General features: G+C 46.5%; 2 protein-coding genes and 1 pseudogene across 2 annotated transcripts; all 3 read right to left on the reverse strand.

Moving 5' to 3' along the window:
* Positions 1-13,011: 13,011 nt before the first annotated feature.
* On the reverse strand, positions 13,012-13,998 carry LOC136500592 (pathogenesis-related protein 1-like). Its single transcript, XM_066495982.1, has 2 exons — positions 13,696-13,998; positions 13,012-13,591 (listed from the first exon to the last, which is right to left on the reverse strand). Exons 1-2 carry the CDS (start codon positions 13,880-13,882, stop codon positions 13,296-13,298), a joined length of 483 nt encoding a protein of 160 aa, XP_066352079.1. The 5' UTR covers positions 13,883-13,998; the 3' UTR covers positions 13,012-13,295.
* Positions 13,999-33,680: 19,682 nt separating this feature from the next.
* On the reverse strand, positions 33,681-34,645 carry LOC136500600 (pathogenesis-related protein 1-like). The gene is made up of 2 exons (XM_066495995.1): positions 34,371-34,645; positions 33,681-34,266 (listed from the first exon to the last, which is right to left on the reverse strand). The coding sequence occupies exons 1-2, from the start codon at positions 34,555-34,557 to the stop codon at positions 33,971-33,973; spliced, it is 483 nt and encodes a 160-aa protein (XP_066352092.1). The 5' UTR covers positions 34,558-34,645; the 3' UTR covers positions 33,681-33,970.
* Positions 34,646-53,041: 18,396 nt separating this feature from the next.
* On the reverse strand, positions 53,042-54,640 carry LOC136466612 (cytochrome P450 76M5-like; annotated as a pseudogene).
* Positions 54,641-72,089: the final 17,449 nt, after the last annotated feature.

Genomic DNA, 72,089 nt, shown 5'->3' on the forward strand with positions numbered 1-72,089 from the left:
TGGTTCACCAGCCTTGTGCCAGACTCCATCGGGTTATGGGAAAAGCTGAAGAAAGTCTTCACTGACAACTATATGGCCACGTGTACTCGACCCGACACGAAGCATGATCTCAGCCGCATCAACCAGAAGCCATCCGAGCTCCTTCGCAGCTACATCCGGCATTTCTCTGAGATGAGGAACTCTATTCCCAACATCACGGAAGCTGAAGTCATCATCGCCTTTATCCGAGGACTACAGCATCGCGAGCTTCGTTCCAAATTCAACCGGAAGCCGCCCACCGGTATCGGTGAAATGATAACTACCGCCAACCAGTACACCAACACTGAGGAAGCTGAGGTGCGCTTCAATGAGGATGCAGGCACCCAGCGCCCGCCTCACCATTACGACGATCGTCCTAACGACCGATGTCATAGCGACCGCCGCCTCGACGACCATAGCTACCATCGTGATAGCAGCCATGATCGGACGGGAGGACACAGGCCCGGCCAATATCGCCGCCGCCGACCAGAACACATCATCACTGCCGTCAGTCAACCTCGCGCCAAGCGCAACTATGATGAATAGTACCAAAAGATCCTCGATGGCCCATGCCCTCTTCATAAGAACGCCAAACACAAGATGAAGGACTGCATTGGTCTAGCTAGGGAGTTCCAGGACAAGAGACTCGATGACGACGCCAATGATGGAGCCGGAGGTCGCCGACCACCTGAGGGCAACAACAATGACTTCCAAGACCACGATAAGGTGGTCGCCACCATCTTCGGGGGCCTCGCCTCCACTGAGAGTAGAAGGGAACAGAAGCTCGCCGCCCAACGAGTGCTCGCTGTCACTTCAGAGGAGACCACCGCTGACCCCAGCTATCGCCCATGGTCCGAGGTCCCCATCATATTTAGTAGGGCCGACCAGTGGGCAGACATACCCTACACAGGGCGTTTCCCCCTCGTCCTCGACACAACCATCCAGAAGGTGCTCTTCAGAAAAGTCCTTGTTGATGGGGGCAGTGCTTTGAACCTACTCTTCGCTGAGGCACTAAGGGAGTTGGGCCTCGCGATATTAGATTTCACACCCTCAAACTCCTCCTTCTGGGGTGTGGTACCTGGAAGGGCATCCAGACCACTTGGAGAGATCACCCTACCAGTACAGTTTGGCACGGCAAGCAACTACCGTATCGAGCATATCAACTTCTACATCGCCGATTTTGACACCGCCTACCACGCCATACTTGGATGGCCAGCCCTGGCCAAGTTTATGGCCATACCGCACTACACATATCTGGTGTTGAAGATGCCTTCGCCTCCAGGAGTCCTAGCTCTGCGGGCCAACCTCTCCGTTGCCTACGCCTGCGAGACAGAGAGTCTTGCTCTCGTCGAAGCCACCAACCTCTCCATCTAGATGGCCAGTGTGGTCACCGAAGCCAAGATAGCACCCACCGATGACATGGAGATTCTAGAGCTAGAGCTTCCCTGCGCCTCCACCAAGTCCAAGGAAATCAAGGAGGTCGGCCTCGGCCTCGATGATGCCTCCAAGACCATGAAGATTGGGGCTCACCTTGACCCCAAATAGGAAAGCACGCTCGTCTCCTTCCTACGTGCCAACACCGATGTGTTTGCTTGGAAACCTACAGACATGCTGAGGGTACCACGAGAGAAGATCGAGAACTCCTTGAATGTCTCGCCGACCGCCAAACCGATCAAGCAGAAACTCTGCCAATTCACGTCAGACAAGAAGGAGGCTATTAGGGTAGAAATAAAATGGCTCTTAGCTGCCGGGTTTATAAAAGAAGTGTATCATCCAGATTGGTTAGCAAACCCTGTTCTCATTCGAAAAAAAGAATAAAGAATGGAGAATGTGCGTTGATTATACTGATCTTAACAAACACTGCCCTAAAGACCCCTTTGGCTTGCCTCGGATAGACGAGGTTGTAGACTCTATCGCCAGCTGTAAACTACTCTCCTTCCTCGACTGTTACTCCGGCTATCATTAGATCTCCCTCAAGGAAGAAGACCAGATCAAGACGTTATTCATTACGCCTTTCGGTGCATACTGCTACAAAACTATGTCCTTTGGACTCAAGAACGCCAGGGCTACCTATCAAAGGGTCATCCAGATGTGCCTCGACCAACAGATCGGCCACAACGTCGAAGCCTACATCAATGACATGGTCGTCAAGACCAAGATAACCGACAACCTTATCACCGACCTCAAAGAAACCTTCGCCAACCTGAACAAGTACTAATGGAAGCTAAACCCTTCAAAGTGCGTCTTTGGAGTTCCATCCGGTATACTGCTGGGTTACATCGTCAGTGCTCGAGGCATCGAGCCTAATCCTGACAAGGTCTCCGCCATCACCAATATGAAATGGCCAACATGCGTCAAGGATATATAGAAGCTTACAGGTTGCATGGCTGTTTTAAGCTGCTCCATATCATGCCTCGACGAAAAAGGGCTACCTTTCTTCAAGCTCCTCAAGGCCTCCGAGAGTTTTTCATGGTCGGAGGAGGCAGACTCAGCTTTTGAGTAGCTCAAGTTGTTCATAACAAAGCCACCGATCATGACTGCACCGAGACCAGATGAGACTCTGCTAATATACATCGCCGCCACTTCTCGCGTCGTGAGCACAGCTATTGTCATCGAACGCGAAGAGGCCGGGCATGCTTATAAAGTACAATGTCTGGTTTACTTCATCAGCGATGTACTTAATGAGACCAAAACTCGTTATCCTTAGGTATAAAAGTTGTTATACACCATTCTTATTACGTCGCGCAAACTCCGACATTACTTCGAATACTACAAGATCACCGTGGTCACTGAGTTCCCTCTAGGGGACATTCTCCACAACAAAGAGGCCAATGGCTGCATCATTAAATAGGTTGTTGAGCTCGGCACCTATTCCATCAAATTTAGAAGCAGACCTACCATTAAGTCACAGGCGCTTGTTGACTTCATCGCTGAATGGACCGAGATCCAAGAGCCCAACGCCGCTGCTTGCCCCAAACACTGGGTGATGTACTTTGACGGCGCCCTTAACATCAATGGTGCTGGTGCGGGCATTCTGTTCATTACGCCGACCAAGGATAAGCTACGTTATGTTCTCTGGATACACTTCCCGGCCTCCAACAATGCCACGGAATACGAAGCGTGTCTCCATGGTCTTTGTATAGCTATCGAGCTCAGCGTCAAATGCCTCATGGTGTATGGGGACTCTGCGCTGGTTATCAACTAGCTCAACAAGGACTGGTCCTATTCCAGCGAGAAGATGAATGCTTACTGCGCTAAAATTAGAAAGCTTGAAGGAAAATTCTACGGCATCGAGTATCACCACGTGGTACGTGACCAAAATCAACCCGCCGACCACTTATCCAAGCTGGGTTCTTCTCGCGCCACAATGCCATCGGGGGTCTTCGTTCAAGATCTCCCGGCGCCATCCATCAAAGAAGATAAGGAAGTTGAAGAGGTTCCCCCTGCTGAGCAGTTGGTACTCGCGGTACCTTTGCCGGTGATCGATTGGAGGGAGCAATTCATCAAGTACCTCACCAGCACCAAGGTACCCGCAGACAAGACTAAAACTAAATGCCTAGTTCGTCGAAGCAAGCTTTACGTGCTGGTGGATGGTAGCTTGATGAGGAAAAGTGCTAAGGATGGGATACTACAGAAATGCATCACCCAAGAAGAGGGAGTAAAGCTACTTCTCAAAATTCACTCTGGTTCCTACGGCAACCATGCGGCCTCGAGAATACTGGTCGACAAGGCTTTTTGAGCTGGTTTTTATTGGCCCATAGCCATCACTAATGCAGAAGACCTCGTCTGACGTTGTGAAGGGTGCCAATTCTTCGCTAAGCAAATCCACGTGCTGGCGCAAGAGCTGTAAACCATCCCATCTTCCTGGCCCTTAGCATGCTAGGGACTGGACATGATCGAGCCTTTCAAGCCAGCATCAGGTGGTTTTTGATACATATATATCACCATTGACAAGTTCTCCAAGTGGATTGAATATAAACCGCTCGTCTCGGCTACTGTAAAGAAGGCAGTTGAGCTCTTCGAAGATATCATCAACACATTTGGTCTACCAAATAGCATCATCACCGATCTTGGAACTACATTTACTGGCCATCACTTCTAGGACTTTTGCGAAGACCATTGCATCTCTGTCAAATATGTCTCTGTTGCTCATCTGAGAGCCAACGGCCAGGTCGAACGGGTGAATGGTATGATCCTTGATGCCCTCAAAAAACGCCTGTATCAGAAAGACGAAAAGCATCCAGGCAGATGGCTCAAGGAGCTTCCAGCTGTAGTCTGGGGACTGCGTACTCAAATTAGTCACAGCACCGGCATGACTCCATACTTTCTGGTCTACGGCTCAGAAGCCATACTACCAGCGAATGTTACTTTTCGAGCACCTAGAGTGGAAAACTATAATGAAGAGCAGGCCAAGGCTGTTTGGTCTGAGGATGTTGACAGGGCTGAGGAAGAACACCTAATCACCTGTGTTCATACAGCTAAATATCTGGAAGGCTTGCGGAGGTACTACAACCGAAACGTCAAAGGTCGTTCATTTGCTATCGGCGATCTCGTTCTCTGTAGAAAACAAAAAACTGACGGGTTGCACAAGCTCTCTTCCCCTTGGGAAGGGCCTTATGTCGTCAAAGAAGTTACTCGACCGGGTTCTTATCGCCTAAGTGACTTAGAAGGAGTTGATGTTCCCAACTCATGGCACATCGAACACCTTATATGTTTCTATCCTTGAAACACTCCAGATATGTACTCTATAATTTTATATTCAGTAAAGTTTTGGTCTCCGTAACTTGTCTCTATTTTGTCTCTATTGTGGTTTAACACCCACTTGTGGTCGCCGAGCTCTATGCTACTTCATGACGAACTCCAATGCGTAATAGCCGCAACTACGCCAAACACGATTTCTCCAAAATGACCGAACATGATTTCTCCAAAATCGCCGAACACGATTTCTCCAAAATCGCCGAACACGATTTCTCCAAATCGCTGAATACGATTTCTCCAAATTGCTAAACATTTTTTTCTTGATCGGAGAGCAACATCCTTTCTTTTCTGTTCTTTTCGAAGATGACCCAGTCTCCGATCTCTCCCTACATGTGTTACGAGCTCTGTGCTCTGCGTTATGGATGGTCGGCTGCGGTCCCTTGGTCACACCTGTTTGTCCTACATGTCTATGGGCTCTATGCTCGACGTTATGGACTATGGGTCAGCCAAGGCCGAGAGTTCAACATAGAACACATTACTCGGACGCCACTTATGCTGCCTTTATCTCCAAGTTTGTATAACAACTATCGAGCAGCACATGTTCCGCACTGTTTTTTATGGAAAAGACCTAGTCACCGATTTTTCCCTACACGTGCCACGGGCTCTGCGCTCTGCGTCATGGGTGGTCGGCTGCGGTTCTTGGATCACGTCTATTACTCCTACATGTGCACGGGCTCCGCGCTCAACGTTATGGACTATGGACTGGCCAAGGCCATAGGGATCAGTAGCAGACCAATTATTCGGACATTATTTAAACTACGCATAATCGCGTTAGGATTGAAACTGCGAAGATTTTTTTGCCGAACTACAAGCAAACTGCATATATTGCACATACATGCACTTTATCACATTTATTCGATAAATAATTGTTTCTTGCGCTTTCGTGCGTTCTAATACACCGTTAAGGTTTTATAGATGATAATCTATGAGCAGATTAATGAGCTCTGCCATTACCATCCGTCTCGCCAAATAGATCTATATCGCCGGCCAGCATCTTTGCTACATCCTCCACCTCATCCTCCAGCTGCTGGGTCTCCGTGTCGCTGAGTCCTTCGGCGAACCCACCCTCTATGGACTGAAGATCGATGGTCGGGTAATGGGACCGAACAACCACGAGGACATGGGTAGCGATGGTTGTAATGGCATCGCGGTTGAAGGTCTTGAAGTTCTCCCATGCTGCCTTGCACCTCTGGATGACGGTGTCGGGATGTTGCCACCTGTCGTCGTGCTGCGTGGCCGCTTTCAGGTCAATGCAGTCAAGCACCGGCTTAATTGTGGCGACTACAGTGTCAAAGTTTTCCTTCTGGACCTTGGCCTCCTGCACCAGCATGTCAAACTATGCTTTGGCTTTATGACGATAGCCTGTAAGCGTTACAATGATCCATTATACAAAGAAGTTACTTCAACAATAATTCCGACAAGGAGGAATTCACCTTTCCGCTTCGAAGCAAGTTTGTCTGCATGTTCTGCTTCCTTTGCCTTCTCCTAGCGAAGTTGATCGATGGTCTGGCGCATCTGACCGAGCTCAGCCTCTTGCTCAACAAGCACAATAATTATCAACGTAAATGTGGCTATACAACAATACAAAAGTACATTCGTTGATGTACCGTACATGCTTTCTGTTTGGATACACTGTTGAGTTGTTCGGTTTTCCTCTCCAGCTGCTTGGAAGTATTTTTCAGTTGGCTAGAGACGACGGCCACGTGCTCAGACTGGCTCCGCACCTGCTCGGACATAGCTGCCAGCTTTTCGGTCAGGAACCCCTTCTAGTATTCCAAGTCCCAAGCGTTTGACTCCGCATGGTCTCTTTCACGTTGGGCCCTCTAGATATTCTTCTCCAAGAGGTTCCTGACCTCTTTGAGCTTTTCATTTTCCTCAGCAAGGGGCTCCATTCGCTTTACCAGCTGGCGGCGTTGCTTAGCAACTTGAGATATTTCCTGCAAAATCCACGGTGACAGTATCGTTAACCAATTTCAACAAACAACCAAGACCTTTCTAGACGAAGCATTCACCTTGATCTGCTTCATCACACCGGTAAGGGCAGTCTCCAGTCTCCTGAACTCTTTGGTGGTGTCCTCCTCTTCGACAATCACTATTTCCTCACCACGCTTTCAGAGGATCCGGACTGCTTGGGGTCGAGGTTCGTCACGCACGATTTCCTCCACCTTGTCCTCATCTGTTGCAGCTGGGGCCACCACCTGGGGGTCAGTGGCCGGATAGCGGGTCCGACCATGCCTTTCAAGGCATCGGGGACTCCCGTCTGCTCCTTTGGCGCCAAAAGCTTTTCCGCTTCAGATTCCACCATTGTCGAACGTGCTGTCGCCGACTCGTTCGCTGTTGAAGAAAGTCGCTCGTCGCCACCAAGCCCACCAGGGGCAGCAATTGGCTCCTCGGCGTGCCCCCGAGCACTTGGGGACTCGAGGATGCGGTCTACTAGCATCTTCACCGCTCCAGGGCCAGTTTTTGGTTGATGCTCAGTCTAAGCGGGTGGGGCTAGATCTATTGCTCGCCTTGCACTGTATCAAATCAGTTATTCAGTCACCACAGAAGTAAATACAATACAGTAAAGTAACTTCAGCATAGGGACGCTTACGGTTTGGTCTGACGGTTCAATTTCTTGAACCGACGGTGCCGACCTGAGCCTCTAGGCATAGCCACGGGGTCGACTCCCCTGCTCGAAGGGGGAATTCTCGGCTCTTCCACAGTCGGCCTCAGTTCTGGCTGCCGCTCCGGGTCTGCTTCCGTTGCTTGCCCCGTGGGGACTTTCATCGTTTGCTGCGCCGAAATTCCCTCCGCTCGCTGCTTGGGGACTCCCCTTGTCGATCCGTCGTGGACTTGTTCATCCACCCTGGGTTGTTCCTCCGTGCGTGGCCTACGTGAAGGCTCTGTCGTGCTCGAGGGAGGGTTCACGATAATCTCATCATCGTCGAACCAATCGAACACCACGGTCCTCCATGTTTGGTTGGTCTGATCATCATCAAGAGAGATGCCGCCTGGTTTGCGGAGAGCGGTAGCCGTTGTTTTCCTCTTCTTCTGGGCCGGCTCATCTACCGCCGGCCTCTTTCCATGGATTTTCACCGACACCGGGGGAAGACTCTTCGTTCGACCAGTATCCACGCCTCTGGACTCCGAGGAGATGACAATAGAGCTTTCTTCAGGATGAACTGGTCGACGTACATCCACTAACGGCGGCCAATCCTTTCTCGGCACACCCGAAAAATATACTGCCCTGTCCTGTGAATGGATCTTCACATGAGTAGGATCAGTTTATTGCTCGGCAAATGACAACATATAAATAAATACTTCTTGGAAACACGTAGTCGGGATATTCACCTGAGGAGGCAGATTCTTGCAATTGAAGGGCTTTGTGTACCCTGACAGCCTGAAGGAGGCTAGCGGAGCGAACAACTCGGCAGTCCACTCTTCGATGTTGTTCCTGGATAGTATTTCTAGCCTCTCTCGGGTATCATCGGTCTCCCCTTTGAATTCAAAGCCTGGGTGCGCCCTCTCTTTATAGGGCTGTATGCGGTGCACTATGAAACTTGCCGCCACCAATCCACCATTGGTCTTTACGTCCTTTATCAAGCTGAGGAGTTCATTCACTTGCTTCATGTCGTCGTTGCTCGGTAGCTCCGACCAACTCCTCTGGCTTTCTAGGATGTGGTCGGCGTTACAATGAACCGCTGGGTGGCTTTGTTTCATGTAGAACCATCTGGTGTTCCATCCCTTCAGCGACGTGTTCAGCGGTATGGTAAGATATTCACTCGCCATTCCATCCCGAAGCTAGAGATACACCCCACCGACCACCTTGGAACCATCGTCGCCTCTCTTCTTTAGCAAGAATAGGTGACGGAAAAGATTGAAGTGCGGCAGGATGCCAAGGTATGCCTCACAAAAGTGGATGAAGATTTATATGTGCAAAATGGTATTGGAGTGGAGATTGCACAGAGTAACCCCCCAGAGCTCCAACAGATCCATCAAAAATGGGTGAACAGGAAACCCTAACCCGCACTAGAAATAGTCTTCGAATACCACTACTTCGTCAGTATGTGGCATGGGAAAGGACTCACCGAGGGCTGACCGCCATCCGGCGGTAGCACGGTCGGGGAGAACGCCAGCTTCCACCAATCGGTTTCGCTCAACTTTTCCTATTCGTGACGACACCCACTCCTCGTCACGTCGGGCCACGACGTCCGCCTTCTGGCGACTCGTCTTCTTCGATTTCACAGCTCCTCTCTTCGACGCCATCTCTCAGATCTGGTTAGGATTTGGCGGCGGAGGCAAATGTGGTTGTGGATTCGACGGCGCGAGAGATGAGGAAGAAGATGAAGTGGAAAAGGTGGGAACGGGTTCTGCGGCGGCACTATTATATAGGATTTTCCCCACCGTTCCGCATTCAAGGGTTTTTTGGGAATCGTTCCCGCGATCTGCGCCGCTCCGATTTCTCCGATGCGGCATATGGGCCGTTACCTGGGCTTCTGCACAACCGTAACCCATCTCGCTCATTTATCGCTGCCATCAGTTACTCCTCGCCAAAGTATCACCGACTTCTCCGCCATTAGTTGAGGCTGAGTAACTAACACTGTACAGTCGTTACTCCTGTTTTTTCTCCACGATTTGATTTCTCCGTTGACTGCACCTGCAGCTTGGGGACTAGCGGCCTGCTCCATTGGTCTTTGATTGTTTTTCTGTTTCTGACCCTGGCACCACGTGACTGCGTCACCTACTGTCAGGCTCAGGGACTAAGTGGGCATACTTCACCTTGCGGTGAATGTGTTTTGTCTCTTTTTGGGCCACGCTTGGGGACTGGCTGCCTGCTCGGCTGGTTTTATACTATTCTTCTAGTTTCTGACCCTGGCGCCACATGATTACATCATCTGCTGTCAGGCTCGGGGACTAAGTGGGCACACTTCACCTCACGGTGAGTGTGCGGGATTCTTTTTTTCTCAAAGACTACATGCCTATAGAGCAAGATTGACTCCAATGACTTTGTTCTAACTCTAAGTGGGCACACTTGGTCCACTGCGGAAGAATTTTCGATTCTGAACTTGAGCTCCTTACACCCTTATGGCAAGCTGTACTTGGGTCACACTGCTCGGCGACAGGCCACACTGCTCGGTGACGGTTTATGATGCTTGGCGACAGGTCACGCTGCTCGGCGACAGGTCATGCTGCTCGGCAACAGTTCGCACTGCTCGGCATCATTCGCACCTGCTCGGACGAGCTCAAGACGACGTTGCACAGCGGGTACAAGACGCTCGGGGACTAGCTGTGGGGTGTACGACCCCGAATACCCACGGCAGACCACATGGTCTGCGCCCCCTAGGGGTGGCCCAGCCCACACGAAGAAGCCTTGCGGGGCACGACTCTGCTCGGCGCCTTCCGCAAGACGTCGGGAAGATATCCGGAAGATATTACGATATCTGTTAGGATATGTATGATCCCAAGATTCCTATAATTAGTTATTACTTTTCGGTTATCTCTCATATCTAACCAACTTGTAACCCTGTCTCCCGGACTATATAAGGCGGGCAGGGACCCCCTCTAAAATCACGACATATCATACGATAACTAATACAAACCAACAGACCACAGGAGTAGGGTATTACGTTATACTGACGGCCTGAACCTGTCTAACTCGTATGTCTCTGTTGCCTTCTTGTTCTTGATCTCACGCTCCTCTGCCGATCAATCTACCTTCGTGGGATATCCCTCGGAGGACTGCCAACGATATTCTGTCGACAAGTGTTTTTCAGCCCGAACAGGGCCACTAATTATGTACCATAAATATTAATAATTTTGGCCTAGATTCTCATGAAGCGAAAATGCTAGATATTTAGAGATAGATGAGTATATCACAAAGTAATATTTATTTATATAATGTTTTAGTTTGCCCTTACATATTTATCTTTATATATGATTGATCTTTATAAACTTCACCGTACCTACAAATCATTCCTGCCTCCGCCACTACGTGGGAGGCGACCTTGGGGGCCAGGGTCTGCCAGTCCATCACGGCAGCGCGGAACAGGCGCGGCGCGAGGACAGGCGAGACGATCTCAGCAGTCCAGCTGTTAGTGGAGGCTATGGCTGGTGGTTTGCGATGAGCTTTGTTGGCTCGTTGCCTGCTAGGCCTTGTTTGCTTAGCTGACGATGCAACTAGCTGGAGCTGCTGTTGTGTTGCTGGCTGGAACGAGCGGCAACAGCCAACAAGCAGGGCCGTTCCGGGAAAATTTAAGGCCCTGTACCAAGCTAAAAAATGTGGCCTACTAGCCTAGAAAAAACAGAGCTAAATGTATGATATGATGTAGTATGTAGTACATTGCAATAAAATATATCAAGAATGGTACCTATGTTGCATGCGAATTGGGATTGGCAAAACAAAATGATGCCCACTGTCCAGCGGCCGGCCAACAAATTATTTTTTACTGGGCCAAACTGTTGCTGTGCAAGCTGCCGTAATAGGCTTGCTAGCTAATGGGCCAAAAGCCGAAGCTTCAGCTGTGCTGATCTATTTAAGTACTCTATATTTAGAGGCCTATGAGATTTGGAGGCCCTGCGCCGTCGCTCATGCTGCACATGCGCAGGGACGGCCCTGCAACAAGGGATTTAAATAGGATGCTGTGAACGTGGGGTTGGTGACGCTTGCCCCGTTGGTGTCCGGTGGTGACTGGTGAGGCCTCAAGTTGCTGGGCGAGTCGTCGGGCTTTTCCACAATGGATGGCGCTGTCGGTCGAGTGAGCTTTATTAATAAGGCCGGCGTCGAAAACACACGTCAGAAAGTGTTGTTGCACGCTCTTTGTCAAAACACGAGGACTCCTGATAAAACACACACACACACACGAGGATTCGAGGAATTTGTTGACGGAATTGGCGCCACCTTCCGCTTGCGCAAATTGGTCTAGGTGGCAAAAGCAAGCCTTTGTTTCGCACTTCGGGTTGGTATATATATGATAACAAAAGGAGGAAAATAACAAACATACTGACAGTTAAATGTTACTGCATTTTTAACGAAAGTGTTACTGCATTTTAACTTTTCAACAAAAAAAAAACCAGGTGTCACGCCTTTAATTTCTTTTCGTTCTCGGATTAGCGATCCTGCCCTATTATTTTCTATTACTACTGGATCGGCCTTATTAGCTTGCTGCCCCACACATCCCTTTAAGCTTGGTGTATCAAAACTGGAGGACTAATAGGTAAGCTATTTTTTTAATCAAATTCAACAAGTAACTAGAGCCATGTGTATCTAAACAGGACTAAAAAACCAAGGAGTCGAACTATAGAAGAGGTGATAGTAATCCTCGTGTATGATTCTTGGAACGTCTAGAAATAACAGAAGGGCTTTGTACGGCAAGAGGAAATGGCCCTCAGGAAGAAGGCTTGTGGTGAACTTAGCTTAGTCTAGTGTCACTGTTATATACTTCTGAGTTCTGTAACACAAGTTTGCAAAACTCTGCATTTTCTCCTTTTTAAAAAAATGGACAGACAAGAGGGCTGCCTATTATATAGTACACGGAGGCTTCTCCTTACATGATTGAGCAAAGCTCCTGCCATTTCTTAAAACAATGCAAGCTCGGTAGATAAGGGTTTGACCGTTTGAGGCTACCGTTGAGCATCACTTTCGTCTAAACTCAGAAAATGAACTAAAAGCTGCTGAGAAGAGATTGCGTGGCTTTTGATTGTCCGGAAGGTAAAAATCTATTACAAAAATAAAAAAACAAATAGTCCGAAGCCATAAAACCAACTTATATGTCAAGAACACAGAAGGTACCGCTCAAACAAACACGCCCTCAGGGGGTGTTTGGTTGCCCCTCCTAAATTTTAGTCGCTGTCCCATCAGATGTTTGACACATGCATGTAGTATTAAATATAGACTAATTATAAAACTAATTGTATAGTTTGCGACTAATTTGCGAGACGAATCTTTTAAGCCTAATTAGTCCATGATTTGATAATGTTTTGCTATAGTAAAAATATGCTAATGATGGTTTAATTAGGCTTAAAAAATTCATCTCGTTGAGTACTAACGGATTATGTAATTTGTTTTTTTATTAGTATCCGAACACCCCATGCAACATCCTCTCGACACACTTCCTAAATTTTAGTAGCTGGATCCAAACACCCCATGTCTTCTTCTCCCACCTCTCTAGTGAAGCTATAGCTCCTGGAGCCTTCATATTAATTTCAATTTTCAATAATGACATATTCACCAGAACAGTCCCCAATATCTATTCTAAATGAGCAAAATTCCTTATTCAGTCAAACTTGCACAGGATTCCAAAACAGAATGCCCTTTTTCTTCCCACACAGAAGACCATGAGGGTATACATAATCCCACAACGACAGCATCGTACATACTACTCATAACATCTCAAGTCCATACACCGTACACTGCTTAGAGCAGCTTATTTATTTTGTATGAAAAAAGAATCAGGAAACAAAACCCAATCTCCGTATATATAAAATACGTATATGTATAAGGCCGCCCGGGAAGGGGAATCGCATCCCAATCCACTGATTTAGTTGTAGGCGTCGGGGTTGGCGACGAGGTAGGCCTCGGCACCCTTGAAAATGGCGGTGACTGCCTCCTTGGCCTTGGCTTCCTCGTCCTTCACGTCCACGCCCGGCAGCAGCTTGTAGGTCGACTCCACCTTCACCACGCTGCCGCCGTCGGCCGCGGGCTCCACCTTGATGTGCGACACCGCGGTCTCGATGGCAACGCCGATGCCGCCGCCCTCGATGAGCGTGTTCTTGCACTCGCACTTGTCCACGTCCAGGAACTCGAGCCTCTCCTTCATGAAGCTGAACGGCATGACTGCAAGAGCGATCGCACGTCATGCGCTAGCGGTTTGATCGATCGATCGGGCGACAACATGTTGGTCTGGGCGGCTGTGGGCAGGGCATGCCGCGGACACTTACCTGAGGTGAAATTGAACTGCCTGACGCTGCCAACGCCGCCGTCGCCCTCCACGGGGTGGGCGCTGGCGACGACGTGGGAGGCGACCTTGGGCGCCAGGGTGTGCCAGTCCATCACGGCGGCGCGGAACAGGCGCGGCGCGGCCACCGGCGACGGGATCTCGAGGGTCCAGCTTTTGGTGGAGGCCATTACTTCAGTGATCGGCTGATCGACTAAACTTGGACCGAGCTGAAGCTGCTTAGGTGCTCAGCTCTGAGCGTGGCAGTGCTGCTTTCCCCTGCTTGTGTTGCCATGAGAGTGGCGGACTGTGGGCTTTAAATAGGCGGTTATGGCGGGGGTTGGTGGCGTCCGGTGAGGATGAGACGCCCGGGAGTCGTCGGCTTTTCTAACTTGGGACTTGGCTTGGCTTGGCACGGCACCGTCGCTCGTCGCTCGCCAGTGACCATAATGTGGCCGGGGTTGCAGAGACACGTCAGGAAACGTGCGGTCATTCCGTCAACGTTCAACTCCTCAAGGTGTAGAATATGTCGTCGAATTGGCACACCGTTTCGCGTGAGTGAAATGATTCTAGAATAACACAGTAGGGCTAGTTTGGGATGATGAGCTTCCAGATCAAAAAAGCATGTAAGCGGGGTGGGTTGGTGTGATTAGAATAGAGAATTATATTGTGAGCGCCCTGACTACTTGCATCACTCTTATTTTTTTAAGTTAAAAGCGGCTCTAAGGCCTTGTTATTGCATCCATAGGCACTTTTTTTTTTGGAAGGACTAGCGCTCGAACGTCCGGAAGGAACGTCGCGTCCAGACGCGGCTCCAAAACCTATGCAGCTCCCACGTCCGTGTCCGCACAGGGACACCCGCACTCACGTCCATCACATGGACAACCACCGGTCGTGCAACACCCCGATCTATTTTTGCAACATCCAGACAAAACATTTACAACATACGTCTAAAACAGATGAAACATTTAGAACATACAGTTGAAACACCATTGCAACATCCCGATCTACTTTTGAAACATGCAGATTCAACACTTGCAACATACAAAAGAAGATAGATGAAACACTTAAGACATGCATCTGAAAACTTGCAATATACGTGTACAAAAACAGATAAAACATTGGGGATAGACGCTTGCAACATGCGTGTACAACCATGGCAACATATGCAACATCCCGATCTACGTTTGCAACATCCGCAAGAACACAATTAAAACATACATCTGAAAGGACTGAAACACTTAAAACATGGTCTTGCAACATGTTTGAAAAAGCATCCAGAAACATTTGAAATACAACATCGCCGCACGGCCATGATCTACCAGGTGGGCAACTGCGGTGGCGCAAGCTTTCCCTTTGTGCCGACGGCACGAGGTGGATGGGGGCGCCGGCGCAGGCGCAGGCCTCCCCTGCATTCCCTTCGAAAGGATCAAGATGCCTAAGAGGGGGGGGGTGAATTGGGCTAATTCTAAATTTCTGCGCAATAATTAAACTATACGGTTAGCCCAATTAACCCCTTGTGCCTAGAAAGTGTTTCTATTAATCTAACGTATAAAAGTTTAGCACCCTAAGTTTCAATCCTACTCTAGCATGTCAATTCTAAGAATGTAAAAGACAAGAATTGAATTGCTCAAAGTAAATGCTCAAAGTAAAGAGAGAAGGAGGAACGCGGCGATGTTTTACCGAGGTATCGGAGAGTCACCACTCCCCACTAGTTCTCGTTGGAGCACCCGCGCAAGGGTGTAGCTCCCCCTTGATCCGCGCAAGGATCAAGTGCTCTCTACGGGTTGATTCTTCGACACTCCATCATGGTGAATCACCCACAACCGCTCACAACTTGAGTTGGGTTATCCACAAGCACCGCCGGATAATCACCAAGCTCCCAATCACCACCAAGCCGTCTAGGTGATGGCGATCACCAAGAGTAATAAGCACGAACTCTCACTTGACCATGACAAGCCTAATAAGAAGGGTGGATGCACACTTTGCTACTCTTGATCTCACTAATGAGGGCTCTCTTTGGAATCTCAAATCTCAATCACCTCACTAGGACCTTGCTCTTCTTGGTACTCTCAAAGGTGTTTCTCAGCTGTTGGAATGAGTAAAAGTGCCCCCACACACGAATGGAGGAAGTATTTATAATATGGGCTGAAAAACGAACTGTTATGTGCCTTTGCGGGGTGACCGGACGCGCCGGTCAGTTCATCCCAAACTCCAGTGTTTACAGTGTGACCGGACACTGTAACCGGACGCGCTGGTCAGTTTACCCCGAACTCCAGTGTTTACAGTGTGACCGGACGCTGGCTAGCGTCCGGTCAGCACTAATCGGACGCGTCCGGTCGAGATTTTCCCTCTCTAGAACCTTACTGGAGTCGACCGAATGCTGGCCCTCAGCGTCCGGTCACTTGACCTCTCAGCGTCTAGTCGCACCAGACGAAAACACCTTGGTCAAATAAACTGACCGGACCCTAAGCCAGCGTCCGGTCAGTATTTGACCCTCCATTCACTTCCAACTTTCGAACGTACGTGAATGAAGTTTGCTCCATTGGATCTAAGGGCTATTTTGGAGCTACCTAGTGCTAGATTTAGCAAGTGTGCACCACACCTAACTCACTAGACTCACCTAGGTCAAGCTATCCATCCATACCTCCATTAATAGTACGACCAAAGGAAAAAGAAAGTCCTAAACTACTCTAAGTGTCTCTTCAACTCCAAATGACACTTAGAACTAGTCCATCCTTAACCTTGTCGTCCATCCTTTGAAAACCGAAACGATTTCCATCGTAGAGGCATGACCACCATGATTGCCCAATCGATCTCCATTACCGTGACCTAACTTAATTGCCTCCACAAAACATACATTAGTCATAGTAACCATGTATTGTCATTAATCAGCAAAACCCAGCTAGGGGCCTAGATGCTTTCAATCTCTCCCTTTTTGGTGATTGATGACAATACTACCTCGAGTATGTGAAAGAGTTGATGTTTTTGACATGCTTGGTTCATATAAGCTTTTGGCAATAAGAACAAAAGTGTTAGGCAAGCTTATATGACCCAAGTCAACATGATGTACTCGAAAGATATGAAATGAGCATGAGTACAAGTAATAAAGCGCATTCACACCGGAGTGAAACATGGAAGCAAAGCAAATGAGCATAGCACAAGTGATATGACATATAAATAATTCAAAGTAGAGAGCACACACACATGTCATATATCATGATTACATAGATATCACTATCACATAAATATAGTTTAATGCATAAAAGTATACACACGACGAATGCATAATAGTGTATCACACATAAAAACCAAATATAATAGATAGTCTGAGTAAACTAAGCTCCCCCTAAGTCGCTCCCCCTAAGTCTAGCATACTCGATCCCTCTCCCCCTTTGGCATCAAACACCAAAACCTAAGGGTCGGTCGGTGGGGCTGCAGCGGACGAGTCGGGCGCTGAGGTACGAGGAGCAAGCTAGAACTGAGTGCCATCATCATCTGAGTCTGAACTCAGAGCTGTCTGACCCTCTAGAGCTAGAAGCGATGCTGAAGTGGTCTGGGTCAAATCAACAACTGGAGCTGCTGTAGACTGTGCAGGTATGACTGGAGCAGCCGACTCTGATGATGCCACTAAGGAAGGGCATGTCTGTGTAGTCCCGGTAATAGGTGCAACTATAGAAGGACCTAGGACATGCAAATATGGCGGAGTAGGCTGCCCTATCAACTCACTGAAGGATGCACCAAGGCTCCTGGACACTGTAGTCTCTGGCACTAGTAGCGAGGAAGTGTGAGCCAGTGTGAAGCCCGTCTGGAGAGGTGTGAACTACGGGGCTAACACGGGCGAAGCAAACCACTGGGACACCTGCTCTATAGATAAAGCAAACTATGCTGGTGGTTGTCCCTGACTCTGAAGTCCACTAGGCTATAACGCTGGAGTCATAGAAGTGGTGGCAGGCTAACCAAGCTGGGGTAAAGGCTTAGCGGTGGAACCCCAATAGCTATCACTACGTGCTGCATAAATCTAAGGAGCTGCTGCTACATGAGGAGCTACTGTTGATGCATGGCCTGCTGCTGCTGCTGTTGTATGGCCTGCTACTACCGCTGAAACTCATCCTATCGAGTCTAGAACTGTGCAACGTGGCGGTGGTCTCCTGAGCCTGGCGAACCTGATCCTGCCTCATCCGCTCAAGTATGGCAAGTAGAGCGGGGTCTATCTACGGTGCAGGTGGAGCTGAACTGGAGCTACCGGCCTCATGGTCATGTCATCGATGAGGCATCTGGGGTATCTCACGGTAGTCCTCATCTGAGCTGTCACTAGGGTCGCTCGCGACCATCCCCTCCTGCTTAGCATCCAACTGCTTCTCCTCTATAGCTGATGTGCCCCTGATAGTAGCATCCTGCTGGGCTGCAGTCTCTGGCATCTCTGGACGACGGCGTGGCTGGCTAGGTGCAGTCGGTGTACTGTGACGGATCATCTGAGTCAGGTTATATGCAAGGAACTCTGTCATAGCACCACTGTAATCAGCTAGCATCTCAGGCGGCCTCACTGTAACTGCCCTATGAATAAGAAACATGATCCAGTGGGCATAGGGCAACTATCGATGACCTCTGAACCCCTCAGCAATAGTGTCCTCCATCTCTGATAGAAGGAGATCCCAAATATCAAACACTGTCTGCTGCATCAGACAGTTCAGTAGCCACAACTGTATGCGAGTCAAGCCCTCGCGATACCCCATCCTCGGAAGTAGTGTCCTCCTCATAATGGCATTAAGCACTCTAGCAGTGGGAGTAAGATCACTGGGTGTCCTGCTAGACTCCTCGCCGAATGGCTCTATGAAGCAGTGGCAGACTAGATCTGTAGGGAGTACCATCCCACCATGAGGACGTCTAGGGGGCGCTATCTATCCATAGCAAACCTCATGTAGCCAGATAGGCTGCTAGTGAAGCCGGAGTATCTCTCTAACCCTAGTGCTCGTCAGCCTATAATCTCTGCCACTGAATGCAAAGTGTATGAATCTGTGCTATGGGTCAATCCAAAGAGAAGCATAGAACTGATGGACCCAAGATGGAACATACAATCCTATCCGTCCAAGTAAATCTGTCAGCCCTGGTAGGTAAGAAAGGTAGGGGTGAATATGCTCTCCAGCTGCTGTAACAATAGACTCTATGTTGCACACCCTCTGAGATCTAAAAATAGCTCCACTATTAAGATATGCATTGTAGAAATCCTCCTACAGTGGTGTGTAGAAGCCCTCTGATGCACGCTCATCTCGCCTCGGTGGAAACTACTGCTCAAACTCCACAAATCTGAGCTGCTGCACCTGCTTGGCCATAGTGGCCCTCAGATCTAGATGAGTCACTAAAGGTGGACCCTGTGGTCTAGGCGGTAGATGAGAACCCCTCTGATGTGTATCTACCCTCGGTGTGACTGGAACACGGGTACGACCAGAGCAGCAAAGTTGTGGCTGAGGTGCCTGCTCTGTCTCCTCGGCTTGCTGTCCCTCCTGAGTATGCTTTACTGCCCATGGCTCCCCCTGAGGCAGCCTCTCATCCAAGACAACTCGCCGTCCCACTACCATGATAGTCCTAGCTAGACCACCATGACAACGCTCAACCTGCTCAAGTGCTTCTATTGTCGCTAGTGGAAGCTACTGATCTGCAATAACTACACTACTGCGAGCACCTCCTCTCTCGGCACGCTCTGTGGCCTCTGCAACTGTGGCTGCTCTAGCTGTATCTGCATCTAGATGCTTACGCTTCTTTGTTGCCAGCTTCTTTGTCGCCTTGCCTTTTGGATCTGCAGGCAAGCGAGGCGGACACCTCGGATCCTCATCTCCGAGACCACATCCAACATTCTTAATGTGAACCATCGGTTGGATCTGAAAAGAACAACTGCCAACTGTCACTTCCGAGGCTTGGCCTCGATCCATACTCGCGAGTTTGGCCCCGAGTTGACTCACAACTGCAAATAGGACCTCAACGACACCGACTCGCTGCACGACAGAATAAAGGATATACAGATAATCTTAATTATTCATCTAGAGATACGAAACCCTAAGAAAGCAAGCAATTAGGTGTGAAATTGAATCGAGGGCTTGCTACCTAATGAACCAGCGATCCGAAGAGACGAGATACGATACATGGGGAACCACCGAATCGCCTAGGGTTTGCAGTGGCGCAGAAGCAGGGCGCGATGGTGAGACGGCGGCGCTGGCTCGGGGAGCAAGGCACGGCTATGAGACGACAACGCTGGCATGGGGAGCAGGGCGTGGCTATGAGACGGCGGCGCTGGCATGGAGAGCAGGGCGCAGCGGCAGTGGCGCGTGGTGGCGCATAGGCGCGGAGGCGCGGAGTCGCAACGGCGCGCGGAGGCACAGAGGCGTGACGGGCGGCTCGGGCAAAGGAGGCGCTGCAACTTGGGACGGCGATGTCGACGCATGGTACGGGAATAGGTCAAGTGGCACGTGACTTATATGGGGGTCTCCCCATATCAGAAAAGGAAACGGGAAAAGAATCCAGAACGTGCACGTTTTCTATTGACCGGACGCTCCGGTGGCAGCGACCGGACGTGTCCGGTGGACACCGACCGGACATAGCTAGAGTCCGGTGCAAGCTGTCTCCTTCATCTTCGATCGACCAAACGCTGGTTCACCTTCTGACCGGACGCTGGGAGAACACTGTTTTAACGTCTGGTCACTCCTTCGCAGCAGCAGTTCACCTCCTGTGAACTGATCGGACACTGGACATCAGAGTCCGGTGCAGCGTCCGGTCACTCTTTTTCCAGCAAATCTTCAAAGTCCTTCGTGCTGCCTGTTCCCAATCAAGTCCCAACTCCAATAAGATCCAAATAAACACCAATTGGGATTGATGTGAGTGACCTCTCTCAAACCCTCATGTTTTTCAAAAATATTTTACCTTAGGCTATTATTCTTTTTATGAAAATAGGCAATAAGAGGGCAATTGAAGATAAACAATAAAACAACATTCATGCATATGCAATGCAATAATTGAAGATAAATCTAGTTGCTTGTCAAGTTTGATCCAAGGTTAAGCTTCTTCACACGCTTTACAGTGGTTATCTTAACCATGTTAGACAAGCCCTATATGTATTACCAAAAATTAAACATGTTGTATATGACAATGCAATGCAAGGGACAACACAAGCTCATTTTTTAGTGAAGTTACTAAAATCAAGAACATTGAGCTCATTCCGTAATCGACAAAAAGTCACCACATCTAGCGGTTTAGTGAAGATATCCGCCAATTGATCCTCGGTCCTTACACCTTCTAAAGATATATCATTTTTAGCAACATGATCTCTAAGAAAGTGATGGCGGATATCTATGTGCTTGGTGCAAGAGTGTTGAACTGGATTATTTGCAAGTTTTACCGCACTTTCATTGTCGCACAAAAGAGGTACTTTATCTAGAACTACACCATAGTCTAGCAAAGTTTGTTTCAAGTAAAGTATTTGTGCACAACAAGCACCAGCGGTAATGTATTCCGCTTTGGCGGTGGATAAAGCCACACTATTTTGCTTCTTGGAGGACCAAAATACAAGTGATCTACCAAGCAAATGACACCCTCCAGATGTGCTTTTTCTACCAACTTTGCAACCGGCATAATCCGAATCAGAATAGCCAACTAATTCAAATATAGCTCCTTTGGGATATCAAAGGCCAATGCTTGGTGTGTGCTTAAGATACCTAATGATTTTTTTACAGAAATTAAATGAGTTTCCTTAGGATTAGCTTGAAATCTTGCACACATACACACCCTAAACATGATGTCGGGCCTAGATGCGATTAAATATAACAAGCTACCAATCATAGAGCGGTAGATAGTTTGATCGACCGTGTTACCTCCCTCATCTAGGTTGAGATGTCCATTAGTTGGCATTGGTGTCTTAATTGGCTTACATTCATCCATCTTGAATCTCTTGAGAAGATCATTTGTATATTTCTCTTGAGAGATGAAAATCCCTTCTCTCATTTGTTTGACTTGAAAACCAAGAAAGAATGTAAGCTCTCCAATCATTGACATCTCGAACTCCTTTGACATCATTTCACCAAACTCTTTGCAAGAATCTTCATTTGATGATCCAAAGATGATGTCATCAACATACACTTGACAAATAAAGATATCAAGCTTCTTGGTAAATAGTGTGGTGTCGACCTTCCCGATGGTGAAGCCCTTCTCAATGAGGAAGTCCCAAAGGTGCTCATACTAAGCTCTTGGAGCTTGCTTAAGCCTATATAGTGCCTTGAACAACCTATAAACATGATTAGGATATCTAGGGTCTTCAAACCTAGGAGGTTGATCAACATAGACTAGTTCATTAATAAAGCCATTTAAAAATACACTTTTCACATCCATTTGATATAGTTTCATTTCATGATGTGATGCATATGCAAGGAGAATACGAATGGCTTCTAGTCTTGCAACCGGTGCAAAGGTCTCTCCAAAATCCAATCCTTCAACTTGAGAGAAACCCTTTGCAACTAGTCTTGCTTTGTTCCTCACAACTACGCCTTGATCATCTTGCTTGTTGCGGAACACCCACTTTGTTTCAATGACTCTTGCTCCTTTTGGCCACTCTTCAAAAGTCCAAACTTCATTGCGGGTGAAGTTGTTCAACTCTTCATGCATGGCATTTATCTAATCCAGATCTTGAAGAGCTTCTTCTACCTTGGTAGGCTCATAGCAAGAGACAAAAGAGTGATAAGCAATAGATGAAGCAAATTTTTGTGAGCGAGTCATTACACCCTTTGATGGACTCCCTATGATGAGATCTTGTGGATGATCTTATAGTAGAGGTGTATTTCTTCTATTGACTACTTGAGGAGGAGCTTGTAGAGCATCAACATCTTGTGCTTGTACCACCATTTGATCATGGGAGACATGGGTGTCTTCATTTTCTACTCTCCCATCTTTATCATCATCTTGTGGCACACTTGATGAAGAAGGTGGATCATTCGCTTGTACATCATCTTCATCATCTTTAGGCTTGATGTCTCCAACCAGAATGTTCTTCATAGCCTCCCTCAAAGGTTCATCACCTCCATCATCAAGATTCTCATGTGCTCCTTGGGAGCCGTTAGATTCATCAAATTCCACATCATATGTTTCTTCAACCAAACCGGTGGTATGATTAAATACTCTATATGCTTTGGACTTTGATGAGTAACCAATAGGAAAACCAATATCACAACGTCTTTGAAACTTCCCTAGGTGTTGCCGCTTCTTGTAGATGTAGCATTTGCCACCAAACACCCTAAAGAAAGAGACGCCAGACTTCTTCCCATTGAGCAACTCATAAGGTGTCTTGCCAAGGAACTTTTGAAGGAATAGGCGGTTGGATGCATAGCATGCGATGTTGATAGCTTCTGCCCATAGAGCTTTGGGGGTGTTGTACTCATCTAGCATTGTCCTTGTAAGAGTGATCAATGTCCGGTTCTTTCTCTCAACTACACCATTTTGTTGAGGAGTATATATTGCGGAGACCTCATGTTTGATTCCAACTTCATCACAATAGGTTTCTATGTTTGTGTTGTCAAATTCCTTCCCATTGCCACTTCTTATCTTCTTGAGCTTCACTTCAAATTTATTTTGTGCTCTCTTGGCAAACTTCTTGAAGCAAGATGCAACTTTAGATTTGTCATGAAGAAAGAATACACATGTATATCTTGAATAGTCATCAACAATCATAAGACAATAAAGATTTCCTCCCAAACTCTTGTATGTTGTTAGCCCAAATAAGTCCATGTGAAGGAGTTCTAGCACTCTTGTGGTTGGCATGAAAGCTTTGGTTGGATAAGTATTTGCAACTTGCTTGCCAGCTTGACATGCACTACAAAGCTTGTCCTTCTCAAACTTCACATCCTTCAACCCTATCACCAAATCATTCTTTATTAGCTTCTTAAGTGAGCTCATCCCAACATGAGCAAGTCTTCTATGCCATAACCACCCAAGTGTTGTTTTGGTGAATAGACAAGTCTTCAAATTTACATCTTCGGAGGTGAAATCCACTAGATATAGGTTGTTGTATCTAAATCCTTTGAATATCACTTGATCATCATCCTTCTTAGATACAACAACTTCCTTCTCGGTGAACAAGCATTGGAAGCCAAGATCACACAATTGTCCAACAGATAGCAAGTTGAAGCTCAGTGAAGCAACATATAACACATTTGAGATAGAATAATCATTTGATATTGCCACTTTGCCCAATCCTTTAACCTTGCCCTTTGAATTATCTCCAAAAGTGATTCTTTCTTGTCCATCTACTTCTTCATCTAGTGAGGTGAACATATGAGGATCACCGGTCATATGTTGTGTGCAACCACTATCAATAACCCAATGACTTCCACTGGTCTTATAGTTCACCTACACACAAGGGATCAAACTTTAGGAACCCAAACTTGTTGAGGGCCCTTCACCTTCTCAACAAGTGACTTTGCAACCCAAATTTTCTTAGGCCTATTCTTGTTGGAGGTCCTAAGAACATGACTTTCATCTTTTCACTAGAATCCTTTCTAAGCATGTTGTGATCATTGAAGGCAAAATGTCTAGCATGCTTGGGCAAGGGTTGTGGTGGTGGAGTTTTGCACTCATGAGCAAAGTGGCCTTCTTGTCCACACTCAAAACATTTCTTTGGCTTTGGCTTATGTTGTTGAGCTTGAGCCTTCTTCTCTTTGTTTGTCATGTACCCAATGCCACTTCTATCCATCTTCATGACGGTATTCATTAGTAGCTCACTTTGAAGATACTTGCCTCTAGTGAACTTGCTCAATCCAATCTTGAGATGCTCTTTCTCCAACTTGAGCTTCTTGTTCTCTTCCTTAAGAGCATCATTGTTTTTTCTCTTCCTTGAGCTTCTTGTTTTCTTCCCTGAGCTTCTCATTCTCAAGCATCAACTCACCATCATGATCAAGAGTTTCTAGCACAATAGTGTTGTGACCTTTGATCTCTTCAAGATCTTTCTTGAGCTTTTCATTGTCATTCTTGAGCTTGACAAACTCATCATAATCATCGGCCTCAACCACTTGCTTGCCCTTGCTACTAGAACTTTGCTCAATACTCTCAATGATCAAATCATCACATGATGTAGCTATATCAATCTTAACAACATTGTTAGTAGCATCATGTGGCTCATTGGATAAATATTCTTAAGCAATAACAAGATTATCATGATTAATCTTAAGAGTAGTATATTCATCTTTTAGCATATTATGGCTAGTGATGAGCTCTTTATGCATCCTCTTAAGTTTATCATGTTTATCTTTAAGCTCTTTCTTAGACGATTTGAGCTCCTTGAGTTTGGATGACATAGCTTTATTTACTTCTCTAAGCTCAACACTAGCCTTTTCAGCTATATCACATTTAGCTAAAATAGAATCATTTTTAGCCTCTAGCTTGTCATTCTTAGCTCTAGTCTTTATAATGATCTTGGAGTATTTATTTAGCAATTTAACAAGATCATCATAAGAAGGTGATTCATATTCATCATCATCACTATCGCTATCATCATTACTAGCATGTTCATCATCACTACTCTCATCATCATTTGATACCTTGCATTCACCCTTGGCCATAAGGCATAGGTGTGTAGAGAATGATGACGATGGCGGCGGTGAAGATGATGAAGAGTTAATAACAATAGCGGCCACCTTCTCGTTGTCACTATCATTATCGGATGAGCCACTAGATGAATCAATGTCCATGAGCCAATCACTGACGATGTATGCCTTTCCACTCTTCTTCTTCTTATGGAAGTCCTTCTTCTTGCCATCTCTCTTCTTGTATGGCTTGTCTTTCTTCTTCCCATCTTCATCACTTGAGTCATCTTTCTTGCCCTTGCTCTTGTTCTTGAACTTGTCTTTCTTGGGCTTTGTGCATTGGTGAGCTAGATAACCAAGTTCTCCACAATTGTAGCAATCCATCTTGGAGATTGGCTTCCTTCTAGAGCTAGTGAAGAACTTCTTCTTCTTGCCATCAAACTTGATGCCACTCTTGTTGAGCTTCTTTAGCATTTTGGTGGTTTTTCTCACCATGAGAGCAAGGCTTGCATCATCAACTTCATCATCACTTGAGCTCTCATACTCAAGCCTTGCTTTGCCCTTCTCTTGACTAGCTTTGAATGCTAAGTCCTTTTCTTTCTTCTTGTTAGAGGATGAGCCATCTTGAGGTGTGATGTGCATGTACATCTCATGAGCATTGATCTTTCCCAAGATTTGTGTCGGTGTAGCGGTAAAAAGATCACCTTGATGAAGCATGGTCACAATATGCTCATATTTGTCAATGGGGAGGACACTCAAGATCTTTCTTACAACATCGGATGGTTGCATCTGAGTGAGTCTAAGCCCATTGACTTCCTCTACAAGAATATTCAAACATGAATACATTTCATTAGCACATTCTTTAGGAAGCATCTCAAAAGAATTAAGCTTTTTCATGACAAGATGATAGCGTTCCTCACGCTCACTCTTTGTTCCCTCATGGAGCGCACAAACGTCCGACCATAGTGCATGGGCGTCTTTGTGGTTCCTCACCTGATTGAACACATCTTTGCAAAGACCTCTAAAGATGGTGTTTCAAGCCTTTGCATTCCATTTCTCGTAATTCACCTCATCGCCTTATAGGTTAGTAGCATCCTGAGGTTTTGGGAAGCCTTGTGAGGCAGCTCTAAGTATTCTAACATCTAGAGCTTCTAAGTACGCCTCTATACGAATTTTTCAATATGGAAAATCATCCCCCTCAAAGATAGGAGAATATCCATCCCCGTGAGACATCTTTCTCTAGGTGGTTAAGCCTAAATACGTGAGCACGAGGCTCTGATACCAATTAAAAGGATCAAGATGCCCAAGAGGAGGGGGGTGAATTGGGCTAATTCTAAATTTCTTTGCAATAATTAAACTCTACGGTTAGCCCAATTAACCCCTTGTGCCTAGAAAGTGTTTCTATTGATCTAACGTATAAAAGTTTAGCACCCTAAGTTCCAATCCTACTCTAGCATGGCAATTCTAAGAATGTAAAAGACAAAAATTGAATTGCTCAAAGTAAATGCTCAAAGTAAAGAGAGAAGGAGGAACGCAGCGATGTTTTGCCGAGGTATCGGAGAGTCGCCACTCCCCACTAGTCCTCGTTGGAGCACCCGCGTAAGGGTGTAGCTCCCCCTTGATCCACGCAAGGATCAAATGCTCTCTACGGGTTGATTCTTCGACACTCCGTCGCGGTGAATCACCCACAACCGTTCACAACTTGAGTTGGGTCATCCACAAGCACCGCCGAATGATCCCCAAGCTCCCAATCACTACCAAGCCATCTAGGTGATGGCGATCACCAAGAGTAACAAGCACGAACTCTCACTTGACCACGACAAACGTAATGAGAAGGTTGGATGCACACTTTGCTACTCTTGATCTCACTAACGAGGGCTCTCTTTGGGATTCTCAAATCTCAATCACCTCACTAGGACCTTGCTCTTCTTGGCACTCTCAAAGGTGTTTCTCAGCTGTTGGAATGAGCAAAAGTGTCCCCACACACGAATGGAGGAAGTATTTATAATATGGGCTGAAAAGCAAACCGTTATGTGCCTCTGTGGGGTGACCGGACGCTCCGGTCATGTTGACCGGACGCGCCGGTCAATTCACCCCGAACACCAGTGTTTACATTGTGACCGGACGCTGGCCAGCGTCCGGTCGAGATTTCCCCCTCTGGAACCTTACAGGAGTCGATCGGACGCTGGCCCTCAGCGTCCTGTCACTTGATCTCTCAGCGTCCGGTCGCACCAGACAAAAACACCTTGGTCAAATGAACTGACCGGACCCTGAGCCAGCGTCCGGTCACACCGGAGCCATCGTTCGGTCAGTATTTGACCCTCCATTCACTTCCAACTTTCGAACGTACGTGAATGAAGTTTGCTCCATTGGATCGAAGGGCTATTTTGGAGCTACCTAGTGCAAGATTTAGCAAGTGTACACCACACATAACTCACTAGACTCACCTAGGTCAAGCTACCTGTCCATACCCCCCTTAATAGTACGGCTAAAGGAAAAACAAAGTCCTAAACTATTCTAAGTGTCTCTTCAACTCCAAATGACACTTAGAACTAGTCCATCCTTAACCTTGTCGTCCATCCTTTGAAAACCGAAACGATTTCCATCGTAAGGGCATGACCACCATGATTGCCCAATCGATCTCCATTACCTTCACCTAACTTAATTGCATCTGCAAAACATACGTTAGTCACAGTAACCATGTATTGTCATTAATCACCGAGAAGGGGGAGCAGCCGTCATGGAGTGGGGGGAAGGTCACGGCCACCATGGAGTGGGGGGAGCAGCCGTCATGGAGTGGGGGGAGGGTCACGGCCGCAACGGCGGAGAAGGCAAGCGAAGGGCGGCGGTACAGTTGAGGCGCCCACAGCGGGCGATGCGAAATGGGTAACGGAGTGTCGTTCTATTTTATTTCCTTTTTTTAGGAACTCTGTATGTGAGAGAAGGTTGTGGGCCGGGCCGTAGGCCCAGCTAGCCGCGTTCGGACGGACCGACATGGGATGGACGCCCTAGCCGAAGTATTATCATGATTTTTTTTACAAATTTAGGGAGGCGGTTCGTCCAAACATAAGACTCACCAGGGTCCCAACTCGTCTCATTCTAAGCTAATTCATGTGCAACTGAATTACATACTCGAGGCACTGACAGGACATCATTACAAACCAAATGGCCATGTAGTGATTCACGAGTATCCCTTATGAGCATGCCGCTTTCGGCTAAATCCATTATTGATATGATTTTTTTATAATATCAGAACACTTAATTCCTTAAGTATTTGTAGCTGATCAGCGACCTGTTCGTCTAGGATAGCAGCAGTGGTGGTGCAGCAGCAAGAGGATTGGTACCAGAAGGTCGGAGTACATTGTTGTACGTTGTTGTGAAGATCTTGCCGCTGGAGCAGCTGCACGGGAGGCAGTGCAAGGGTCCTAGACGTCTTGTCCTTCGATTCTTGCAGGTTGATATTGCTTTCATTTTGTTCAACCAAAAAACACCTTCCTGTGCCTCCTCTTGGTAGATGCCCAGTAGTTAATCTAAGCACTCAGTGTTCTAATTTATCACTTATCTCAATATATTGCTATTTGCTTGTACCGACTAATATTGTTCCTTCATTTCTTCAAGATCCTATTCAATTGGAAGAGGTAGTGAGAGAGCAGATTGCAGGGGTCGAGGATCCTGAATGCTCTTCAACTTTTATGAAATTTTGTACTCACTTAGCACTACTCTTGTTTGCCGTGGCAGTTTGGTGGCTGCAGAAGGATTAAATGAGGACTCCCTTTTTTCAGTCCATAAAATTCACTGTCATGTGACGAAATACTACCATAGTTTGGTAGTTTGGTTGTTTAGATTGAGCTATTCGGTGAGAGACCATTATGGGAAGTGGGCTTCGACGGAATGCCATCCCGCAACGGGGCTTCACCAAGATGCCATTATCAAGTGCGACACAACCGCTAGGATGCCATCCGAGGGAATTTGGAGCCTTTTATTCCCCTTCTACCCCTCCCTTCTCTCTTTTCCTTTCACGGTCGCGATTGGGACGGACGGAACGGGAGCCACGAACGGATCGAGCTCTCGGGCTCTTCTCCTCCGTCGCCAAGGTACCCCACGGCCGCCCGCTCGATCCGCCTTCCCACGCCCGGCCAATCCCCCGCAACCGCGCGCTCCCCCACGCCCGCCCGCGCTCTGCGAGCTCCCCCACGCTCGCCCGCTCCGCGCGCTCCCCCACGCCCTCCCGGCCAAGCTTCTCCAAGCTCTGATGCTGTGACCTTCCCCATGGAATGCAGATGGAGTAACCTCGTTCTGTAAGATTCCTCTTTCCTCTTGTATTTCTCTAACTCAGTTTGGGAAGCCAATACAGTCACCTCGCCCAATAGGTTTCTAACATGGTATAATTTTTACAATTTGTCCAGGCTTGATCCGGAGCCTGACGATAGTGTAGATGCAGTAGAAGAAACTCCAGATATTGGTAGCAATGATCCGCCTCAGCTTGTAGATGAAACTCCAGATGTTGGCAATTCACAGGAAGCATGTGATTTTCTTGGTAGTTCACGGGCTGCAGGGCATTCTAGAGCTGTTAATTGGGAGGAACTGCAGATTGAAAACACATTTGATAGAGAGGGTGAGGGTATGCTAGATATAATTAATGAGGACCAGTTGTTTCGTCTTTTGGGTTTGAGAGACGAGGGTGATCAGTATGATAAGCCTAGTGAGGCTGATGCTCAAGCTGCTGCTGAGAGGGATAGTACAGCTGAAAATAGAACTACTGACATTGATATTGACACAACTGGTGCGGCAATTCCAGTTGATGATCATGTGCCTGGGGAAGGACTCTATGCTTATGATCCTAACAACCCTTCTATGGATATTGGCACCGTGTATCCAAACATGCAGGAGTTTAGACTGGCCATGAAACAATTTGCAATAAATAAGGAGTTTGAATACCGCATAGTCAAAACAGATCCAACGAGGTACATTGCCAATTGCAAAGATGATGCTTGCTCATGGCATATTAATGGGCGTAGACAACCTGATGGGCCCACCGTGAAGGTGTATAACTATTTACTATTTCCTAACTATATGTCACCATTTTTTGTTTGTATATATCTTATGTTTTTGCTATTTGCTTGTTGCAGGTTACAGCTTTGATTGCGAAACACGACTGTACTGCTAGCTCAAGGCTGTATACCACCACTCCAACAAGTATCTGGGTGAAATCAAAGGCCATTCAGCACCTAAAGGACGATCCCACCATAGGCGCCAAACAAATGAGGGCAATACTAGAAAAAGAGCACAAATGTAAGATTACCTATGACACCGTATGGAAGGGAAGACAAATGGCCTGTGACGAGTTGTTTGGCACCTGGAAACAAAGCTTCCAAATGTTGTTCAATTGGAGGGCAGATGTACTGCAGCGATCACCTGGAAGTATAATTGAAATTGACGTAAAACAGGTAGATGGGGAATTGTACTTCCACAGATTTTTTGTGCATCAAGTCCTTGCATTGAGGGTTTTTAGAGGGTTGTAGGCCTTATGTTAGCATAGACTCAACAACACTTAATAGTAGATGGAATGGGCATATGGCTGCGGCTACTGCTATAGATGGTCATAATTGGATGTATCCACTTGCTTTTGGTTTGATAGATGGTGAGACAATAGATAACTGGACTTGGTGGGAAACCTATTGGGCGAGGTGACTGTATTGGCTTCCCAAACTGAGTTAGAGAAATACAAGAGGAAAGAGGAATCTTACAGAACGAGGTTACTCCATCTGCATTCCATGGGGAAGGTCACTACATTAGAGCTTGGAGAAGCTTGGGTGGGTGGGCGTGGGGGAGTGCGCGGTTGCGGGGGATTGGCCGGGCGTGGGAAGGCAGATCGAGTGGGCGGCCATGTGGTACCTCGGCGACTGAGGAGAAGAGCCTGAGAGCTCGATCCGTTCGTGGCTCCCGTTCCGTCCGTCCCAATCGCGACCGTGAAAGGAAAAGAGAGAAGGGAGGGGTAGAAGGGGAATAAAAGGCTCCAAATTCCCTCGGATGGCATCCTAGCGGTTGTGTCGCACTTGATAATGGCATCCTGGCGAAGCCCCGTTGCGGGATGGTATTCCGTCGAAGCCCACTTCCCATAATGGTCTCTCACCGAATAGCTCGTTTAGATTAAATGCCACTTTAATGTCGGTATTTACTTTTATAGTATTATTATCTTATTATGCGACACGTATGTTTTTAGTATAAATGTTTAGTTGTCACGTAGCAACACACGGGCACGCTACTAGTCCAATTATAAGTATAGAGTGGCAGAAGCCTATTGTCATGCGGCGACCGTCCCACATGCAAAAGGCGGTGTGGATGGAAGCCACGAGTCCAAGTACAATTATACATTGATACGTATTACACGGAAGAGCAAATACATAATACATAATGAAGGAATTATATAAGTTAGAATTGTAATTGGATTATATTTATACGTTAATCAATTTACCTAAGGATATACATTGATACGGATTACACAGAGGTAATTTAAGTGGCAATCCTTTACTTTTGGATTTCTATTACTCCCTCCGTCCCTAAATAACTATCACCGTTGGTATGCGTGCCACAAGTTTAGTTCGATTTTATAAAAAATACATGCAACATTTGTATCTCGAAATAAATTTATTAAAAAACTAGATTTAAAGATCTTTTGAATGATACTAATTATGTACCATAAATATTAATATTTTTGGCCTAGATTCGCATGAAGCGAAAATGATAGATATTTAGAGGTAGATGAGTATATCACAAAGTAATATTTATTTATATAATGTTTTAGTTTGCTCTTACATATTTATCTTTATATATATGATTGATCTTTATAAACTTCGCGGTACCTAAAAATCATTCCTGCCTCCGCCACTACGTGGGAGGCGACCTTGGGGGCCAGGGTCTGCCAGTCCATCACGGCAGCGCGGAACAGGCGCGGCGCGGCGACAGGCGAGACGATCTCAACAGTCCAGCTGTTAGTGGAGGCTATGGCTGGTGGTCTGCGATGAGCTTTGTTGGCTCGTTGCCTGCTAGGCCTTGTTTGCTTTAGCTGACGATGCAACTAGCTGGAGCTGCTGTTGTGTTGCTGGCTGGAACGAGCGGCAACAGCCAACAAGGTATTTAAATAGGATGGTGTGAACGTGGGGTTGGTGACGCTTGCCCCGTTGGTGTCCGGTGGTGACTGGTGAGGCCTCAAGTTGCTGGGCGAGTCGTCGGGCTTTTCCACAATGGATGGCGCTGTCGGTCGAGTGAGCTTTATTAATAAGGCCGGCGTCGAAAACACACGTCAGAAAGTGTTGTTGCACGCTCTTTGTCAAAACATGAGGATTCCTGATCAAAAAAGAAAGAAAAAACACACGAGGATTCGAGGAATTTGTTGACGGAATTGGCGCCACCTTCCGCTTGCGCAAATTGGTCTAGGTGGCAAAAGCAAGCCTTTGTTTCGCACTTTGGGTTGGTATATATATGATAACAAAAGGAGGAAAATAACAAACATACTGACACAGTTATATGTTACTGCATTTTTAACGAAAGTGTTACTGCATTTTAACTTTAAAAAAAAAACAGGTGTCACGGCTTTAATTTCTTTTCGTTCTCGGATTAGCCATCCTGCACTATTATTTTCTATTACTACCGGGTCGGCCTTATTAGCTTGCAGCCCCACACAACCCTCTAAGCTTGGTGTATCAAAACTGGAGGACTAATAGGTGAGCTATTTTTTTAACGAAATTCAACAAGTAACCAGAGCCATGTGTATCCAAATAGGACTAAAAAACCAAGGAGTCGAACTATAGAAGAGGTGATAGTAATCCTCGTGTATGATTCTTGGAATGTCTAGAAATAACAAAACAGAAGGGCTTTGTACGGCAAGAGGAAATGGCCCTCAGGAAGAAGGCTTGTGGTGAACTTAGCTTAGTCTAGTGTCACTGTTATATACTTCTGAGTTCTGTAACACAAGTTTGCAAAACTCTACATTTTCTCCTTTTTTAAAAAATGGACAGACAAGAGGGCTGCCTATTATATAGTACACGCAGGCTTCTCCTTACATGATTGACCAAAGCTCCTGCCATTTCTTAAAAAAATGCAAGCTCAGTAGATAAGGGTTTGACCGTTTGAGGCTGCCGTTGAGCATCACTTTCGTCTAATCTCAAAAAATGATCTAAAAGCTGCTGAGAAGAGATTGCGTGGCTTTTGATTGTCCGGAAGCTAAAATTTTATTACAAAAATAAAAAAACCAATAGTCCGAAGCCATAAAACTAACTTATATGTCAAGAACACATAAGGTACCGCTCAAACAAACACACCCTTAGATGTCTTCTTCTCCCACCTCTCTAGTGAAGCTATAGCTCCTGGAGCCTTCACATTAATTTCAATTTTCAATAATGACATATTCACCAGAACAGTCCCCAATATCTATTCGAAATGAGCAAAATTCCTTATTCAGTCAAACTTGCACAGGATTCCAAAACAGAATGCCCTTTTTCTTCCCACACAGAAGACCATGAGGGTATACATAATCCCACAACGACAGCATCGTACATACTACTCATAACATCTCAAGTCCATACACCGTGCACTGCTTAGAGCAGCTTATTTATTTTGTATGAAAAAAGAATCAGGAAACAAAACCCAATCTCCGTATATATAAAATACGTATATGTATAAGGCCGCCCGGGAAGGGGAATCGCGTCCCAATCCACTGATTTAGTTGTAGGCGTCGGGGTTGGCGACGAGGTAGGCCTCGGCACCCTTGAAAATGGCGGTGACTGCCTCCTTGGCCTTGGCTTCCTCGTCCTTCACGTCCACGCCCGGCAGCAGCTTGTAGGTCGACTCCACCTTCACCACGCTGCCGCCGTCGGCCGCGGGCTCCACCTTGATGTGCGACGCCGCGGTCTCGATGGCAACGCCGATGCCGCCGCCCTCGATGAGCGTGTTCTTGCACTCGCACTTGTCCACGTCCAGGAACTCGAGCCTCTCCTTCATGAAGCTGAACGGCATGACTGCAAGAGCGATCGCACGTCATGCGCTAGCGGTTTGATCGATCGATCGGGCAACAACATGTTGGTCTGGGCGGCTGTGGGCTGGGCATGCCGCGGACACTTACCTGAGGTGAAGTTGAACTGCCTGACGCTGCCAACGCCGCCGTCGCCCTCCACGGGGTGGGCGCTGGCGACGACGTGGGAGGCGACCTTGGGCGCCAGGGTGTGCCAGTCCATCACGGCGGCGCGGAACAGGCGCGGCGCGGCCACCGGCGACGGGATCTCGAGGGTCCAGCTGTTGGTGGAGGCCATTACTTCTGTGATCGGCTGATCGACTAAACTTGGAGCGAGCTGAAGCTGCTTAGGTGCTCAGCTCTGAGCGTGGCAGTGCTGCTTTCCCCTGCTTGTGTTGCCATGAGAGTGGCGGACTGTGGGCTTTAAATAGGCGGTTATGGCGGGGGTTGGTGGCGTCCGGTGAGGATGAGACGCCCGGAGGTCGTCGGCTTTTCCAACTTGGCTTGGCTTGGCTTGGCACCGCACCGTCGCTCGTCGCTCGTCGCTCGCCAGTGACCATAATGTGGCCGGGGTTGCAGAGACACGTCAGGAAACGTGCGGTCATTCCGTCAACGTTCAACTCCTCAAGGTGTAGAATATGTCGTCGAATTAGCACACCGTTTCGCGTGAGTGTCATGATTCTAGAATAACACAGTAGGGCTAGATTGGGATGATGAGCTTCCAGATAAAAAAAGCATGTAAGCGTGGTGGGTTGGTGTGATTAGAATAGAGAATTATATTGTGAGCGTCCTGACTACTTGCATCACTCTTTTTTTAAGTTAAAAGCGGCTCTGAGGCCTTGTTATTGCATCCATAGGCTCGACACTATTTTTTTTTAAGGGCTAGCGTCCGGACGTCCGGATGGGACGTCGCGTCTGGATGCGGCTCCAAAACTTATGCCGCTCCCTGGTCCGTGTCCGCACAGGGACACCCGCGCTCACGTCCATCACAGGGACAACCACCGTGCAACACCCCGATCTACTTTTACAACATCCAGACAAAACATTTACAACATACGTCTAAAACAGATGAAACATTTAGAACATACAGTTGAAACACCATTGCAACATTCTGATCTACTTTTGAAACACGCAGATGCAACGCTTGCAACATACAAAAGAAGAAAGATGCAACACTTGAGACATGCGTCTGAAAACTTACAATATACGTGTACAAAAAAACAGATAAAACATTGAGGATAGACGCTTGCAACATACGTGTACAACTATGGCAATATATGCAACATCCCGATCTACGTTTGCAACATCCGCATAAAACAATTAAAACATACATCTGAAAGAACGAAACACTTGAAACATGGTCTTGCAACATGTCTGAAAAAAGCGTCCAGAAACATTTGAAGCACAGCATCGCCGCGCGGCCGTGATCTACCTGGTGGGCAACTGCGGTGGCGCAAGCCTTCTCTTTGTGCCGACGACGCGAGGTGGATGGGGGCGCAGGCGCAGGCCTCCCCTGCTTCCCCTTCTAGGACGGGCGAGGTGGATCACACTACTACAGAATATTTATCCGTGTCGGGCATTTTGGGTTTCCCACGGCGGGCAAACCGGTCCGCCGCCGCCGAAAGGCCACGGTAAATCGTGGCTTCCCGCGGCGGACAGCTTTGCCCGCCGCGGTTAATCGTTCAGGAAAAACAAAAAAAAAGAAAAAAAGCCCACACGGGCTTGGATCTGGGCCGTACTGAACCTAGATCCCGCCGCCGCCGTCGATCCACCGCCGTCGATTGGATCCGCCGCAGCTCCAACCCGCCGCACCGCCGGAGGGAGAGGAAGGGCCGGGGTGGGCGCCACGCCCACCGGATCTGCGCCGTCGTCAATTGGGTGGGAGGGAGACGACGCCCCTCCATGGATCCGTGCCGTTGTGGCGGGTTGGCGCCGCCCCGCCTTGGATCCGCGCCGGACGGGCCACGCCGCTGCTTGCCACCGTGCGTGGAGGAGCACCTGTCGCCGCTGCTCGCCACCGTCGTCGGGGATCTGCAAGGGTGCGAGTGTGAGAGGGACAAGATCCACTATTGATCTGAGAGAGAAGAAAGAGGGCTCCACACCTTGCGCCGGATCCGCCGCCGCCGCCGGGGCCTCCATACTGGCGTCGGGGCCTCCACGCCGGCCGAAGGAGGGAGAGGAAGGGGCGCCGTCGGGGCCTCCACCGCCGGCCGAAGGAGGGAGAGGAAGGGGCGCCATCGGGGCCTCCACCGCCGCCGTCGGGGCGACCTGACCTGGAGCGCGTGGGGAGGAAGAGAGTGGGGAGGAAGAGAGGCCGACTGCGCCTAAGTATACCTATATATACATGTAGACGAATATCGGGCCAGCTTAGGCCTGATGGGCCTAGGCCTTTTCCGTGGCGGGCTTTTAACGTTGTCCGCCACGGTAAATTGATTTACCGTGGCGGACACCTTACGATGTCCGCCACGGTAAATAGGGTATTTACCGTGGCGGGCATCTTAATATGTCCGCCACGGTAAATAGGGTATTTACCGTGGCGGACATATTAAGATGCCCGCCACGGTAAATCGATTTACCGTGGCGGGCAAAAGTGCCCGCTGCGGTAAATAAAAAAATGCCCGCCGCGGTAAATCGTGGGATTTACCGCAACGAGCAAAAATAGGTGCCCGCCACGGAGTGCAAAAGTGCAACGCTGCGCATATTCGTTTGTGTAGTAGTGTCAGCGCGGGGCTGGATGGTGCGTGGCTGCACACCCCCGCAATGCTCGCCGTCAGTCGAGGGAGAGGAGACACTGCTGGATCTTGGGAGGGCGCCGCCGGTCGGGGTAGGGGAGGGTCAGCGGCTTGCTTGATCCCGCAGACCACGCGCCAACGGCTTGCTCGAGCCGCCATGGAGTGGGGGGAGCGGCCGTCATGGAGTGGGGGGAGGGTCGCGGCCGCAGCGGCGGAGAAAGCGAGCGAAGGGCGGCGGTGCAGTTGAGGCGCCCACAGCGGCCGATGCGAAATGGGTAACGGAGTGTCGTTCTATTTTATTTCGTTTTTTTAGGAACTCTGTATGCGAGAGCATGCTGTGGGCCGGCCCACAGGCCTAGCTAGCCGCGTTCGGACGGACCGACACGGGACAGACGCCCTAGTCGAAGCATTATCGTGATTTTTTTACATATTCAGGGAGGCGGTTCGTCCAAACATAAGACTCACCAGGGTCCCAACTCATCCCATCCTAAGCTAATTCATGTGCAACTGAATTACAGACTCGAGGCACTGACAGGACATCATTACAAACCAAATGGCCATGCAGTGATTCACGAGTATCCCTTATGAGCATGCTGCTTGCGGCTAAATCCATTGAGGATGAAAGAAAGGCCTTCTTAAACACCGATGAATCCATCTCTAGCTGTATCCGGGAGATCCCAAAATCTATCGCCGATTGCAGCGCCTTTGCACACGCCGATGTTTCAGCAGTAAGGGCATCCGGAACTGCTGACAGGCGCCCCGCACCAGCTGCCACGGCATCACTTTGACGGTCCCTGATGATGAATAATCCCCAACTGCCATTCAAAGTATCCTGTATGAACGCACCGTCGCAGTTGATCTTCAGAGTCCCCGTGGCGGAGCGCACCATCTTTGAACTGTCTGCATCGTTGAACTCGACGCCCTCACCTCCTTCCCCTTAATAAAATTCAGAACTTGCCTGTAACTTCCTCTCTTGTTAAACCGCGCTCCCCTTTATTCCTCTTTTGATGTCGCACTGTCCCTATTAACCTTATCATAAACTCTTTTCCGTTGTTTGCTTTCTCAGTTTACCATCATACAATAATTATACTATAATCCTGTAAATACACCTTTTTTATTTTTTTTGGCGAAGAGAAGGGGGATTATATTAAGACTCGGCACCGTACATCATCAAATTGCACATGGAAAAAATCTAAAATAAAAAAGACATAATATGCTATCCAGATTTTTTCATCGTCTTCTTCCCCAATGGCTTCCCTCGAATACCGGAGCCAAAGTACAGTCCTTATGCCGAATCCAATGACCGGCCTCAAAAAATTAGAAATGCCACAAGATCCAATGCTTCGGAACCAGTCCAAAACACATTTAAATCGATAGAAAAATTTTGCATCGCTAGGTACAACCTAGGATGCAAATTCATCATCTCCAAACCTTGATTTCCTCTCCACGGCCATCGGCGATGAGATCAATGATCCGAAGTGGCTGTCCTCGTTGGGAGCGTCCAGAAGCACCCCTCCCTTTGCAGACAAAGGTCACAAATTGGCCGCTTTCCCATAAAATCGACGCCCGCAACGGCGATTTCGTCGTGGCAATCACCAAAGTCATCGCATGAAACACGATCCCGACTAAGAATCATCTGATTTCGCCGGAAGATTTATTTGGACTAAACAGATGGAGTTGCCGGCAGATACACATCTTAGTAAGTTTTTTAAAATATGATTTTCACGTTTACTATATAGAGATTGTATGACCCCGAATATTTCACCGAGTTGCACATCATATATCACTAGATGGAGTTGTGGTGAAATCAACTAGGGATGTGTTTGATTTGACAGAATATGTTAGATGGGACATAGCGGTCCTTGGACAAGCAATGTTTCGTTCGCAGGTGACTTAGATAGGAATATCAGCTTGTCTATAAAAATATGCTGAACAAGTCTGTCCAAGTTCTCCAATCTTTGTCATCAATAAATAAATTAACAATTATTAGTATGTTACATTATTATTTAGTGATTATTATGATGACAAGATTAGTTTTGATAAGTAATACTATGTTGATTAGTGCACATCTGTGTGAAATTTAAGACAGTAATAGTGTTAATTAACGTATTAGTATAATTATCATGACAAATGTGCACTAATTTTGTCATAACAATTACTAATAAAAATTTACTTGTTAGTGTATATTTTATTATTATATAATTAGTTATTATTTTTAAATAAAATATATAATGAGTTAACTATTCTCGTCACCATGCTGCTGCGGGCATGGTTGAAGCATGGTAACCAGGGGCGGTGGTGGCGACGGTGGCGGTGGTCGCGCCTCCAACTTCTAAACCTGTCCCGCTGTCAGATATATGGGCTCAGGGTACCCTCACCGACCATGTATCTGGCCCATCAACGGAGGATGACCGAGGATGAAGCCCTCGAGGACTAGGCGCAACCACCAACTTGAAGGTCACGACGTATCGAGGATATCTGCCGCCATCGTAGCTATGATAGGATAGAATTGATCTGTTGTAACAAACTATGAATCCAATCCGTAGCGATCGCCCTCTTTGTAACCCTACCCCTCTGCCTATATAAAGAGGGGTAAGGACTCCGCGATCGTCACGTCCACCACGACATCATCGCCTCATTCCAATCTACCTTGTAGCTAGGAGCAACTGCTTGCATACGAATACAAGAAGAGCAGCAACATCCACTGGATTAGGATTTAACGTGCCACCACGTCCCGAACCAATATAAGTCCTTGTGTCTTGTGTGCTACCATCTGGATCCGTCTACGCGATCATGTTGCTAGGCATTGCCGGAGCTAAATAATCCAACAGTTGGCGCACCAGGTAGGGGCCTTTCGCGTTCAGATTAACATTATGTTTCAGATGGGAACCATCATCAACATCGACGACGCCGCGGAGAAGATGCAGCAAGGCAAGAGGATCACCTTCGGTAGCCTGGACTTCATCGTCGACCAGTTTGGGGACTTGCATCTGCAAGAACCCGAATCTCCCATGGAGGAGGAGGAGCAGCCTCCCCCGATCTATGCATTCTTTGTCGGATTGGAGGAAGATGTGGATGTTGGGCCCCACACTCTTGCCCAACACCTGAACCGCTTCGAACGCGACGTCTTCAACAAGCTCGTCCGAGAGAGCGATCTCAAGGCATTCTCCAACTCTAGGAAGATCCAAATTGGACTCCCCGATCAGATCTATTACCGCCACCTGATCACTTCCTTCCTGGCTTCCCAATAGGATTAAGGAAAGTGGCAGCGACCTACTCAAGCTGGCTTTAACAAGCCCTGGCGAAACCCGCCGAGCCTCGCACCGAGGAGCGTCCCATTTGCGGTCCCAACTCCCCCGAACACTTCAGCAATCTGGTTACCTTATTCATCGGGACGGTCGCCAGCGACGACGAAGATATGTCCGACATATTGGAAGATTGGGAACATGCAAAGGACGAAGGGCCTATCCTCGATTTTGATCAAGATGAGTACGATTAGTTCCTCCTTAAAAATCCTGATTTAGAGGAGGAACTACCCAAAGAGGAAGGCACCTAGCCCATGGAGCAACCCGAGTGCTACATGAACATACAAGACCCCGAGCCGCCTTGGGAGAAACTCGAGAAGCTCGTGTTTGGTTGCCTCGCTCCTTCGTCGGGTGATGCTACCATCCCTGATGCTACATACAAGACTAGCGACGAAGCACGACTCCGCCTTCTTTGCTAGAACGATGATCTCGAGGCAGAGAATAACCACCTTCGCCAACATCTCGACAAATCTCCTAACACTCAAGAGATCTAGCCTGTAAACACCCACCCAAGGGGTGGATAGAACCTGGATGACCATCCCTATGGGACTGTCAAATTGCTTCAATCGGCTACCACAGTCGGGCAGACGGCGCTCCCGATGACTCAGAAGCCACAACCCAATTGAGAAACAACCAAGGCACGCCATGGGCCTACGCCACGCGACCGCTAGCAACGCCCTCTAGGGACCAGGGGCTGACCAACGGGAGGACCTAGGGCACATCATCCTTCGAACCCGATCTATGATTGGCCAGGGAATGAACAAGATCCTCACCTGCTTATCAATGCCCATAAACAAGAACGTGACACTCGTGATCTTGCGGAGCGCTCGATAGCCCCTGGAAGGCAAGCTCAGACCTCGATCAAACTTGAATACACTATCCCAAGGATAGTCCCGAACGCTCGCAAGAAGCAAGCCTGCCGGGACATGTTTGAGTTGATCATGAACAGTCCATGCCAGAACCATAGCTTTGTTGTGACCCACCTCGCCAAAGATTGCATCGCCTATCAGCGACATGTTACTCTGGAAGCCCAAAAGCGGATAGAACAAGATGGGTACTCAGGAGACCGTGATGATGACCAGGACACCGGTGCAGCTGCTAGGGTCTCCATGCTCATCTTAGGCACCCCCAAGCCTACCAAGACCGAAGGCTGCAGAAGCTAACCCATAGATGGATCTACATGATCGCACGGGCCGCCTAGCTATACCTACGCTGGTTCGAATGGTCGATTACCTATGATCGAACCAATCATCCGGATCAGGTGGTTGAGGCGGGCCGATTCCCTTTGGTGGTGACTGTAGTCATCGAAAATGTGAGGGTGACGAAGATTCTCTTGGACAGAGGCAGCGGCATCAACATCCTTTACAAGGATGCCTTCGACAAGCTAAACATGGACATAAGGAAGCTGCACCCATCACAGTCTCCCTTCCACGATATCATTCTCGGGCAACGCGCCATGCCCCTAGGCACGATAGACCCTTTTGTGGCATTCGGCAACGCGATACACTACCGGAGGGAGACACTCTCCTTTGAAGTTGTCGACTTCCAGGGACCATACAACGCCATATTCGGGAGGCCATGCTACGCCAAGTTCACGGCGATCCCGAATTACGCCTACCTCAAGCTGAAGGTGCCAGGACCGTGCTGCGTGATCATGATGTCGGGAAACTTCTAGAATGCCTACCAATGCAAGAGAGACGCCGTCGAGTATAATAACCTAGACTCAGGGGGCTCCCAGCCTCCCCTGCTCGATGCCGGGGAAGAAGCTCCTGACGATGTCTCCGGAACAACAGCCCATCGCCATCCTCGACCTATCATCCTTAGCTCTACCGCCGGCCTCGACCCCTGTGGCCCTCATCATCGGATCTTGATAAGACAACCGACGACCCACGGTTAGGTCAGCCTTTTATTTTTTCTAAATTTTAGTTATCATTTACATCTTGCAAAGAACATTTATTTGTTACATGAATAAACTGTGATCTCTCGAGTACCTTATGGAGGACCTCTCTGGGTAGCTCGGGGTCTAACCTTTGCAGCTGTCATGTTCCTGTCTAGCACGTTCACATGTTATACTAACTTATCAATGTGCTCGGGGGCTACAATGATAACTATACATGTGTAGGGTCGAGACGGCGGACTAGAGGGGGGTGAATAGTTATTTCTAAAAATTAATCACGCCAGCTAACCGAAACAAATGTGGAATTAAGACTATTGGTCTGGCCAAGACTACACCCCTCTATCTATGTTCTCAAGCACCTTATAAAGATCCTAATTAGGCAACAAAGGTGCCGGGCTAGCCACCTAATCAATTCTAGTAGCAAGGTCACACAAACCTATGCAACTAGTATTTCAAACACCGGGGAGCTCCTACATAAATTAGTAAGCAAAAGCACAAAGCTCCTAAGCTCACTAGTAATGCTCAATAACAAGGATACATAATCCAAATTAGAGAGCGCAAATTACTTAGCCACTCAAACTAAGTAATGTAACTAACAAGGCTATTCAAGCCAAATTAGTTACGCAAGGGAGCTACTTTTATGCTACACAAGCAAGAAGATAACTAGTAAGCCACACAAGCTAACTAATTACAAGAGCAACTACATAAGCATAATATATATGAAAGTAAATACAAGCTTGTGTATGAGGAATGCAAACCAATGGAAGAACAATGTTGACATGGTGATTTTTCTCTTGAGGTTCACATGTTTACCAACAAGTTAGTCCCCGTTGTATTGACCGCTCACTTGGTGGTTCAGTGGCAAATAGATGTTTCACAAACCTAGCCCACACGTTGGGTACCGCAAGAACCTATCCCAAAAGTGAGAGTAGCTCAATGACATGCTCTACTAGAGTTGCACTTCGCGGCTCCCGCGGGGCGAGCACAATACCCCTCACAAATCCTTCTCCGGAGCACCACACAAGCTTCTTGCGGGCTTCACGATATAGACCAATCACGAAGATTTCCTAGTGCCACCAAATGTAAATCCCGAAGGCACACACTAGGTATCTCAACCTGTCGCAAATGAACACTAAGCTTAGAGAGGTAGAAGAAGGGAGGGGGTGGATCTTCAAGCTGTCATCCACACCCACACAGGGCACTTAATCTCTCCTAAAAATTTTAGCTCGAATCATGGGAGAGAGAGGAGAGGAGGAAGAACCCTAACTCATATTCTCAAGAGTAAGAATGGGGAATGAGAGCGTTAGAGAGGAGAGGAAGGGGAGGGGCGCTGCCTTATCCCCCAGCTGGTCTAGCCAGCACAAGCCCAAATGGCTCCCTAGCGCTCCCCACGGCTCCCTCAGGTCACTCGGCCAACAGTCACAGGCGCTCCTTCCCTGACACGCGGGTCCTAGTTCAAACAGTCTAAAATGGAGACGACAAGACAAGCATGTAGCCAAGGCTCCCTCCCATGCGTGCCCACTCTCCAGTCGACAATGCAACAATAGCAGTCCCCCGAACAGGAGAAAGAACGGCGCAAGCAGCTCCCCTGTGTGCTTTGCACCAACGCTCCCTCCACTCCTGCAGCTGATGTGCGGGTCCGCTAGGCAAGCGGCCCCATGCAGCAGGCACTTCCTCTCTCAGACAATGGGCAATGGAGCAGCACAGGGGCTTTCTCTCTCTCTCTGGCTGACATTCATGTAGCCGGTCCCCACAGCACTGTTGCTCAACAAGAATTTCTTGCTGAGCCAACAGAATTGCTAGTTGAGCCCTCGTTTAGTTGGGCACCGAATCGGCGCCCGCCTGATTTTTTGGCGTACTGTAGCTACCGTATCGTTTTGTTTTTATTTGATAATAATTATCCAATCGATATATAATTAGGCTCAAAACATTCATCTTGCAAAGTACAATCAAACTGTGTAATTAGTTTTTGATTTCGTCAACATTTAGTACTCCATGCATATACCGTAAATTTGATGTGACGGGGAATCTTCTTTTTGCATAGTGCCAAATTCTGGAATTGAGGGAAACTAAACACACCCGAGTTCCATTGCTCTCTCTGATGGGCTGCTCCCGCACGGATGCAAAGGAAAGGAACACGGCTTTCTCTCTGTCTGACACAGGTGGTCCCTCACTCACTATTCCTAACCAAGAATTTCTTGCTAAGGAGGGGGAATTGTCGGCTAAATATTGGTTGAGCAACGGCTCAAACCGAGCAACCCTCACCGGCAATTTTACTTCGTGACCAAGAAATTCTGGCTGGGCAACAACAGCTCATTTCATTCCTTTTCCTTTCTACACTTTTAAGTGCAAACTTCACAAAGATATTCTAAAATAAATTAAATACTTAAGTTAGCAATTTCACAAATTTTTCTAGGGCTTTCTCATGCATCTCACTACGTCACTGAGCGCTAAGTATATGCAAATGAGACTGATATTTAGTGGCACTAGATAACTGTTGCAACTAAAAGATTTTTCCTCTTTATAGTACGGCTATCTATCTTAAATTCGGTCAAGCACTTCTCTACTCAACTTAGACCGGTGAAATAAAATGCCCTATAGGTTATACCTTGCTTTGCACATTCCATTCTATCTCCTCCAATATTGATGCAACATATGCACCAACCTTGATCAACAAATGATATGATCCACTTCATGTCATCACGCGATCTTATTGGTTCATCGATCTTGACCTTACTTGCTCTTCACCATTGCTTCGGTCCATCGACGCCAAGTCTTTGCTCAAGCTTTCCCGCCACATGGTTTATCGCTTCAAAGCCTCCGATTTGCCCTTCACGCTTACAACCGGTCTATCAAGCCAAGCCTTATCTTGATCTTCTCCACCTAGTCACATGACTCCATGTCATGTATCACATACGTTAAGCTCCTCCATCATGTATGAGCTTTGCAACATATCCAAACCATTTTCACATCCATAGCATAGGTTGCTCACACAAGTGTGCCTGTGGACTAATCACATGTGTATCTCACATAGCCACATATTAGTCCACCTAGGTTGCCACTCAATTACCAAAACCAAACAAGAACCTTTTAACGTGCCACCCACTTATGCTTTTCTCTCGATCGATCAATGTCTCATAGGCCTTGAAATGGTATAAGTGACACAATAAGACCTCGCGTGGACTCGATCAGGATGTTTTGTTCTGGTCGAATAATCCCTAGGTAGTTAGTCTAAAACTTAACTAGCATCAAACACTAAAGACGATGAAAGATAGAGTAACGAAGTTGGCCATAGCACATTACAAGACAGCCTCAAGCGCCGCCCAAATCCTCCGATGAGTTGGGAACACTGCCCTGCAGTATCACAGAGAGATCTACATCGTGAATAATAGCCTCAGAAGGTTCTATGGCCTGCTGCTAAATCTGACTATACAGTGAGGGATTGGTGTCAACAGGTTTCCCTCTAATGGAGATGATGTTCAGGTCAGTGTAGATTGTCTCGACGGTCACCAACGCCATGTGGAAGATATGAATTAGGGTTTCAGGATGCCTCCTAGGAGGGGGTTAGGGGCTGCTATATATAGGCCAAGGTGGAGTAGGAGGCAAGGAATCGAGGTGGAGTAAGGGGCAAGGAATCATCACATCATAGATCCGCGTTAACTCCCTCGATCACCGTTGGATGAACCGACCTTGATCAATTGCGGAGATGGACTCTCAAAGACGGTGGGAAACCATCGTAGAAAGGAGACGCTGATCGGTGAGACCCATAGGCCAACCGGCCTATCTCTGTGGTAGGTGGGCCCCACCCTCCGATGGAAGCTTCTAGACTCCGTCTTGAGTTGTTTTCCGTAGGTTTCGTGAGCCGAATCTCTTTCTAATGTCGGTTTGCTTGTTTAGAGAGTATGACGGTGGTCCTAGGGGCTGTTTTCTGGATAAATCCTCCTGCATTCACATATTCACCAAAGCTCATGGAATTCATTAGTTTAAACCCCTATTCCTTTGTTTGGTGATGAAATTAAGTACATATGCAGGATATATTGATGGTTTATAATTGATGTTAATGATCGTCAACAGCAGGATTCGTCAAACACCTGCACGAGGTCCCAAAACCTTGCTCGAAGGGGAAATACTCCACCTTCGGGCCGAAGTTGTGAATGACCAAAGCTGTCCTGGCCGATAGCCCACCATCGATAGGCCTGGGTGACCCTAGAGACCTTGGCACTGCGACCAACTTGTGATAATCCAAAGCAAACACAAACCAAGGTCATAACTAGCCATGGTCGCCTGACGTACCTAGCATCATGGATGCCTGCGCTCGGCATTGCCTCTTCTTCTTCCTCTCGAGGGCTCCTTCCCCCTTGTTGGTGTCCCCTGCCTCCACAGCAGCCCTGCGCCTCCTCGTCTACACACCTAAACCCGACACACCATGGTTGGTACGTCTCGAGCGAGGCATAGGGACAACGGCACTCAACTCCTCCTAAAGTGTAGACATCTCGCCATTACTAGTAGATGCCTCAGCACCATCAATCCCCCTCTCCTGGACCTTGTCCAAAGGGGCCCTGGAGCAGTACTTCCGATGATCTTGCAAAATAGAACAAATTACATGGGAAATCAGTACAGGTTGTCAACTGATCATCAACAACTGACACCTTACTGAGTTCTTGACACCTATCGGCTTTGAGCTCAGGGGCTCCACCAGACGATCTTTGCTTATGAGCTAGGATTTTGGACCCATCACCTTATTGGTCACAACAAGCACCTAAAGCGCGGTGTTAGCTCGATGGGCTCTCCTGACGGGCTCACAGCATCAGAAGAGTCGCACATCAGGGATGCATGTTCCCTCAGGGGCTGGATCTACCTCCAAAAAAAGGCTACCAGGCAAGCTTGACCGATAACCCCTCTTCTCAGGTGATAATCCTACATGTCACTCGCGAGTGCAGGGTCAAGATGGCGGACTAGAGGGGGGGGTGAATAGTCCTTTCTAAAATTAATTGCGTCGGCTAACCAAAATAAGTGCGGAATTAAGACTATCGGTCTAGCCAAGACTACACCCCTCTATCTATATTCTCTAGCACCTTACAAAGATACTAATTAAGCAACAAAGGTGCCCGGCTAGCTAGAGCTCACCTAACCAATTTTAGAAGCAAGGTCACACAAACCTATGCCACTAGTACTTTAAGCAACAGGGGAGCTTCTACACATGCTAGTAAGCAAAAGCACAAAGCCATCTAATGCTCACTAACAATGCTCAATAACAAGGCAATCAATGCTAAATTAGAGAGCGCAATTACTTAGCTACACAAACTAAGTAATGTGACTAACAAGGTTACACAAACCAAATTAGCCACGCAAGGGAGCTACTTCTATGCTACACAAGCAAGAAGGTAACTAGTAAGCTACACAAGCTCAATGTATGCAAAAGTAATTACAAGCTTGTGTAACAAGGATGCAAACCAATGGGAAGAACAAGGGTGATTTTTCTTCCGAGGTTCACGTGTTTGCCAACACGCTAGTCCCTGTTGTGTCGACCGCTCACTTGGTGGTTCGGCGGCTAATTGGCATCACCCGCCAAGCCCGCACGTCGAGCACCGCAAGAACCTACCCCGAAAGTGAGGGTAGCTCAATGACACGCTCAACTAGAGTTGCTCTTCATGGCTCCCGTAGGGCGGGCACAATGCCCCTCACAAAGCTCTTCTCCGGAGCACCATACAAGCTTCTTGCGGGCTTCAATGGAGACCACCACCAAGCCGTCTAGGAGGTGGCAACCTCCAAGAGTAACAAGCACCACCAGCTTGCAACTCGATCACCTAGTGCCACTCGATGCAACCTCACGATGCAATCGCACTAGAATCGCTCTCTCACACAATTGAATGATCACTATCAAGGATATGTGAGATGGAGGGCTCCCAAGCACTACTACACAAGCCACCAAGGCTCTAGTATGCTCAGCTGCTAGCCCAGTGCCGACCATGGCTTCTATTTATAACCCCACGAACAAATAGAGCCGTTACCCCTTCACTGGGCAAAAGTCGGGACGACCGGACGCTCCGGTCCGATCGACCGGACGCTGGACCTCAGCGTCCGGTCGTGTGATGCACGTCATGTGTCCCCTTCTTCAAACGCTGTTCACAGGATCCCAACAGTCATCTATCGATCGGACGCTCCAGCTTGAATTGACCGGACGCAGCAACCCCGGCATCCGGTCATTTCCAGTAAGGTACCGGACATGACCGGACGCGTCCGGTCGGTCGCGATCGGACACAACACCAGCGTCCGGTCACCTCCAGCAACACTGCTCTGCCTATGTCATCACACGTCACCTTGATCGGACGCATAAGGACAGCGTCCGGTCACTTCCAGCGCCAGCGTCCGGTCGATGACCGATGCCTGCCCGCTGACTGCCACTACTGACCGGACGCTGGAACCCAGCGTCCGGTCACTACGTGACCAGTGTCCAGTCCACTCTATGAGACCCTATCTTTTTGAAACAGGGCACCGGTGGCACCATCGGACTATCCGCACTCTACGGGCGGACACTCTACCGGTGGAGTTTCGAACCCTTCTCACCTCCGTTCCATCGTCGAGTTGATCCACATCAACTCTAACTTCATCTCCTTTATAAATGTGCCAACACCACCAAGTGCACACCACCATGTGTATGTGTGTTAGCACTTTCATAATCATTTTTCAAAGGATTAGCCACTAACCTTGCCACGCCACTCAATCCTAGCAACGATGCAAAGTTAGATCACTCGAGTGGCACTAGATGACCGATATGCAAACAAGTTTGCCCCTCTTGATAGTACGGCCATCTATCCTAAACTCGGTCACAAACTTCTCTAGACACCTATGATGGGTGAAATGAAATGTCCTAGGTTATACCTTTGCCTTGCGCATTCCATTCCATCTCCTCCAATGTCGATGCAACACATGTACCAACACGATCAACAATGATATGATCCACTTCATATCATCATATGATCATATTGGTTCATTGATCTTGACTTCACTTGCTTTTCACCATTGCCTTCATCCATCGGCGCCAAGTCTTGCTCAAGCTTCACCGCCACGCGGTCCATTGCTCCAAAGCCTCTGACTTGCCCTTCGCGCTTGCAACCGGTCCATTAAGCCAAGTCTTGTCTTGATCTTCTCCACCTTGATCACATGACTCAATGTCATGTCTTATGTGCAATGAGCTCCTTCATCATCACATGTGTGAGCTTTGCAACATCTCCAAGCCATTTTCACCTTCATGGCATATGTTGCTCACACGCATGTACTTGTGGACTAATCACCTATGTATCTCACATAAACACAATTAGTCCACCTAGATTGTCACTCAATTACCAAAACCACACAAGTACCTTTCAATCTCCCCCTTTTTGGTAATTGATGACAACTCTACAAAGATATAGAAATTAAGCTCTTTTGGACTCATGTTGCTTGCCCAAGCAATTTTACCATGTGAAAATGATTTTGGACAAGTACCACAAACCCGAGATGGTAGTATTAGCTCCCCCTACATATGTGCTAGAGTGTTTGATTTGAAGCTCGCACATATGCATAGATTAAAATCATGGGAGAGTAATTACTACAAAATGATGCTAAGGTGTATAGAATAAACCTTTGAAGCGTGTACCAATCAGAGTTGCACCTTTAAGTTCATCCTTAGCACCATGGTTAGCTAGATATCACTTGAAAATAAAAACACTAGATACCTTGTGAGATCAACATTAAAAGCAAGGTACTAGCATTACTTGAAAAGCATACCAAGTGTGTAGCTATCATCCTTTGCATGCTAGTTATCAAATCATTATTCAAGTTCTACAACTAGCATACACCACACAAGCATGCATATTGAATTTGAAAGCTTATGCAATGCAAGCAAGCACATGAATATGCACATTTCAAATGCAATCAATCAAAGTTCATGAGCTTGCTCCCCCTACTTATGTGCTTCTCTTGTCCAAGAAATTTTGATCCATCTCTTTTCTTCAATGTTGCTCTCTCTTTGTCCATATCCATGTCCAACCTCTACTTCTTTGAGCTTTTATATCTTATCTCTCCCCCTTGTATAATCTCAATCTCAAAGCTTTCATATCTTTGTACAATCTCTCCCCCTTTGTCATCAATTTCCATAAAAGGTGAGCTTCTCATTGATGCAAAGGTATACATTTGGGGTAGATGGTTGAGGCTTGAATCTTGCATTTTTTATGGACATCACTTGATTGTTGGAATGACACCACTTGTAGATACCACTTGTAACTCATACCACATGTATCTTGTGTAAGGTTTCTTGAGATACCACACATAGGATCTTTGATCTTGATACCAATTTGTGTGACACCTCCCCCTATGTGATAGCATGGGTCATCCATTTGATACACTTGAGCTCTTATAGGTGAGGGATGCATTCTTCATTTGATGATCACTTAAAATTGAGGATCACTTGTGGAACCATTTTCTTGCATGATTGATACCATGTGTAGATATGATATCACTTAGAAGAATCTTCTAGTATGGAACCACTTGTTGGATTTATCAATAAAACCATTTCTTGAACATTTGCTATCTTCATGAGTACTACTTATAGGGTATCACTTGTGAGTTGATCTAGACATCATTTATAGATTCTTGATGAAATACTTGAGTCTAGATACCACTTGAAACAAACAAACTAGATATCCATTTGCATTGTTGTCTTATGCTTGTACTCTTATCACTATCATGAGCTTCTATGGTTGACTTGAACTAAATTGATTTGCTTAAGCTTCCAAGTCTAGTTTGAACCAATGACAAGCTTCTTCACACCTCTTACAAGGGTTATCTTACCAATGTTGTACTTGTCACTTGTTAGCAATCCAAATTAGATCAAGTACTTGGGATCACTAGCTCATGAACAAATTCATATACTAACCACTAGATCAAGTAATCATCTAAGCAATAGTGGTAGGCTATGAATTTAAGCATTTCATTTGTTATGCATGATCCTATGAAGCATGTACTATATGCACTAACCGCATACTAGTAAGGGATGAAGTGATCATGCACATTACAATGATACCTTTGCTATGTTGGAGTAGAGGATAGTCACATAGATTCCAATTCATTACTCCAATAGCAATGTGAAGTCCAATTATAAGCTTGGTGAAGACCAATAGATACAATTTTGAATTCCATTCTTCACACATATGAAATGAATACCACTTATAATCAAGTGCGCTTTCTTGTTGTGGTTGGCTTGCTTCATCTTTTGATCTTTGCTTGCATGAGAGAACTATTTGGAATACCACTTGAAATATCATGACTAGATCTCTTTTGGGTGTTGCTTGCTTTTCTTGATCAACTCTTTTGATTGCTTCAACTAAGCATCTCAAATGTTCCTCGGATCACCACTTCCAAGTTAGCCTTCCAAGTACCACACTTGGTTCACCTACGCATAGGCGGCAAGCCCCTACACTAGGGAGAAGTGACATCTCTCCAAGAACCATTCTTGACACTCACTTGAAATAACTTGATTGATTGATCTAAGTGGTGGATTTAACTTGATGAGTAACCTTGATTCCTTCTTTAAGTCCTTTTCTTTCTACTTGTTTAAGTCCTTTTCTTTCTGCCAAATGATCTCCAATCATCACTTGAACTTAAACTTCATCCTCAACTCAAGTTTGATCTTGATTTTTATCTTGAGTACCAAAAGTGTGCAAAGTACACTCCACAATCAAATAGCCTTGTACTCTTTGCTTGTCATGCTTCTAGATCATCTCAAAACCAAACTTAGGTACCTCAAACACTTGTAAACATGTTTCCAACTTGAGGACTCTTCAATCAAAGTGACTCTAGATCAATCTAACATTTGTTACTTTTCTAACAGATTTTGTACCCTTCAAAGAAATAAGCATATCTCCCAAAGTATAAATCCAAATACCACTAAATTTGGTGGAGGTGTGCAATACTAAGTTACCTAGCAGCTATAAAAATTTTAGCTTCATTTGACTTCTAGGTTGCTACCAGATTTCAATTCTTCCACCACTGCTACATGCTGAAAATAGCTGCACTATAACTGACAAGATCCACTCCAAAACCGAAGTATTTCTTATCCAATTCTCATAAAAATTGTACATCATCTTATACCATAAGTCTAGAGCATGTACACCATTTTTATGCCAATCCAACAAGTGTTGATTACTCAAACATGGCTAACATCACAGCTAGCTCAGATTCTCAATTATAGGACAGATTTCAACAATTGAGCTATACTTCATCATGTATGAATCAAACTTGAAACTAACTTGTTTGAATACTTCCATAAGACATATATCCATTCAAATCACTTACTAAAAGTCATCTCATGAATTAATCCAACACAAATCAATTCAAACTTGACTACTAATCAATTATCCATTCAATCATCTCATAGCAAGCAACATTGCATATTTATCCAATTCAATCAACTCATATGCACCCAAAAGAAATGATCAACAAGAGATATACCTTGGTTAGCTCATGATCATCCAACTAGCAAGCTTCAACTCAAATATTTGCAAGCCACCAAATAATCCAATAAATCATCAAGAGTAAAATACACCGGAGGTCCATTAACTTTCGGTGAAGTGTCATCTAGGTCCATCAACTTTGAAACTGCATGTTTGGGTCCATTAACTTTCGTTTTGTGTCATCTAGGTCCATCAACTTTGACTCATGCATTTTTGGTCCATGAACTTTTAAAATGGTTCACTGCAGGTCCACGCATGCATGCACGCACGTCGACATTTTGCGTCGGTGGAGCCATGCCTGCACTCGCCGCCGTCGCTCGTCTACCGGGCATGCATGTGTGTTTTCCTGCTCGAATCATGACAGGGTTAGTGCTTGCACGGCCTTGAGCGGCATGACCATGCTAAGCGACGTGCCGAACCGGTCCGTGACGTCCACGTCGGCCGGCTACATCCCCTCGGGTAGCCTCCACTCAAAGGCGTGCAGCATAGAGGCCAGGAGCAGCGTCACCACCCTTGTCGCCATGGGCAGGCCTGGGCACTCCCTCCGCCTGGCCCCGAACGGCATGAACTCCAGCCGCCCGTCCTTGCTACGGAAGTCCACGTCCGTGCCCACAAACCGCTCCGGCACGAACTCCTTGGGCCGTGGCCACACCCCTGGGTCGCGCATGATCGCCCACAGATTGATGATCACCTTGGTGCCGGCGGGCACCGCGAAGCCGCCCACCTCCGCGCCGTCGGCCATGGCCTCGTGCGGCATCAGCAGCGGGCTTGGCGGGTGCAGGCGCATGTACTCCATCACTACGGCTCGGAGGTACGGTAGCCTATCGATGTCCGACTCGTCCGGGTGAGGCTTGGAGACCAGCGCGTCCCACAGCTCTTCATGGACCTTGGCCATCACGGTCGGGTGCCGGAGCAGCTCGGCCATCGTCCACTCCACCGAGATCGTGTTTGTGTCCGTCCCGGCGGCGAAGAGATCCTGCGCGTGGATGGAAAAGTAAAATAAATGCTCCTGGCTGATTAGTTGAGAGTATCAATTCCAAGCGAGCTGATTGCTCACGTACCAAAAGAAAAGATTTGATCGTTTCAAGGCTGAGTTGATCCGCCGAGTGAAGCTGAAGCAACACATCTAGGAAATCATTTTTCCTGTCGCCGTCGCCTGCGCTCAGACGGCGGCTGATGATAGGGTCGAAGAAGTCATAGAACTTCCTGACGTGCTCGGCGGTGCGCCGGCGACGGCCCTGCAAGTCGAGCGCGGAGAGTGTAGGGAAGAGGTCCGACAGGTTGGGCTTCACGACTTCCTCCACGGTGTTCCTGACCAGCGTCTCTAGCTCCTGCACGCGGTTGGAGCTCAGGTCCACTATGTCCTCGGAGAAGAGCACGTTGGACACGAGGTTGAGCACTCCCGAGAACAACACGCGCCACACGCCCGGCGCGGCGGCTGAGGCAGCGGACGAGCTCGCGAACCTTCTCCTCCCCCACGGCGCGCGTCGCGCTGAGCCCGCGCGCGGAGAAGAGGTGGTTGGTGCACACGGCGCGGAGCCACCTCCAGAGCGGGCTGGTGCCGGGGAGCCACAGGATGGAGTGCTCGTGGTTCCCGAGCGCGCGCGCGGCGTCAGTGACCGACCGCCCCGCCAGGAGGTGGTCGTACCTGTGCAGCACGTCGCGCGCGGCCGCGGCGGTGGAGGCCACGACGACGTGGGTGCTGCTGCCGAGCCATAGGGACATGACGGGGCCGTGCGTCTCTGTGAGCCGGGAGAGCACCTGATGCAGCTCGCCGTTGAGGTTGTGTATGTTGCCGAGAAATGGCAGTGCCGCGGGGCCCGGCGGCCACCGTGCTGCCTTGCCGGAGATCCTCCTCTTCGGTTCGTTTTTTGGTGGAAACGAGCAGTTTGTAGAGGACGTAGGTGGAGAGTGCTACGCTGCAGATGAGCCATGGTAGGGTCGGAGCTTCCATTTTCATGGTATGTTGGATAGACGATGGTGTTCGTTAATGCATGGTCCTATACGGTAGGGTTAGTGCATTTCGGCCCGGCTAAGTGGCCCTGTCATGATTCGAGCAGAAAAACACACATGCATGCTCAGCAGACGAGCGACGGCGGCGAGTGCAGGCATGGCTCCACCGACATAAAAAGTCAACGTGCGTGCATGCATGCGTGGACCTGCAGTGAACCATTTTAAAAGGTCATGGACCAAAAATGCATGAGTCAAAGTTGATGGACCTAGATGACACAAAACGAAAGTTAATGGACCCAAACATGCAGTTTCAAAGTTGATGGACCTAGATGACACTTCACCGAAAGTTAATGTACCTCCGGTGTATTATACTCAATCATCAACAACTTGAATTGTAGCACTCGTATGATGTAACACATTTGGACTTCACTCAATTTTCACTTGGCATTGGGTTTGGATGTGCACTAGGCTTCATATCTTGACTCAACATATGATGATCAATATGAGATCAATTGAATCAAGTCTCCAATGCCGATGGTACCTACAATCAATCATCCACTTTTTGATGGTACCCAAACAAGTTTGGGTTCTCTTAAGTTAGGAGCAATATACTTAGGCAACGCCTTAGTATGAGTAGCGGGATGTTTTGCAATAACAACCATAGAGGTACCATTACCATCCTTTCTAAGCACATTATTATCAACAATTGAAATAGGCTTAGAAATGTCACCTAGGGGACATGAATGTGCCATGTGTCCCCTTTCCCGGCATGAGTAGCACTTTCTCTTTGCTTGAGCCTTCTCTTCTTTGCTCATGTGGTGCTTCTCATTGCCTTGCCTCTCATGGATTGCTTGAGCCTTCTTCTCAAGCTTGGTAGGACACTTAGAGGCAAAGTGTCCCGTACTTCCACACTTGAAGCACTTGATGTGAGCATAATCTTTCTTCTCATCTTCATTCTTGCTCATCATCTTGGCATCTTGAGTTTGCATTGGATGCCTTGCCTTTCCACCCATTCTTATTTTCTTCTTCTTCATCATCAAGTCATCACCATCTTCATGATTGATCTTGATTTGCTCTTGGGGTGTCTTCTCTTGCTCAACTTGTGGCTTTGGTTGAGGCTCTTTTAGTTGCTTCACCAATTGCTTGGTTGAGCACATTGAGGTAAGGTGACCCCAAGTGCGGCACTTGAAGCACCTCACATGTCTTAGCCTCTCTTCTTCTTTCTTCAACTTGAGCTTTTCTTCATTGGGGTAACCATTTGCAAGATGTCCCACTTCATGGCACTTGAAGCACATGAAATGAGAGAGCTTCTCTTGTTCTTGCTTCTTCATTTCTCTTTCATATCTTCTCTTGCCCCATCTTTTGCCCTTGATCTTGCTCTTGTTGAAGCTAATGCCACTTGTGTCTTTGCGGCTTTCTTGATGATTGACTTTGCTAGTCTTGAAGCCGACTCCACTCTTGTCACCAAAGTTTCTTTGAGTCTTTAACATATGCTCAAAGGTGACTTGAGAGTTGTAGCACCTCTCTAACTTATTGCTCAATTTCTTCACTTGTTCATTGAGCTCATTGTTCTCCTTCAAAAGGTTAGTCTCACGAGACATAGAAGTAGAACAAGCATCTATATGTGAAGAGCATGGCATTTCTAATAAATCATCACAAGAGGTGGATACATGCTTCTTGCCTACATCACAAGGGTTAGCAACAATTTGTGATTTATTATTTGATCCATGTGATGAGCTCTTATTATTTTTAAGTTTCTTTGTAAACATTTTAATGAGAGAAGCATGTTGTTCTAATAATTCATCATGAGATGCAAGTAGTGTCTCATGATTCAAGTTTAGCTCATCATGTGAAGATTTAAAAGCATCAAGTAATTTCTTATGTTCTTCACAAGAGTTCTTTAGAAATGAGTTTTCATTTTCTAATTTCAATGTTTTAGCTTTCTCATTTTCTAAAGACATGGTCATGCTAGCAAGTCTACTAACAAGCTCATCATATGAATCAACATGATCAACCATGTTATCATTTGTTACCTTGGTGTCACCTTGTGACATGAAGCAATGTGGTGATGTAGTTGGAGAGCTTGTAGTAGCATCTTCATCAAGGCTTGAGCATGAATCATCATCACCATCAAGTGTGCATGGGGTAGCATCATCACTTGCAATACTTGTGGCATCATCATCAACCTTGTCAAGTGAACTTATGGTAGATCGATCATCACTTGACCATGAGGTGGAGCAATCTTCCACAATCACCAAATTGTGGTTATGCTCAACACACTCATGCGCCTCCTTCTTGAATTTGCCATCATCCCATGTGGAGGAATCACCGAAGGTTTCCTTGATGGACTCCCATATCTCACGAGCGGTTCCCTTGATGTTTACTTGTTTCATCAAATCAAAGCTTAAAGCATCCATTAGAAAATAACAAGCATGTGCATCAAATTCATAGAGAACTCTTTAAGCTTTGGTGAGATTTCTATGGTCCAAGACATGGGTGAGACCACTTATGACAACCCACCAAAATTTAGGTCCCTTTGCACGAAAATGATCAAGCATGTGATTTTTCCAAAGTGCAAAGTTTGTGCCATAAAAAATGTGTGCCTCACAAACATCTAGCCCATTAGACGCCATCCTCTCAGGTCAGTGAAGACCACAAATGAGAGACCAAGCTCCGATACCACTTGTAGGGTCAAGATGGCGGACTAGAGGGGGGAGGGGTGAATAGTTCTTTCTAAAATTAATTGCGTTGGCTAACCGAAATAAGTGCGGAATTAAGACTATCGGTCTAGCCAAGACTACACCCCTCTATCTATGTTCTCTAGCACCTTACAAAGATACTAATTAAGCAACAAAGGTGCCCGGCTAGCTAGAGCTCACCTAACCAATTTTAGAAGCAAGGTCACACAAACCTATGCCACTAGTACTTTAAGCAACAGGGGAGCTCCTACACATGCTAGTAAGCAAAAGCACAAAAGCCACCTAATGCTCACTAACAATGCTCAATAACAAGGCAATCAATGCCAAATTAGAGAGCGCAATTACTTAACTACACAAACTAAGTAATGTGACTAACAAGGTTACACAAACCAAATTAGCCACGCAAGGGAGCTACTTCTATGCTACACAAGCAAGAAGGTAACTAGTAAGCTACACAAGCTCAATGTATGCAAAAGTAATTACAAGCTTGTGTAACGAGGATGCAAACCAATGGGAAGAACAAGGGTGATTTTTCTTCCGAGGTTCACGTGTTTGCCAACACGCTAGTCCCTGTTGTGTCGACCGCTCACTTGGTGGTTCGGCGGCTAATTGGCATCACCCGCCAAGCCCGCACGTCGAGCACCGCAAGAACCTACCCTGAAAGTGAGGGTAGCTCAATGACACGCTCAACTAGAGTTGCTCTTCGTGGCTCCTGCGGGGCGAGCACAATGCCCCTCACAAAGCTCTTCTCTGGAGCACCGCACAAGCTTCTTGCGGGCTTCAACAGAGACCACCACCAAGCCATCTAGGAGGTGGCAACCTCCAAGAATAACAAGCACCACTGGCTTGCAACTCGATCACCTAGTGCCACTCGATGCAACCTCACGATGCAATCGCACTAGAATCGCTCTCACACAATCGAATGATCACTATCAAGTATATGTGAGATGGAGGGCTCCCAAGCACTACTACACAAGCCACCAAGGCTCTAGTGTGCTCAGCTGCTAGCCTAGGGCTGACCATGGCTTCTATTTATAACCCCACAAACAAATAGAGCCGTTACCCCTTCACTGGGCAAAAGTCAGGACGACCGGACACTCTGGTCCGATCGACCGGACGCTGGACCTCAGCGTCCGGTCGTGCAATGCATGCCACATGTCCCCTTCTTCAAATGCTGTTCACAGGATCCCAATGGTCATCTATCGATCAGATGCTCCAGCTTGAACTGACCGGACGCAGCAACCCCAGCGTCCGGTCATTTCTAGTAAGGTACCGGACATGACTGGACGTGTCCGGTCGGTCGCGATCGAACGCAGCACCAGCGTCCGGTCACCTCCAGCAACACTGCTCTGCCTGCATCATCACACGCCACCTTGACCGGACGCATAAGGCTAGCGTCCGGTCACTTCCAGCGCCAGCGTCCGGTCGATGACCGACGCCTGCCCGCTGACTGCCACTACTGACCGGACGCTGGAACCCAGTATCTGGTCACTATGTGACCAGTGTCTAGTCCACTCTGTGAGACCCTATATTTTTGAAACAGGGCACCGGTGGCACCATCGGACTATCCGCACTCTACGGGCGGACACTCCGTCGGTGGAGTTCCGAACCCTTTTCACCTCCATTCCATCGCCGAGTTGATCCACATCAACTCTAACTTCATCTCCTTTGTAAATGTGCCAACACCACCAAGTGTACACCACCATGTGTGTGTGTGTGTTAGCATTTTCACAATCATTTTTCAAAGGATTAGCCACTCAACTTGCCACGCCACTCAATCCTAGCAACGATGCAAAGTTAGATCACTCGAGTGGCACTAGATGACCGATATGCAAACAAGTTTGCCCCTCTTGATAGTACGTCTATCTATCCTAAACCCGGTCACAAACTTCTCTACACACCTATGATGGGTGAAATGAAATGTCCTAGGTTATACCTTTGCCTTGCGCATTCCATTCCATCTCCTCCAATGTCAATGCAACACATGCACCAACACGATCAACAATGATATGATCCACTTCATATCATCACATGATCATATTGGTTCATCGATCTTGACTTCACTTACTTTTCACCATTGCCTTCGTCCATCGGCGCCAAGTCTTGCTCAAGCTTCACCGCCACACGGTCCATCGCTCCAAAGCCTTCGACTTGCCCTTCACGCTTGCAACCGGTCCATCAAGGCAAGTCTTGTCTTGATCTTCTCCACCTTGATCACATGACTCAATGTCATGTCTCATGTGCAATGAGCTCCTTCATCATCACATGTGTGAGCTTTGCAACATCTCCAAGCCATTTTCACCTTCATGGCATATGTTGCTCACACACATGTACCTATGGACTAATCACCTGTGTATCTCACATAAACATAATTAATCCACCTAGGTTGTCACTCAATTACCAAAACCACACAAGGACCTTTTAGCGAGGTCATCCGCTTCTTCTAGTTTGGATTCGGGCACTTCCTCCTTCTCTGCTGCCGGTAGAGGTGGGGGGAGCTTGTGGGAAAAAGCTAGAGTGGAGCAGTCATAAACATAAAACCACTTCTTCACCCAATTTGGGACATTGGAAGGGAGATTGATGTGAAAGAACGAAGATTTGTCGGCCACCTTGATCCAAAGGCTGCCGGTGACCTTTCGGTCTGACTGAGGAAGAACACCAAAGTAGCAGCAAAACAACGCCCAATGGGGTTCAATCCATGCAAAGTCCTCACAATAGGAAATGAACATCACCAGAAGCATGACCCCGTTCGGGGTCACGTGATGTACCTGCGTCATGGTATCGGAGGAGATCTTAGACGAACCAGTGGATGGGCACCCCAAATCCACGGCGAAAGAAGTCGACAAAGACTATGATCTCGCCGAAATCAGGGGCAGGGACGTCCTGGTCAAGGGCCCATCGGTAACCCAAAAGTTCCTTCGGTGCCAAAAATCCCCCAACCATAAGATTCTTGATGTCCTCCTCCATCACCGTCGACACCTCCCACGGAGAACTAGGGACAGGACTCCATCCCCCCTTGCTCTTCGAGTTGATATCTTCTTCACCTACAGAACTAATGGTTTTGGTTTTCTTGGCTAGGGTCCTTCTCGGTGCCATCACTGTGACTACCAGGAGCGGGATCTAGATGTGACGACATCTGCTAGGTCGAGGTAAGCAGAGGAGTGAGCACTACTACTTTTGTCAGTGGCGGCAAAGGGACATGCTGTTTCCTCCTTCGGCTACTTATAAGGGCAGCTAGCACTAGTCGAAACCCTTATGAACCCTGGGCCCAAGGCCCAAAATTGCTGGTGAAATCAGGTGGACCAACATTTGGACTCCACAAAAGCGGTAGGCGTAGTCGGTGGTTCTGGTTTAGAATCGTGAAAGCCGAGTCCTGCCATCTCTACAGTGAGGGGGATGTTCGGGAGGGTTGCCAGCCAAATCCATCAAGTACTATGTAAATCTCCTGAATGTTCGAATGGGCTCATAGTACCTTATTTCAGCGGATGTGTGCCCCTTGTGGGAAACCGAAAAACTGGTTGGCCCATGGCTGTAACCAAAGTACGAGCTTCTAGAATCTAGGAAAATAGTTTTATGATGTGCCCCAGCTGGTCAGGTTTTGTCCTACCGCTTCCTTTGAATGATAGAGGATGTTCACCTATTTTACCTGGTATTAACTCAAAGAATAGCATACGCTACAACCTCAAAGGTTTATGTGTTTGCTATTCGCCCAAGTGATCCTTGAGCATTCGAGATCAATGGCTTCAGGAGCCTTGAACGACCGCACTTGGTTGGAGTAAAATTTTAGTTCGAATCACCTGCATAACCCATAGTTACACTGACTACCCATCAGGTCAGGAAGGGGGCCCAAAAAAATGCAAGGCTGGTTTGGCTGAACGAAAATCGCCAAATCACCCGATTTAATCAGGACACAGGTAGCAGTTGTTGGTATTTTTTAACGCACACAGAAAAATCCGCAAGCGTACGAATACTGCTGTAGCTTTCACCCGAGAGTATGCCAGAGTATTGTATTTATCCACGGGGAATGCAAAGTGTTCTAGTAAGTATCAAGATCGTCTAAGGATAAAAATAGAAAAGTGTTTTTATGGGTAGATAGGGATTTTCTATGGCTTATACTAGGGATCAGGCTTACTTTACTTACTTTGGAGCAAGAGTACCTTTCCGACTCTCGAAGGAGGTGAGAAAAAGTAGTCGGGAGAAAGCTGCCTAAGCTCTACAAAACACCAATCCGAACGTGATGGATTACAAAGGCCTGATAGAGCTTTCACCTCTGGGGCTACCACAACTAACCATGAGATTAGGCGCAAACTCAGGTAAACACTAGCCTAGACACCAGGTCTACGCTAATGGTTACTACTCTAATCCAGATCTTAAGACTAGAGCATTTAATGCAAGCGGAGTTCCCGTAAGTAAAATAAAGTAAAGATTGAATTTAATTAGCTAGAGAACTTAAAAATACCAATAGAAGAACCTGGATGTAACTCAAAGATGAATCAAATTCGTAGAGGTACAAAGTCAAAGAATTCAACAAGCCAGCTCCTCCTCAAATCTCTTTCCTCTCATCTCTCTACCTATTTTCTATAATTCAACTAGGTGAGAGCCACCTAGAGGGACACTACTACAACTTGTGTATGAAATAATGAAGCTCTGGAGCGTAGGGTGTGTCTCCTGGAGGAGGTATGGAGGTCCTTTTATAGGAGGATAGAGTAGAGACTAAGGAAACACCACGTCACCGATCCGTGCCACTTTTCTTGATCACCGTCGCATCAAACCGACCTTCTTTGGGCGGTGGAGATCATAGAGATCACGTCTAGAAGGTTCCCAACCGACCGGCAAAGAAAACAGGAAGAGAACCGGCCGTTTAGGCCCTGAACCGGAGCCGAACCGATGAAAAAATGCGATGTCTGCTCTTCTAGGGCGAAATCTGGGCTTTTGGGTGACTGGACCGTCTGGTTCGAGCGGCCCAATCGATCCTCCCGCGATCCTCTGTGCTGAACCGGGCGGGCGCCCTCTCTCTCATCGCCATGTGGCCCACCTGGCCGAACGGCATCGCGATCGCCCACCCGCGCCCAAGCGCGCACTCCCGCTCCAACCGACACCGGGCATGTGTCCCGAGCGGCTCGCCTGCCGCGCTCCCGCCTGGCCGCCTCCGCTCGGGGACGTGCACGAGGTCGCGAAGTGGGCCGCCCTCCGCCTCACGGCCACTCGCGGTTGGCTGGCCAAGTCGACGATTCCCCCGCCTGGGGACAATGGCTGCGATGCGGGGCCTGCCTGGTCCCACTGCTGCTACGTTGACTCTGGGGTGCTGGCGTCAGCGATGCTGACGTCAGCACTCCTTTTTAATTTGCAAAAATAATATCTTTTTATTCCGATCTCCAAATATAGCAAATAATATATCTGTTTCTATCGTCCCGACGAGCTCTTCGTAATGGTGCACGCTAATTCATCATTTGAGATAGTTTTATTTGGTGAAAAATTAAATATCCTGCAAAACAAGTGAGAGCACCAAAACTCGTGGAACTTGTTAGAATCAAACTCTATAACTATAGTTTGTGATTCATTTCATGTCAATTTATGCAATGGTTGATGATTAGATTTGGATTTTAATAACCATCAACAAGTTCCCCCACACTTGTCCTTTGCTTGTCCCGAGTAAAGGTTAAGATAAACATAAACACAGCTATTCAAGATATGGGACTAGCATACTGATTATTCCAAAACATTCCTTGTACCTGCGGGATATGTGGTGCGGCTAACATATCTCCTTAAGCGATTGAAAAGTGGAACAGTTCTCGAAGCGAAGTCATCTTCCCAAATTGTCATCTCAGTAACTTAGAGTTTTTTTTTTAAAAAATTCACAAGAAAAGCATAGTTCACTTTATACTCCTCAAATGGTACTCTCAATCACTCAATGGTGTATGATTCCTCACCAAGGCATAGATTAGTATTGCCTTCTATTCCTTCCAACTTCTAAAAAGCTTATGTGGAGTTTAGGGAGGGATAAAATATATAGCATACTTACCTTGCATACATTGTAAAGTCAAATCCTAGATCCAAGGAGGGAAATGTCATACTCTTAGATCAAGATGTGCATGTGTGTGAAATATTCGGTGGCTAACCTAATTCTACTATGTCCTTGAAACATATCTCTCTTGTTGAAACTTGCAATATTTGCAAGAGCAGAGGCTATCTCTCTTTTTTCATGGCGGGCATCTTTGTACCTATTGTTTTCAATGCTCTAGACATCTTTATGTCCATTTTTTAAACTTTTTTCTTTCTTTCTTTCTTTTTTCACTTTTTTCTTTTTCATAGCCCCATGTCTCTTTTCTGCAACAAAACTTTTCAAGAGAGATATTCACAAGGAGTTGGAGCATTTATTTGGTGGAATCCTAACAAAGATATTTTTGTGTTCACCCCTAGTGTAGGAGTAAAACATTTTGAGGTGGATGAAAAGCATATTTTTGCGTACTCCCAGTGTAGGAGCAGCACATATATGTGGCGTGTATGTGATCTTAATCTTGGGAGCATGATAAATCTCTCAACAAGGGTCAACAAGACTTGACAAAGCTCAACACAAAGCAAGCAGCTTATGTGGAAGGTTTGTATCCTAAAAGTATGTATATGGCTCTGGTAGGAATTTATCACCATCGAGGAGTATGTGACACTATGGTTTTATAATATTTTTATCAAAAATAAATTCTCCAAGTACCTTGATTAGAACCGGTAGGATTTCTAAGCTAGAACTATATCACACTCCACAACAACTTAGTCAATATATGTAAGGAATAAATATTATGCATGCCAATCTTAAAGAGCTATATTCATATTCACTTTCAAAATTTTAACTTTAAGTGTGAAACTTTGATTCTTTTTAATTTGCATGTTTAAACAAGTGCAAGTAGGGAGTAAGCATATGAACAAGTGAAAGAGAATCAAACTGAATTCCAGAAGTTGTGTGTAGTCTCCTTCACCAGTTCATGCTGTGCTTCAATGCCTTTGTTCATAATGGGAGTTGGCACAACCCCCCACACTTCTTCAAGACTATACCTGGCTTTTATTCATAGATAGAAAATGGTGAAAACACTGAGGGACTCTTCTGGTGAGAGACACCAGCGAGTCAAAATTTTATTGAACTATTGAATTAGCTTAAGATCTAGAAGGAAATAAGAACAAGATTGAACTTTCTAGATTGGATCATTAAATTGCAAAAATTCTGTCAAGTCAATTTCTTCTAATTTTTTAGGTTCAAGAAAAACTTTCAAACGTTGACCATTTACCTTGAAGGTGTTACCTATATCATCTTGGAGTGTGATGACACCATGTGATGAGGCTTCAATCACCTTGAATGGCCCTTCCCATTTGCTTCGAAGTTTTCCATGACCGAAAAGCTTTACTCTTGAGTTGAATAGTAAGACCTTATCCCCAGGCTTGAACTCCTTATGCTCGATTCTCTTGTCATGCCATCTTTTGGTTATCTCTTTGTAAATCTTGGAGCTATGATAAGCCTTTTCTCTCCATTCTTCCTAGCTCAGATATTTGCATTTGATGATTCTTGCCAGCTAGACGAAGATCCATGTTCCATCTCTTGATTGCCCAATGGGCCTTGAATTCCATTTCAACTAGGCAAATGGCATGTTTTTCAATATACAAGCTGATAAGGTGACATACCTATGGGTGTTTTATATGTCGTTCGATATGCCCAAAGTATGTCATGGAAGCTTGTACTTCCACTTCTTCCCCATCTCATCCATGGTCTTTTGTAGAATGTTCTTGCTTTGCTTATTTGATGTTTCAGCTTGACTGCTTGTTTGGGGATGGTATGGAGTTGCAATGTTGTGCTTGACTCCATATTCTGCCAAGAACTATTGTAAGGTCTTGTCGATGAAATGCGGCCCTCCATCACTAATGACCAATCGAGGTGTTCCAAATCATGAGAATATCCACTTCATGGAACATCTTCTTAGCATGCCTAGAATCAGCAGCTCAACATGGTAATGCTTCTACCCATTTGGACACATAGTCCACCGCCACCAAGATGTATTCGGCAGTCTCTAGACTTTGGGAATGGTCCCATGTAGTCAATCCTCTAGACATCAAACAACTCCACTTGGAGGTTGTTCATGAGTGGTATTGCATCCCTAACATTGATGTTTCCATGTTTCTAGGCATCTACGCATCTTCTGACAAACTCCTTTGTATCTTGATACATCGTTAGCTAGAAGAATCCTGCTTTGCCAGATCTTAGCATGTGTACGATATGCTCCATAATGTCCTACATAGGGCGATGCATGACATCTTTCTATGATCTTTGTGGCTTCAACCATGGGGACACATCTCCGTAGCAATCCATCAGCACAGACCTAATAAAGATATGAATCATCCCACAAGTGTAAACAGCTTTGTTGCTTAAGTTTCCTCTTGTCTTCCCCTAGTGTAACAAAACCTACAACCATATAGTTCACAATATTTGCATACCATGGGTCAGAGTCTGTTACCTTGAGGAGTGTGTCATCCCTTAGAGAGTCACTAATAGGTGACTCATGTGTTTCCTTATATTGAAGCCTAGACAAGTGATTGGCTACCGAGTTCTCTACTCCTTTCTTATCTCTTATTTCTATGTCAAATTCTTGGAGTAGGAGAATCCATTGGATCAACTAAGGCTTAGCATCTTTCTTAGTGAGGAGGTATTTAAGAGCAGCATGGTTTGTATAAACAATTACCTTTGACCCCACTAAGTAAGATCTAAACTTATCTATTGCAAGGACAATAGCCAATAACTCTTTTTCAGTGGTAGCATAATTGAGTTGTGGCCCTAGACAAGGTTTTGCTAGCTGTTGACGGTTGTTATTGTCAATCATAAACCGTCAACATATCCTACATATATACTTAATTCCATCACCAAACATAGGTCTAGAGGTTTAAACTAATGAATTCCATGAGCTTTGGTGAATATGTGAATGCAGGAGGATTTATCTAGAAAATCAGTCCCTAGGACCACCATCATACTCTCCGAACAATCAATATCGACATCAACAAGTGAATTGACTCACGAAACCTATGAAAAACAACTCAAGACGGGGTCCAAAAGCTTCCACCAAAGGGTGGGGCCCACCTATCACTAGGACAGGTTCGGCCGACCCCACCTGTAGGCTGGCCGGCCTATGGGGTCCACATGTCACGCTCTCCTTTCTTACGTCGGTTTCCCACCGCCTTTGAGAGTCTATCTCCTACCGTTGCTCAAGGTCAGGTTCATCCAACGGTGATCGAGGGAGTTAACGCTGGATCGATGATGTGGCAATGCCTTGCCCCCTACTCCATCTCCCCTATATAAGGCAGCCCCCTACCCCATCTAGGAGGCCATCATCTCTCATTCAGATCAACACACACCAGGAGGATTAGGTCTATAACTCTCCAATGTAGTAGATTAGTAGCTCGGGAGTGAGGGTCGAGTTGGGCTCATGCTCAAGTTCCTGAATCTGGTCTTGGAAGCTCGGTCAAGCCTTATATCTTCACTTCTACATCTTGTAAGACATATTATCAATTTATCATATTCCTATCTACATGGCTATGCTTACTTTGAATATATATCTCGCTTCGTTAAGGTTATCATTACTTTTGTGTATGGGTTCATAGAGCACTTAGCCTGCTAGTTTACCGGTTGGGCTAAGTAGCCGAGCCTCATGTAAGCACAGTGCTTATACGATGCTCTGCCTATGAGTGCGCCCTATTCCCTAGCCATATGGTAGAAGCAGGAGGTGGTAGCCCCATCTATCCTCTATAGTCCACCCCATGTGAGCAGGTTCTTAAATTGTAGGACCGTAGTCGCGTCAGTATAGTTATCTTTTGCGAAGCTCTATCGTCTAGTGGCGTCCCAAAGTGTACAAGAGTAGAGTTAGTCTTAGCTATAGTTGGATATACTTTGACCATGTAATAAGAATATCTTAGGAATCTACCTCACCCAACGTTCTCCTGAGTTAACTAGCTTACATTATCTTAGTGATCTATCCCCTGAGTGTCATTATGCTTAATTCCTATCATTACCTTTACCCCTTGCTTTGGTGATGCTGGTATGTTGACTGATAGATATTTCTTTATTACTGATGACACCAAAATTTGGTTTGATGGGAAACCCTGAAGTTTCGAAGACCATCAAGGAAAGCTAAAATATTCTGTGAGATCAGGGTAACTAGATTGCCATCAAATTTGACTGGATAAGGTGATATCATCGATCTCACGGGAATGGATCCCTATTGGTAAGGGACGGCAAGGCATGAGGCAAGTAGACTGCAGTAGGACTTCATAGAAGGGAAAGATTGAAGTCCAAGTTATCGTAATTTAGGAGATTTTGTTTTCTTTACTAAGTTTTATAACCGGTCTTGTTCGACCAGGACTCGTAATCAAGCCTTGGGTATAAATATTGGACCCTAGGCTATTGTAATAGACATCTCTACGATCAATAAAAAACCAGTACCTTTACTTTTCAGCTTACACCACCCCCTAGGAGTAGGAGTATAGTAGATTTTGGCGAGTTCTTCGGCAAGCAGGGCTGCCATCGATTAAGTCCGACCTCCGGTTTGTTTGTGAGTATCTGGCATGACTTATACTTTATTTGTAAGGCTGCATCGGTTAGGTCTGACCTCTTGCAAGCTTTGTATAAGTTAGTTATCGTCAGTTAATTGTAAGGTTGCATCGGTCCGGCTCGTATCTCTTATAATTACTGATACAAGTTACCCTTGATTCTTATCAAAATTTGTACGGTTGCATCGGTCCGGCTCGTATCTCATATAAATTTTGATACAGATTAGTTATCGATTAAATCTATTAAGATTGGTAGGGTTTCCTTGCTGCTTTTAATATATTTGTTATTTATCGATCTTGTTATAATTAGTACCTTACTATTTGTAACAAAATCACCCCTTGCCCGATTAAGATTGAAACGGATCGGCTTTGTATCTCTTCAAATCATTGTCTTGTCAGTTTTCCCTGTTTACATCTCGTTTTAACGATGGTTTTGGTTAGCTTAGCCATTTTGATCCAATCTTGATCGAAGATAGCTTGCGGTTAGGACATGTTTAACCCTAAGTAAAGCTTGCTAGTTGATAAAATCTAGGTCTAGAACTGCTATTATGGCTGCCATCGATCCGGTCGACCCCCACTATTAACACTATAGATTGGAAATCATCAGGTAATAAGTCTCGCTTATGGTCAAACATAGCCTCTGGCTACATGCTATGTCTGCATCGGTTATTTAGCCGATCGCTTGTGCTTTCATGATCATAGCATGTTTTCACGATTCTGTTGAGTGTGTATAGATTCGTATTCCTTGTAGGTTTAATCTGTTATCTTTATCATGGTTGCATCGGTCTGGCTCAAACCCCCACTATTAGAGATAATTGGTTAGATTTGATAGGTGTATGGATTTATCCACGTTTAATAGTCGAGTGTTTGCATGTTGCGAGTCTTCTTTTACTGGAATCAGCTATTTTAGCCGATAGCCTACCTATTGAGAATGTATTGGCTATTCATATGCTTTTACTTTGTTTTTATCTTGGTTAAAAGATAATATGTTTCTCAATTAATATGAATGCTCTCACGCCTATCGTTTTACATCTTTATCAGTGTTTTCATGATCATCGGCTAAGTTAGGTCTATGCAATTGAGTAAATGATAATTGTCGATATGCTCATTTTTGCTTATCATGCACCATGAACATGCTGGGTATCGACTCTCTAGTCGATAGCCTTATTTCATTGGCCTACTTAGCCACACATTTGGAATTGTCTAGACAAACATCGACATGTTCCATCTTAAATTACTGATCAATCTTGTCTCCCTTATCAATTATATGGTCAAATTGACTGGCATGCCCTAGGTCACTGACCATCCGGTCTGATGTCCTCCTAAGTCCTAGAGAGAGCTCGGGATCTGCTCCATGCTGTTTCTCTTGGCTTGCTAGCGTGTCGACGGCAGGTCACCCTTTTTTCGCCGTCGATAATTACTCAATAAGTCTTTACTCCATTGTTTCCCTGTGGAAAATATAAATAACGATACCTAGAATACTCCCGGTAAAATGCTACAATGGTATTTTGTGCTGCTTGCGGAATCCTTCATATTCTATTTGCACTTATAAATACCAACACTAGCATAGGATATAGCATAGTGCTTTTTATCCTTGGTTTGGCCAAGAACGGCCCCCACTAGCAAAATCAGCTAGCATCACACATGATCTCGAAAGGTAGCTTCCAATCGGGTGGTTGGATGATTGGAGCTGAAATGAGCGCCTTCTTGAGGATTTGAAAGGCTTCATGGCACTCATTGTTAAAAACAAAAGGTGCATCTTTAGCTAGGAGGCTAGTTAGGGGTCTAGCGATTTGAGAAAAGTTTTTGATGAAACGCCTATAGAATCCTACATGGCCTAGAAAGCTATGAACGCCTTTCACATTCATGGGAGGTGGAAGTTGTTCAATGACTTCAATTTTTGCCACTTCTATCCCACGGGCAGACACCTTGTGTCCTATAACTATTCCTTCCTGAACCATAAAATGGCATTTCTCCTAATGCTTTTCTTTACACTATTGTAATACTTTGTCTAAATTCTTCAAACAATCAATGAAGGTTTTGTCATAGACGGTAAAGTCATCCATGAACACCTCCATGATTTTCTCAATCATGTTAGAGAAAATGGACATCATGCACCATTGGAAAGATGCTGTATAATCCAAACGACATTCATTGATATGCGTAGGTTCCATACTGGGCATGTAAAAGTGGTCTTACTTTGGTCATCGGGGTGGATTGGGATTTGGTGATATCTAGAATAACCATCAAGGAAACTGAAAGAAGGAATGGTTCATGAGGCATTCTAACATTTTGTCAATGAACGACAATGGGAAGTGATCCTTCTTAGTGGCCTTGTTAAGTTTTCGGTAGTCAATGCACATCCGCCACCCTAGTGATAGTTCATTAAGGAATGAGTTCATTCTTTTCATTCCTTACAACCATCATCCCTCCTTTCTTTGGCACAACTTGGACAGGGCTAACCCACTCACTATGAGGCATGAGATAGATAATCCTAGCATGCAAAAGCTTAAGGACCTCTTTCTTAACTTCTCGCATAGCATTGTTAAGTCTCCATTGTGGTTCCCTTGATGGCGAAGAATCAGGATCGATAGGGATACGATGAGTGCAAAGAGTGGGACTAATCCCCTTGAGGTCTTGGAGTGAGTATCCTATGGCCGATTTATGTCTCTCTAGAACAATGACAAGTTTACGGGTTTCTTCTTGAAAAAGCTTGTCACTTATGATAATTGGAGTTTCTCAGTTGTTGTTGAGAAAGACATATTTTAAGCTAGAAGGAAGGGGTTTTAGCTCAATTGAGGGTTGTGGTGGCACCTCCAGTTTGATCTAGTTTCGACAGGCTCTGCTAGGATCCTCCTCTTCTTGAATGAAGTGTTCATCATCGAGAGCTGGTTGGGACATGTCTTCTAGAGATGCCATTAAGACATCCTCAACAGGGTCTTGTTTAGGCTTGGGTTCTACTATCGTGTTGTTTAAGTGAGCAATCGAAACGACGATAGGAGAATTTCCTAGCTTTAAATTCAAGAGACCCTATTTTGGTTTTTATTGAAAGAGTGTCCGTAAAGGTACACCAATCAAGAGGGACGTGTCTAAAATGTCATAGATCTAAAAATCTAGATGGTACTCGGAGCCTCTTATGTGCAAAGGAATAGACCTTATGACCCCATAACTTTCAATAGTAACTCCAGAAGGAATTATGAAAAGCTTATGAGATGGGATCAAGGATTCATTGGGGCAAAGTTTTTCAGCCTGAGCCTTTGAAATAATATTTATCTCAACGGTAGGACTATAGTGAGCCTCTATGGTTGTTTTCGTTAGGATGCAAGTTAGAACATCTGAGGGGGCAATGATTCAGGCTACCTTAGTGGACAACTCCATTTCTACCAACCACTCATGGCTCATGATGGTTGAAAGTCCTTTGATATGTTCCATTAGGAAGGAATCATTGTGTGGGTCATCGTCATCCTCAAATGGTGCAGAGTGCACCAGAGGCTTCACTTGAACTAGTAAATTCGAAGCATTCCCAAAATCTTCAAAGGGATCTCCCTCAATTTCAAAGGGGAACATAGAAGGATGAGGTTCATCATCTTTTAAAGTGTGGTGTGTTCCCTCAATGGGAGGTTCTTCGACAACCAATCATCAGAAGAATTCAAAGGAATTTTGGATTCGGTTGCGTTTGCCTCCTCTTGTTGGTCGAGGCTTGGCTCGACTTCTTCTTCTTCAGGAAACTCATAAAAAATGCTAGCGTAGGGGGTGTTTTCAAGGATTTTCTCTAGAATGACTTTCCCTTCACTAATGGTTTTGTGTGAGAATGAACCTCCTGAAGATATGTCGAGGTGGAAAGTAGCTTCCTTGCTAAGACCAAGATGAAAGTGATTTAAAAGGACGTGGTCAGGCAAGAAAAGGTTTGAAGATATGTCGAGGTGGAAAGTAGCTTCCTTGCTAAGACCAAGATGAAAGTGATGTAAAAGGACATGGTCAGGCAAGAAAATGGTTTGGAACAGAGTTAATAAGGCTCATGAACCTAGCCCAAGCTGCTCCTAATGTCTCATTCTCCTTCTGTTGAAAGGTAAGAACTTCTATTCGTAGAGCGGCAATTTGAGAAAGGGGGAAGAAAGCAAGACAAAATCTATCTCGAAGTTCATCCCAATTTCCATTACTGCCTCCAATAGT

The sequence above is a fragment of the Miscanthus floridulus genome, chromosome 1 (assembly GCF_019320115.1).
Source record: "Miscanthus floridulus cultivar M001 chromosome 1, ASM1932011v1, whole genome shotgun sequence".
In the NCBI taxonomy this organism is placed as follows: Eukaryota; Viridiplantae; Streptophyta; class Magnoliopsida; order Poales; family Poaceae; genus Miscanthus; species Miscanthus floridulus.

What these genes read in the sequence shown, in the direction of transcription:
- LOC136500592 (XM_066495982.1), bottom strand. Translation starts at nt 13,882, where the DNA reads ATGGCCTCCACCAAAAGCTGGACCCTCGAGATCCCGTCGCCGGTGGCC. An exon ending in GCAGTTCAATTTCACCTCAG is followed by an intron (nt 13,592 to 13,695) that starts GTAAGTGTCCGC and finishes TCGCTCTTGCAG; the next exon opens with TCATGCCGTTCAGCTTCATG.
- LOC136500600 (XM_066495995.1), bottom strand. Translation starts at nt 34,557, where the DNA reads ATGGCCTCCACCAACAGCTGGACCCTCGAGATCCCGTCGCCGGTGGCC. An exon ending in GCAGTTCAACTTCACCTCAG is followed by an intron (nt 34,267 to 34,370) that starts GTAAGTGTCCGC and finishes TCGCTCTTGCAG; the next exon opens with TCATGCCGTTCAGCTTCATG.